The 72089-nt window shown below is 37.2% G+C and overlaps 1 protein-coding gene across 3 annotated transcripts; it reads left to right on the forward strand.

The window, feature by feature from the left end:
- Positions 1-7539: 7539 nt before the first annotated feature.
- LOC117135601 (mitogen-activated protein kinase ERK-A) lies at positions 7540-44408 on the forward strand. Of its 3 annotated transcripts, none has more exons than XM_033295950.1 (8): positions 7540-7639; positions 7861-8032; positions 14864-14990; positions 16502-16612; positions 27084-27218; positions 33334-33618; positions 33673-33861; positions 35585-35691. In XM_033295950.1, exons 2-8 carry the CDS (start codon positions 7875-7877, stop codon positions 35657-35659), a joined length of 1080 nt encoding a protein of 359 aa, XP_033151841.1. In that variant the 5' UTR covers positions 7540-7639; positions 7861-7874; the 3' UTR covers positions 35660-35691. The 3 variants fall into 3 exon arrangements, with proteins under 3 accessions (XP_033151841.1, XP_033151839.1, XP_033151840.1); XM_033295948.1 differs by lacking the exon at positions 35585-35691 and adding an exon at positions 43900-44408 and having other exon boundaries at positions 7541-7639; XM_033295949.1 differs by lacking the exon at positions 35585-35691 and adding an exon at positions 43900-44408 and having other exon boundaries at positions 7590-7695.
- The last annotated feature ends 27681 nt before the right edge of the window (positions 44409-72089 follow it).

Here is a 72089-nt window from a genome sequence, read left to right on the forward strand (position 1 = left end):
CGCTCAATTTCGTCGACGCAAGCATTTGCTCCTACTGAGCCAGCGATCAAAACAAAAACACAATTTAACGGTTCTGCTGCGCTATCAGCAAGCCAAAACGTAAACAAGAACGCCGGGTCCACCATACAGACTGGAATGGATCGCTACATAACAATAAAAAGAAAACTTAGCCCTCAAAATTACAAAAGTCAACAAACAGAAAACAAATCAAAAATTACACGCGACAATGCTAACATGCTCACTAACAAAACAGAAAACACCAACAGATTTGAGCTGCTGGCAAATTCTACTGATGAAAGTATACAACCGGCAAAGTCACCTAAGAAGGTCAAGCCTCCTCCAATATACATTCGCGAAAAAAGCTCAAGTGCATTAGTGAACAAAATAGCCACACTTATAGGAAAAAACTCATTTTACGTAATACCCCTAAGAAAAGGGAACATAAATGAAACAAAGGTTCAAACTGTAACCGAGGATAGCCATCGTCTACTAACCAAATTCTTGGATGAAGCAGGAAAAAACTTTTATACATACCAACTAAAAAGCGCAAGGGGCCTACAGGTTGTTCTCAAAGGGATTGAGGCAACTGTTTCGACCACTGAAATCGTAGAAGCGCTCAAGGAAAAGAACTTTAGTGCAGAAATGGTCATGAACATATTAAACAAAAATAAGGAACCACAACCAATGTTCAAAATCGAGTTGGAGCCAGAGCGCCAGACACTGAAAAAAAATGAAGTTCATCCAATCTACAAGTTACAGCTCCTACTGCATCGGCGTATCACAGTGGAAGAGCCACACAAGCGCAATCGCCCAGTGCAGTGCACTAACTGCCAAGAATATGGCCACACTAAGGCGTACTGTACGCTGAAATCTATTTGCGTAGTCTGTAGTGAAGCTCATAGCACAGCGAACTGCCATAAGAACGATGATGATCTCACTCCAGCAAACCCTAAAAGAGTTTATGACATTCATGCAAACCACAATGCAAGAGCTTATGCGAAACCAAAATATGCTGATACAGCTTCTTCTGTCATCCAAATCAATATAATGTCTCCACTTCAAATATCTATGTGGAACGCGAATGGCGTTTCACGGCATAAAAACGAACTTGCCCAGTTCTTATTCGAAAAAAATATTGACGTCATGCTCCTCTCCGAGACACATCTAACAGACAAGCACAACTTCCATATCCCAGGATACTTATTCTACGCCACAAACCATCCGGACGGCAAAGCCCATGGGGGCACTGGTATACTTATCAGAAGTCGCATCAAACACCACCTTTATAACAGAACTGAAATGGACTACCTGCAATCCACTTCCATAAGCATGCAATCCAGCAGCGGCCCCGTCACTCTGGCCGCAGTCTACTGCCCACCTCGTTTTGTAGTTTCTGAGGACCAACTCTCGGAATTTTTCAACTCACTCGGTGAGCGATTCATAGCGGCCGGTTGACCCCAAAGGGCAAACAACTTTACAACGCGCTCATTAAGCCGCGAAACAAGCTCGATCATGTGACTCCGGGTAGGCCTACATACTGGCCAGCAGATCCAAATAAGCTCTCGGACCTCATTGACTTCGCAATAACAAGAAAGATTCCAAGAAATAATATTACGGCCGAGTCACTTGCAGAACTATCATCTGATCACTCTCCAGTTCTACTTACTCTCTGGCACCGACCACATATAACTGAGCGGCCCTACAGGCTGACAGGCAACAGGACCAACTGGGCAAGGTACGCGAAATATGTTTGTACTCACATGGAACCAACTCAAACAGTATTCACCGACGAGGATGTTGATCGCCTGGTCAAATCGATAGAGGAAACACTTGTTGCTGCAGCCAAGGCCTCTACACCTCCAGACACAAACAAAATGACAAATCATAGCAAGACAAATCGTGAAATCGAACAGCTAGTACTTGAAAAACGAAGACTAAGAAGAGAATGGCAGAATCATAGATCCCCAACGGCTAAAGAACATCTAAAAATAGCAACACGTAAACTAACCAGGGCACTTAAGCTTGAGGAAGCCAACGCCCAGCATCTATATATCAAACAACTATCGCCCACCAGCAAAAGGAACCCTTTGTGGAAAGCACACAAAAGCATACAGCCACCGGCAGAAACAGTAGTTCCACTGCGAGGTCCCTCTGGAAGCTGGATACGCAGCGACGAAGATAGAGCTAATGCGTTCGCCGATCACCTTCAGAAAGTATTCCAACCAAATCCTGCTAGCAACTCATTTGTCCTCCCTGTAGAAACTAAAAGCTTGTCCCCTATAAATCCAGTAACATTCAGCCAAAGTGAGATAGCATCTATCATAAAAGATCTTAATCCCAAAAAATCACCTGGACATGACTTGGTGGCACCAAAAATGATCATAGAACTCCCACCGTGTGCGGTTCTGACCTTATGCCATCTCTTCAACGCTATTACGAAACTTGGATACTATCCCCAAAGGTGGAAAAAGGCGGTTATAGTAATGATCCCCAAGCCAGGCAAAGACAAAACGCAACCCTCATCCCACAGACCAATCAGTCTCCTAACGTGTCTCTCGAAACTGTTTGAAAAGGCATTTTTTAAAACAACTAACTCCCTACTTAAGAAGGCGAAATACAATACCATCGCATCAGTTTGGCTTTCGCAAAAATCACGGAACGATCGAACAGGTCAATCGCATCACAAACGAAATTCGTACCGCTTTTGAGCACCGGGAATACTGTTCAGCTATATTCTTAGATGTTGCACAAGCATTTGACCGAGTCTGGCTGGAAGGACTAATGTACAAGATAACAAAACTGCTTCCCCAGAACACGCACAAAGTGTTCGAATCTTATCTCTTCAAAAGAGTGTTCTCAACCAGGTGTAACAGTTCGACTTCACACGACCGCGTTATCAATGTTGGAGTCCCCCAAGGTAGTGTACTGGCCCCCTTTTTTTTAACCCTATTCACAGCAGACATGCCTACAAGCTATCAGCTCACAACCTCTACGTTTGCTGACGATACCGCAATACTTAGCCGATCTAGATGCCCAGCAAAGGCAACAGAGCAACTTGCCTGCCATCTTAAAATAGTGGAAAGATGGTTTGCGGACTGGCGCATTAAGATAAACGAGACCAAAAGCAGACATGTAACCTTCACACTGAACAGACTAACCTGCCCACCCTGTACCCTGAACAATACATTTATCCCACAAGCAGACGTTGTAACATATCTCGGCGTTCACCTAGATAGACGCCTCACCTGGCGGCGACATATAGAATCTAAGAGGACTCATATGAAGCTTAAAGCAGCCAATCTTCACTGGCTTATTAATTACAATTCTCCCCTTAGTCTGGAATACAAAGTACTCCTCTACAATACCGTGCTGAAACCCATCTGGACATACGGCTGTGAACTATGGGGAAACGCTTCAAAAACCAACATTGAAATCATACAGCGAGCTCAGTCCACGATTCTGCGAACTATCACTGGGGCACCGTGGTACCTACGCAGCGAAAGCATCCATAGAGACCTCCACATAAACCTTGTCAATGAGGAAATTCAGATGAAAAAAAGTAAACATCAAGCAAAGCTCACCGCACACGAAAATCCTCTCGCGAAGTTGCTTTCGCGAGTCTACAGTCAGAGCCGACTGAAGCGCAAAGATTCTCCAGTCCAGCAAAGAAATCCTAGGGCCGTCTCTAACTAATACAATTACTTCACATTGTAATTAATATAAGTTATATAATAAGATTTGAATAATTATTGTTAGTCTCACAAAAAGAGAAGATCCAATAAATAACGCAATAAGTTTAAAAAAAAAAAAAAAAGTATTGATGATCTAACAGAGCCTTTTTACACATCGCCATTAATTATTTTATGCTGTTTTAATAACGTTTAAAATCCAAAACAATTTAAGCAATTTTTGTTTTATACCTGCTCAAAAGCCATACCATTTACTAAATGAGCTTGTCAAAATACTTGTGCCAAACAAAAATTTGTTGTATGTGTGGATTATTGTTAGTAGAAAGAGAATTCAATGAATATGCAATGCATTTCGTGTGCTAAATGTTCATTATTTGCATTGCTCATCGTCTTCGCACTGTTTGTTATCGATATCAAGCGCAAACTAGTTAAAAAAAAAAGCTGGCTTTTTTGTCATAATACTTATTTCGACTAGTGTAGTTGCGCTGAGTTTCTTTAAAATGAATGCTATCAGCCGCTCGCATCCTTCTTGATACTGGCACAAGCACGGCTCGTACTGCAGACTGGCTATCATCACAATGAATGGCGAGTGGCTTAGCGATGTCCGGGCTACTTAAAACCGGAGTTTTACAGAGTCGACTCTTGAACACCTTGAATGCTCCTAACGGTTCAGGTGTTAAAGAAAGCTTCTCAGGACTGGAAGTGTTTTCAGCATCGGAAAATCGGCAATTGCTTTCATCTTTTTAGGGTTGGTTCGAATACCATCATCACCTATGATGTGGCCAAGATATCGAACTCTTCGCATACAGAAATGACTTTTGCCAAAATTGATAGTTCATCCAGAACGTTTGATTTGAACGGATATCTCTCTGAGGATGTTAAGACCACTCTCGAAGTCAGGTGACACTTTCAAGAGGTCCTTAAGGTAGATGAACAGATGCGCAGGAAAATCTTTATTCATTAAGCGGGACATAGTGCTAGTGGAATTACATAGACCGAAATGCATCTCCATAAATTGATAAAGAGGCCTTCCAGGTACTGTAAAGGCAGTTTTATCCCTCGACTGAGCTTCAAAAGATACTTACCAATAGCATCTTTTAAGATAAAGCATAAATTCGGCTTTAGGTAACCGACTTAAGATTCCACTGATTTGAGGAAGTGTATACGCATCCTTTTCAGTTAGACTATTGACCTTGTGGCAATCTAAACAAATTCTCACTTAGCCTGGTTTTGTAACCTAGACAATAGGTGAAGACCATGCGCTTTCTGATACAGATAGTCTTAAAATTCTGTCAAGTTCTTCATATATACTCTTCTCCACTGTAAGCGAAACGGGGAAATACGTTTGATTAATAGTTTTTGCATTCCCTACGTCATTCGAATAAGTTATCAAGCTAGTCTTGCGAAGGCCTTTATCGGTAAACGACGGAAACCCCTCTGTTACCCCTTTGTCCTTTCTTCAGTTATGTCGTGTTGATTAACTCCGACCTTACTGACAACTTCGCTTGATTCGAGTTCGAATATCTGCAAATCTTTGGAAGAGGGTTTTACAGTCTCCAAAAATCTATCCCCAAGTAAAGATCTTTTTTTAGAGAAGGCAATATGTTGTATATTTCCATATGCTGTGGTAGCACTTACATTTAACGACTTGTACACTTTTCCTCTCGACACTCGTTCTTTAGCTAATTCGACGCCGAAACAACTTACGGAAGCGCCGTAATCAAGTAAACCAACTTCTAATTCGCTTTTGATTCGAATCCGACTTGTGAATCTGCTCTTGGAATTAACTCCGAGACTCCTCTGTAAGGGATCATTTTAGCGTAACCATGGGAGTGTTTGACATCGTCTAGAAAAGCTTCGCGTTGGCACAAATTTCTCTTATTTCGGGTACATTTTCCACAGTAGTTTATGCTTTATTACAGGTCTTAAATTAGTCTTGAGAACACGAGCTAGTTTACGGGTGGACCATCTTGTGCAGCTGATCGATTAAGACATTTACACTGCCATGAAAACCGTCGAGTGTCTGATTAGGGTTTTGTTTCCTACTTCGAAACAACCACTCAAAATCTAGGTCGTCCCTTAATTGGCGAAAATGACAAAGCAATGCGGAACATGTCTATCCCAACGTACTTCACACACTGATTTGTGGTATCGCCAATAAAATTCGTTGGTTTTACGTTTAAGTCGCTAACATGCCTACAGGGGACTGAAATGTGTCGAAGGATATAGTATATAATACTGATTTTTCTCGTAAGGGAAGGGTAAAATAAAGAAACAGATTTCATTGTTTCTTATCTTTCGACAAAAATAGTCACACAGGACAAGAATATAGAAGTTTAAAATTTGTAATGGACAAAGTTTCGTTCTAAAACAAAAACGTGTTTTATTCCAAGTTTACTTTTGCCATACTTTTTTTAAACCTTTTAAGAAGAATTGAAATTAAATCCTTATATTAGTGAACTGGGGGAGTTAAAGTTTGCATCTCTATATTCCAAAGCGTTTGAAACTAACAAACAAATTTCCAAAGTGAACTTTGAGCAAAGATTTGGGAAATTCGACAGGGACAGATGATCAACCGAAGTTGGACGCTTACTTAATTTCACCTCATCATTCCTCAATTTAGGAAAATCTTCATTTTTGAAATTAATTTTGGACAAGAAGAAAACCAAAGTTCATTGTTTTCCCTAACAATTAAAATTGAACAAATGAAATTTGTTAAAAAAAAATTAAAGTTGCAATTTTGAAAGAAAAGAAAAATTTGAATTTATCTATGAGTCTTAATGACTTATTACTGTGCTCACTAAGGTCGTTCACGTTGGATGCCACTTTTTCTTTAATAAATAAAAAATTATGTTAACACGTGATTAAATATTTCACACGTATGCCACTTTTCACACACTTTTTTTCGCTGACAGTTGGCGAAAAATGAAACTTCCAGAAACTCTTCTAAATCATCGATGGCACGGCAGTCGTACCTGACAGCTGTCAGAGGCAGTGATATTCTTATCGGTAGCTACATGTCGATATCTTATCGGTATGGTCGATCATACCAAATATTGGTATGAGTAAAAAAAATCGTAGACATAAATCTGGCCGATTAAAGTGGTATATACTAAAGACATCAACAGTGCTAGCTTTGCAGTCGCTATAGGCGGCGCTACACATTGTACCTCTCCGTCTTGCTCGTGTTCACTTGCATAAAAAATGTATGAAAAATAAATAAAGTAATGAAAATCAAGTTTTATAAATCTGATAGTTTTTGTTTTAAAGAATGTTCAATCATCGACCATCCTCCGTTGCAATACTGTTGACTTTTCTGTAGTGGGTAGACACATATTCTAGCTGTACATTTAAGGCTTCTGAGTAGTGAGGTATTAAGAAATGTTTTAATAATGTAATAGAAAAGCAATTTAAGGATTCGTTTACACTTTATTAAATATTTCGCTCCTGCTTTTGTGTTAAAATTTGTTTTCTACATTGGTTTGTGGTCACGTCTTAATGGTGGGAACAGTACTTTTAGTCCTGATAACACTGCATTTAGATCTGTTAGTTCACAACTGGCATATGCCTCCATTTTTGTTTCGTTTTAATGGGCAATAATGGTTTAAATTGGGAATATAACAAGAAGTCAAAAAGTTTAAAAATGTCCATAGAAATATTTAACCTACTATTATGTAAATATGTTATGATTAATTTCATCGTTTGATACCGATTCTAAAACAAAAAACAATTTCAACGCAATGACTGATCATTGTTCAATTATTATATTAATTTATTTGTGGAAATCGTGGCTGCCGAAAGACTGATGTACCTTGTGGGATCGGATTATAATTGGATCAGATAAACAAGTTCTCCGTTGACTAGTGTCGTTAACTTAACATGTTCGTAATGATTTACGCCGTCGATTTTGATAAACCATATTTACGCGTTTGTTTTAAGATTAAAAAAGAGTTGAGTAATATATTCATATCTTTAGGTCTAATCTTGTGGTTAAATTCGTAATAAAGTAAATAAAGATTTTGCATTTTTTTATTATCACTTAAATAAGATAAAGTTAAACATATTCAGATGTAATAGTGTTATTATAATCTACGCATATATACATTGCGAATTTTGCAGATACGTTGTATTTTGTATCATAACAACTTTAGTGGTATTTTAACATTTCCAGAACAAACGTTAATCATGGAGGAATTTAATTCGAACGGATCAGTAGTTAACGGTACAGGATCTATGGAAGTTCCTCAATCTAATGCTGAAGTTATAAGGGGACAAATATTTGAAGTGGGTCCTCGGTATATTAAACTCGCCTATATAGGTGAAGGAGCTTATGGAATGGTTGTGTAAGTACCTAATAACTATAGTCGATTTATTAAAAATAAAATTGTTTTCAAGCCTTTTAAATCTATAATGTTTTCACACCAGTTTCTTATTGTTCCTTTGCCCATTATTCATAGTTTTTTGATCTTGCTCTATATTAGTGCTGCGCAATGATTCTCCTTCCAAAATGCAGTAATACTCAGAAGTGTCTTCGCTTGTTTTTATTTTCTTTTATAACAAGTAATACATTTTGTTCAAGTAAGGCAAGTAAGTCCGCATTCATGGTATTGGTGAATCAATGTTATTATTCGAAAATGCATTAAATATATTCCCATCAATCATACGCAGTACTACTAAGCTGTGAAACACTTAACAAATAGTTTCTCAAATTTTTAATTTCTTTCTTTTTCTCTCGACGTGGCTTAGTTTTGTTTTTTCTTTGACAAAAGCTATCTTTAAGGGTCAAAAAAACCGAGTTTGTTTTCATGCAAAAGCCTAAATTATAAAAAAAGGGAAGTCAATAGCTTCCGAGTCATATTGATGCTGTGCACAACACTATAACGGTCGATCGGTTGTTCAACGCAATCAGACAATTTCTCGTTAAACTTGGATATGCTTGTTAAAGTACTCTTTTACTCGGTGCCTTATAACTTTTTGTTTAATGTTTTTGATCACAAGTAGGGATTATTCATTCATTCATTAAAAGTAAATTTGGAGCCTACATATTATTAGATTTATGCTTTATTTTTGTTTTGCTCGTAAACGAAAAAACAAGAGAGAACGCCATATTCGAGTTGCTCGACTCGGAAATGCCAACGCGAAATTGCATAATTTTTCTATCTTATCGATAGTTATTGGGGAATAAAACGAGAAAATATTAAGCAAAAATTTATAAGTGTGAGCGTGGGAGTTGTGGGCGTTAGAGTGGGCGTGGGAAAATGTTGTTTGGCATATCAAAAATTTTTTCAAAAGTTGGGCGTTGCAGTTTTAAGCGAGAGTGGGCATGGCAACATTTTATTTTTCAGTATTCAAAAATAAAATGAGATTTTGTTGAATTATTTTGTTATATTCTAATTAAACATTTAAAAAGCGTCCAACATATTGTTATTTTTTTAGTTTCTTTTTATTTGAAATTAAAGTTTTATATTTTTTGAATAAGGTTGAAGTTTTGAAAAAAGATTATTATTTTGTTAATTTTTTCTTCCGTTGGTGGGTAGCAAATGCGTTAATTGATTGACCCCAAGTCTCTGTTTGAAAGCTTATTCGTGTTGAAGTTGATAGTCCCGACTTGGTTAGTCGGCTAAAGTTCTCTGTTCCAAGTAGATTCACTAGAAACTACATACCGCTAATCTTAAATCATTGTAGATTTATAAATTGCATAACCCTTACAGAGTATTAAGTTTTGACCAAACTAGAATTTATCATATTATCTGTAATGTCTGCCGTTCTTAAAACAATCAATTCTAACTTTTTTGTTAATCTTATTAATATTTACACTGCGCTACATATGGCAGACGGCGAAGCTGAATACTGTTTTCTTAGCAAGAAAGTTTGAAGACGCATGCATCGAGAATAGGACTGTTCTCTTTATTCGATGCTCATATTAATGACATTTGATTCGGGAATGAGGCCCAATGCTGATCGTTGAAATTCTGGTTTGGTATAGAGAGGTAATCCTAGAGGAAGACAAGTTTGATCCGAAAGTAGGCCGAAAATGACGGCAAAGCCAATGACGCATGTTACTGGGAGTTTTTTGTTGCCGCCTTCATGAGAGTGGACTGTCAAGTCAGAGAGCTGCTTATCCTTATGGTTGCATCGATTTACTATAGCTGATGTCCAAAAGTCATTATTAATCTCATATTGATTTCCATAACCCATTATAGTGCTGCTCAGGAACTCTTGGTACTCTCTTAACTCCTAACGTTAACCGTGGTTGAAGACAGCTAACAGAAGGCGATTAAATACTTATCTAGCTCATAGTCTATCACATACGAAATTTGTTATCCCTTGGTACAGTTGGTAGTTATTTCTTCTAGCAATAAATCTTCTAAACGCTACATCTAAGGTTAATTAACTTGCCATATTTTAAGTGTATGTATATTTGGCTGTACAAAGGAATACTTAAAAATATTCTTTATATGTCGTTGTTCCGTTATTCTTTAATCATTTACCGTATGAAGATGAAGCATTTGCACAGAAATTTGTATTTTCCCTTCCACACAAAGTTTCCAAAATCGGAATTCACTACAATATCCTATTATTTGTTCTAATTTATTTTAATTTCCTTGTAGAGAGAGAACATATATGTACAATAGATATCAAACAGAAGTTTGCAACATAGTGAAAGGGACATTTGCGACTATACGAAGTGTATACAAAGTGTATGATCAGTTCATTAGCCGAGTCAATAGTGCCATACCCGTTTCTCCGTTCCGCCCGTTTTAATGCTAACTACTTAAACTTTCCCAAACGTCTTCTCACTGTTGCAGGTATAAAGTCGTACCGAATTGGGCACGGATATCATATAGCTGCTATAGGAATAGTTGAGTGGCCATAAAGGAGCATTCGTAGTTTTTTTGTATCTTATTTTGACTTAAAAAAGATGTAATTAGTCCAAAGATATATATGTTTCAGCTTCCGGAAGCAAGCTTATTTTCTCGCTTTGTTTTAAGGTATTTAAATTGTTGAGTGAATTGAATTTCTTGCTGTTTTCATTTTTGATAATAATTATTTTATGATTATTTATAGTTTTTATTCAAAGCGTCTATAAATCCTTAATACCCAACCATTCCTGGACCTAATCCATCTTGGGACTCATGGAGAACATCTACGGAGTCTGCCTTAGTTTTTAGGTCTTCCATAGCGATATCATTTCTACTTATTTTACTTGCATATTTGTTTTGTATTTAGCAGCTAAATCTACCAAAACGCAAGTAACCAAAAATTGTGCAGATGAAGTCACATATTTGTTACATTAGTAGTTGGAGATAGTAAATATTTATTTATTTATTATGATAGATAGAATAGTTTACAAAACTAGACTAACTTAGGTAGTATAGCATTGGCTACGGGGGTTACAGCTATATTGATTTACAATGTTAGTATATCTTAATTTAGTTAATATCTAATTTGCTAACTAATTGCTGGCTTGTTATGTACAAATGTCTGTTTTGTTTTTAGATTTTGTGGTATAATTTAGTTTTTTTGAGGAAAAGTATCAGTTTTTGTATGTTATCTGGATTGGGTTTGCTTAGAAGGGTTGGTGTTGTTAAATGTCTTGTTTGGCTTGTAGGAGGGATGGGCATGAGTTCAATATGTGGCTTATTGAAATATCACCTTGGCAAAACGAACATGTTGGTATTGAATTGGGATTTAGGTAGTGTTGGTGGGTTATGTTTGTGTGTCCTAGTCGAAGTCGTATTATTTTTATTTGGTCGAGTCTGGTCCAATTTGGGTGAGATTGTTTGAGGTAATCGCATGTGTGTGAGGTGTTCGTATTAATAGTTTGGTACCATGGACTGCAGTTAATTATGTTTTCTTTCTCTTTTGTCGCAAGGTCGACTTTAAGCTGTTTTTTTTATATCTGTGGTATTTATGTTTGGGGTGAGGATAAGTGGCATATTGCTTGCTGATTTTGCAGCTTGATCGGCTGGTTCATTTCCTTTTGTTCCTGAATGGCCAGGAATCCACATTATTTTAATTTTAGGTGCATGATGCGTTATTAGCGATCTTATTCTGATGGGGTAAAAGTTGCTATTATTTGTGTTTTGGATTGAATATATTGCTGATAGGGAGTCGGAAGAGATAATAAATTTGTCTTTTCGGTTTTTAATTAGTTCTATTGCTTCTAGGATGGCGATTGTTTCGGAGGTGAGGATGGATGAATATGGAGGCATATGCCGTATTTCAAGACGTCCGTTTCCGTTGTAATGGCGAATGTTATTGTGTAATTAATTTTTGAACCGTCAGTGAATATGAAATTATGTGTTTTAAGGTTATTCTTTGTGTGTTCGTATAATTTTCTGTATTGATCTGGAGATGTTTGTTCTTTCTTATTGATTCTGAGTGATGTGTCTATTAGATTGGGGAGGGTCCATGATGGCCTGTATTTATGGAGTTTTATTGGTTTGTAGGGTAGATTAAGTTATAGGCTAAGCTGGATTGTTCGGTCTATTATTGGTGTTTTTTCTTTTTAGTTTTTTTATTCTTAACGAACTTAGGTATTGGTGTGTTTTTGGAGAAGATTAGGTTTTGAGATAGTTTGGCTATTTGAAGGTCTCGTTTCATTTCTAAAGAGGGAGTATTTGATTCGTAAAAATTGGGGTAGAGTGATAGGCGCCGAGAGCTAGACGGATTGCGGAGTTAAATGGTGTTTTTATTTAGTTTAAAATGCTTTACCAGTTTGGCTATAATTGTTGCTTTTGCGATATTAATTAGTGTATGCGTGTTGCAATTAAATTAAAGACTAGATAGGCATTTTATTATATTTACCTTATTGTGAAGTTTGGGTAGAAGTAAGTTTATGTGTATGTTCCATTTGTATTTGTTGTTTAAGGTCATTCCTAGAGTTTTTAAGGAAGTAACGGTAGGAATTTGGATGTTGTTGCAGGTTATCTTGCATGTGCAGTGGTGTTTTCTGCATATGTGGAGGTGTTGGCATTTGGATAGGGATAGCGATGCCCCTGAGTAGGAGCACCAATTTTCTATATCGTCAAATAGGTTGTCTAAGCTAAAGTTTGTATTTGTGTTTTTGTTGAAATTTATTATATAGGGGTATATGGGTTTGATGTATGCGGACCGACGCGGACAGTTATTTTCCTGTTACTCATGAAGTTTTTATGTACTTTATTATTTTGGGGCCCGTTTTCCATTCCTGCAATTGCTGAGTTATGGAGTGCACAACTAATCGTTCGAAAGCTCTTGAAAAATCAAGAGTGACGAGGTAGGTGTGCATTTTTGACTTTGTTATGAGGCAGTCTAAATAGAGTAGACAGTCCGAAGTCGATTTACCTTTTTTAAATCTGAATTGGTTGTCGTTAAATAGATTGTTATGTCTCACCTGCCACCAGTCTTTTCGCTATTATTTTATCTAGTGTTTTTGCTATACAGCAGTTGAGAGAGATGGGTCGGTATGAGGAAGTTTTAGTTTTGTCTGTGTTTGGCTTGAGGATTGGGATGATTAGGCTTGTTTTGTAGGCTTGTGTTATGTGGCTATTGAATATTTCAATAAATAGTTTTGTTTTTCTGTTTTTTGTTGGGGGGGGAGCTATGGTAAATATATTTATACCCGTTACTCCTAGAGAAAAGAGGTTTACTAGATTTGTTGAAATGTATGTAATAGTGAGAAGGAAGCGTTTCCGACCATATAAAGTATATATATTCTTGATCAGGATAACCGTCAAGATATCAGGAACTATAAATCTAGAAAGTTGAGATTCAGCATACAGATTCTAGAGACGTACTAGCAGCGCAAGTTTGTTGACCCATTTTGCCATGGCACTTTTTAAAAATGTTTAGATTTTTCTTCGTTTTATTGTCTGTCTTGGTGAACAGATTGACCAAAATACTTTGGCCACGCCCATTCTTTCACCTACAAAACACACAAAAACGGTAGCATTCCCTCTTGTTTTTCGCTTAAATCGCAACTATCAGTGCCTAACTTAAATATAGTTAGAATAGTATATCAAATATAAAGGAAGTACTCAAATATAACAAATTATTTAATTCCACAAAGAAAAGTTAATTTAAAATTAGGATAAACTTTAACTTTTAGCCGCTAACCAATGTTAGCAAATATAAATTAGATACAAATACAAATTAGATTTCGCTTTCTCACCAATAGTGCTCCCAAAATAACGTATTCGCTCTTTCTCGTCTCTCCTGATCCACAAGTTCTGCTATCCGCCTACTACAAAGACAGATTCGTCGCCAACAATCCTGTCTTGATTTTAGTCGGTTTCTCTTCCATTCCTTTACGTTGCAGGATAATAATTTCACAATGTCAGGTAATTTGCAACTTTCCCTCGGCGAGCTCACACAAATTGTTTTCTTCGCAAATTCTTTTGCCTTTCTTTTCTTTCACATCATTGATTTGCACACGAGAGTTTTTGTAATTTCTTTAATTACATATCACAAAAGTTAATACTGTTTTTACACGCAACTTAGTTAATGATTGAGCTTGTAAATAATTCCATTTAACGACATACATTTTTGCGACGACGTTGTATTATTATAAATGTTTTTTTTTTTTGAAATAATATTTAGCGAGATATGTGAGTGTAATATTAAACATAAATGAGTTTACAAAAGTGTGTGATTCAATGTGTTACTCTTATGATCTCGACAACAACTGGACTCGTTAATTTTATGATCTCCATGTTCTCTTGTGTCGTTATTAAAAACATGGTTTACTAGATTCATTAGGCGTACCAAATCATAATGTATTTCTAATGAACCCGCTGCTTCTATTTCTTTCTTATCCACCTTCATCGTTATGCCAGAAGCTAAGAAGGCTTACCAAAGATTCAGTTCAAATATGGTAAAAATTAATCTACTGAATCATATAGCAGAAAAAAAAGTTATTCTATTATAGATGTTTTTAATCAAATAGAGTTCCAATTCGATAAGAAACAGCATTTTGATACTATTTAACTTTATTAAAATTGGACGGTTACATCCTATAGCCGCCGTAATAAAAAAAAATCATAGTTTTGTTCTTTTGATCATAAAATGTTCTTATTCTATTGTTGCGCAGAAATGTTTGAATACCGAAGCGTGTATTCCATTTTTGTCTTGTAATATTTTTTGTAAATAAGAAAATAACTTGTAAAAACCATTTTTATTTTTCATTTCAGGTCTGCGGATGACACGCTAACAAGCCAAAGAGTTGCAATAAAAAAAATTTCGCCCTTTGAACACCAAACTTATTGTCAAAGGACTCTCAGAGAAATAACCATATTGACCAGATTTAAACATGAAAACGTAAATACACAAATAAAAATTATAAGATCAAAATAGGCTAGATAAACATACAAAACTGCTTTACAAATTTATATATACCCGTAAAAGATAACAGGCATACTCATAAAGTACCATATAACGTATATATATTTATGATCAGGATCAATAGCCATGTTCCATCAATAGTCAATTGGTCTGTACCTTTGCCCGTATGAATACCTCGGTCTCATCAACTATAAAAGCATGTTGAGATTAAGCATGTAGCTTCCAGTAATATAGACGTAGGGCAAGTTTGTTGGTTCATCTTGCCACGCCACAACTTTAACCGCCCACAAACCACCCAAAACTGAAACGCCCATACTTTTGAAAAAATTTTAAATTTTTTTGTACCATAACTACCATAACCCTTAAAAACCGCCAAAATCTATCCCGTCCACATAATAAAGATTTGCAGTACTGTACGTATGTTTTTTGGGCGTATTTAACCACTGCTCCCAGGTGAAAAGAATGTCAATTCTTAAGCTAAGAAAGGAGGGAAAAACAAGTAAGGATATTCAAAAAACCCTTGAATGTTCTGCCAAAATGGTATCCAATACCATTAAATATGAATGGAAGCCCGAAAACCGTGGTACCATACGTAAAACCACAGATATAGAGCATTGACGCATAGTTCCTTACAGCAAATTCTATCCTTTTGCATCCTTTAGGGACATAAAGTCTGAGCTGAACTTGGGAATCAGCGACGTTAAAATTCAAAGACGACTACTGAATCAAAATTTCAGTGCGGAGAGTCCACGATAGGTTCCCCTACTTAGCCCTAGGCACATAAAGGCAAGGTTAAGCCTCCCTAAAACCTACCTAAACTGGTCAGTCTCCAAATGGCTTAATATCCATTTGGTATCTATTTCTATATCTATATCTATTTGGTGGAACTGGTTCACTACAGTATATCTGACGACCTCCAAACACGGAGTACCACCCAAAACACCCAATGAAGAATCATGGTGGACCTAAAATCCTGGTATGGGCTTGTTTTTTTTTACAATGGTATGAGTCCATACCATATGATTTATGGTATTATAGACCAATACTGTCATTCTGAATATAATATGCCCTTAAAATGGACATTCCAACAGGATAATGATCCGAAACACACAAGAAAATCGGCTGAGAATTGGTACACCAAAAATTGAATTGATGTAATTCCTTGGCCAGCTCCATCTTCAAATTTAAACCCGATTGAAAACCTGTGGGGGGACATTAAAAAATATGTGTTGAAGAAGAATTTTTCCATTAAAACTATAAATCATAGGAATTTTTTATCTTAAACTCGCTGGTCCCAAGCACTGCTATTTTTATAAACACAGCTGTTTGTATCATGCGTGATTAAGTCGGTGGGCATTAAGCCGTTTCGCACCAGTACTATAATCGTACAAACGACATCTTGACAATGTTCATTTCCTGAAAATGTAGTTTTAAATACAAATTACTTTTAATTAGTTTGTTCCTTATGTATATTTATTTCCTTTCAGATTATTGATATTCGAGATATTCTTCGAGTTGATAGCATAGACCAAATGAGAGATGTTTATATTGTACAGTGTTTGATGGAGACTGATTTGTATAAACTACTTAAAACACAGGTAAGGTTATAATTTGGTTATAATTATTGAAAACAACTACCATTGATATGCGTTGGCTATTACTCCAAACACCAAGTCTGAATACAATTGTAGGTTGTCGGAAATTGTCAATAAAGGAAGTGATTTCATCGCTGTAGAATTCGGAAAGTTATGCTTTCAAAATAGTTTTTTTTTTATCATGTGGGCTTTAAAATTATCTTGTCAATTTAAAAAAATGTTGGTAGTCTCTTTTTATACATTTTGCTCATTTATTTGTCATTTGTCTAAGCAAACGTTTGCATACATTCTTATCTTTACGATAAAATTTACACAGATCGTTCGGAGAGTCAAAGTTTTGAGCTTAGTTGTCTACATGCGCCACCACATACGCCTAAATATTGGTAAAAAGGAATCCATAAGTACTGCTTCAAATTTTGTGTTCTCAGCTGCGCGAGAGACCTGCTCAAGCTATGTACATCTGTAATAAAACCAAATCCAACGTTTCTATTTTGATAGACAGCAAGCATTAATTGCTTACACGTACGTTATATATATATAGTTATATTATATACCTATATATATGCTGCCGCTTGGTTAGCTGTTGTTAGATGTTTGTCGTTCTTTTTTGTTCCGTTATTTTGTGCTTGCTCGTGTTGATATTGAAGCTATTTGCCATGGATAATAATGCAAGCAGCTCATACAGAGTGAACTTTTTGAAGCGGAAGTCAACTGCATTATATGCGAGGGAAAAAAAATATTGTAAACATCGTTGCGAGAAGAAACAGTAAGCGGATGCGATGAGCCAACACTGCTTGTGAGGTTGGAACAAATCGACCAGCTTTAAGAAGCTTCAAGGAACTCGAGTTTGACAAAATGGGCAGCGAGTTAATGCATGCAATTTAAAGCTAGCATACATACGATCGGAAATAGCTAAAAGTAATGCCAATTTTGCTCAGCATTCCACGTTTGCCGAAGGTGTCACCAAAGACACTAGAATAACAAGATGCGTAACGCCATACAAATTTTTGGCACGCGATTTTTTGGCCGTGGCTCTAGAGGTGGCTCCAGGCTCTCTCGAGTTTTTGTTCGAGAGAGAAAGAGCGGTGAGCGCTACAGCAAACAGCTCTTTTCTACGCATACAGTGATAGCAGACAACTGCATGTGTGCACACGTATGCTCATGCATTGTAAATTTGACAAAATATGCCCTTCAACTTAGAAGTTCGTTGACTTTAAATCTATATTATTTTTTATCAATTGGCACCATGCGAAAAATTCTTGTTTTGCATTGTCTTAACGTTATTATTATTTAAATAAAGCTTAGAAATAGTAATAGACGAATCTATGTACATCACAAAATAAATTTCGAAAATGACTTTATATTAGAATACTTGTCATTAGGGTCAGCTTGCGACGTGAGAAAAATTAATAAGGCAATGATTGTTGAGTGATTGTGTCCGCACTTCGTGCCTCCAGATATGACTTTTACAATAAACAGTTTTCATATTTTTATTTATTTTATTAATTTGTATTACTTAAATTTTTTATATTTCGGAAAACTAATCTGATCTTTTTATTAATATTTGTAAAATACAAATTAAAATTTTTCGAATATTTTTAAAAATAATAAAAAACAAATGTGTATAAAAAAATTTTTTGTTGAGCATTAGTGCATAAATAAAAGTAGTGTATATATATTACACATAATTAATTATCAACATAAATATAAATATGTAAAAGGTAGCTAATTCGAGCGGCGATCTTAACAAACGAATTTAAAAAATTTTTAAATTATAATAGTCAGGGCGTGAATTTTTATTTTATTTCATCATATTGCTACGAAATTGGCCAAAACTTCATATATGTAAATTCGTTTCTTGGATCAGAATTGATTTCGGCCCGAAAATCGTCTTCTAGCACAACACGCACACATATACGCGTTCTCGTCTCTTGTTTTTACTCACACAAGCAAGCAAATTCTATTTTTAGATTTCTTACGCTCTCAGCGTCAGCGAGCGGAAAGAGAGCAAATTTGGCCTTCACCAAAAAAGTGGCTGCATAGTGCCAAACGAATGTATGTCCGTTACGCATCTTGATATTCTAGTGTCTTTGGTGTCACGTTAAAGGCTTGCAGTTATACACATCAACACTCAGCGTAAGCTATGCGAACTGGACAGACTTTTACTCGAAAAAATAGACACGATAACAGATCCTCATTTATGGCTAATGTCCTAACTACTATTAGCTGCTTGCTCTGTCATGATATGTAGGTCATGCAATTTACTATTGTTCTCGTAATGGATAGTTCATTCCCGGCCGGGAATCGCTTGATTTCGGCTCACAATTGCATCTAATTACATCCCGTTTTGCCAAACAGCTTCATCTTAAAAAATCAAGATTCTGTGGCACAGTTTCGGGAATAGTCGATTTAAATTTCCTCACTCTTGAAATTTGATGATGGGAGTGACATCACCAAAACTGAAAATATTTAATGTCCGGTATTACTGTTGGTGCAGCTCGAGTTGTCCTGGCTTCGTGATGAACCTTCGATACTTAACGGTTTTGTGGCTAATAGGATTTTATCTTATTTTATCTTATCAGGGGTGCTCTTTGCTCTGGATACACGGACAATTATTTCTAATCGAGTCAGAGAAGGATTGGCCATCTGCTAGTCTCTCTGAGAAGCTGCTTCCTGATCTTCGTAGATGTGTATTGCTGGCAAAATTTCCGTCTGTGGACATATCCATTTTTTCTAAATTTGCCAACTTCTTTACTTCGCTGCAGAGTGCGTTCTTCTCACGGTAGCGGGCCTTCTGGATCAGTCAGGACTTCTTAAAGCAGACGGGCGACTAAGAAATTCTTAGCTGGATTTCAATGGCCAGCACCTTGCCAAGATACCATCCAGTAACATTCGCAAATATTTTGTTTTACCATGATGCTAATCTTCATACCGACCCTAGAGCTCTTCTTGGTATTCCTCGTCTCGTGGAACACATTATGGAGGATCTTCGGAAGGAAGACTCCCACTGGAGTCGATTTCTGTGGGACATTCTTCTGCAAGCCGGAGGCTCGCAGCAAGCCCCCAATAAAGTGCTACGTTTTCTTATTTATTTGCCAGTGAATGACCACAGTAGCATTTTTCCATGGTCTCAAGCCTTTTATATGCACAAGGTTGAAGCCTAACAAATATGGTCAGACAACGCCACTAATTTTGTCGTCGTCAGAAACGAGCTACTGGAACTAAAGCTACTGTGTTTAGCAATGATCACCAGAAGTCGGTGCACAATTTTTGTCTATCTGAAACTATCGGCATTTCATCCCTCCACGTTCGGCCTATTTTGGTGGGCTTTGGGAAGCGACGGTGAAAACGGCCAAGCACCATTTTTATCGTGCTGTGGGTCCTTCAGTCCTATCATTCGATTAATTAAGGACTCTTTAATGCCATATCTCAGCCTTAATTAATTCTAGACCTTCAGATTTACTTTCAGAGAGCCTGATATGGATGTTCCTCCTTATTCTTTCTGTGAGCCTAACGTGATAAGTCTCAACTATACGAGCTTGAATGTGTGGCAGCGCGTATCGTTTTTGCTGTAAATATTCTGCTCTAAGTAGAAGGAAGAATGTGTAACGTTAGTTCAGCAGCATTGCAAGTGGCGAACTCCAAGGCCTGGTCTGTCGGTAAACGACATTGTTCTTGTCAAGGACGAGAATCTACCCCCTATGAGGTGGCCCTTTGGTGGAGTGCTTCAGCTAATACCCGGAAGAGACCCTGTACTGAAACCATCATCAGGAAAGACAAGACGGGCAGTGAAAAAGTTGTGTATGCTTCCCCTTAAAGACTCTGTTGAAAGCATGGCTTCCAACGGAGGAAGCATGCCGGTACGGACCCAGTAAACTGCCAGTAACAGGCGTCACTGGCTTTGACGTCATCTTCGGCCACCTTTGGATCACACTTGTCTTCATCTGGGATTACCTCTCTATGCCAAACCAGAATTTCAACGATCAGCAGTTGGACCGTCCTTCTTTTGATTTCATTAATGTCAGCTTCGAATAAGGAAAACAACTTTATTCGCGGTGCATGTTTCGACAAGAAAACATCATTCGGCTTTGCCGTCCGCCATGCAATTTGAAGTTGAATAATGCCCTTACACTTACGTTTTTAAGAATATGTTTGGAGTGAACCGCTCGCTGTTATTGAAACCTAAGAAAGCACGTCAACAATTAGTTCCCCGTCCTATGACACTTGTTCATACTTATCTAGGTCAATTGGCAATGAACAATCAAACCTGACAATCATATTAAAATTTTCCTCATGTTTGAAATGACGATAAAAGCGTCTGTTATTTCGGGAGACATTAAAGTTATTGAATGCTGCGCTAACAGAATTCCCAACATTTGTGCTTCTGGTTTGTTTGGTCAACCCTAACTCCATATTTTCATTTTATAAAGATTTTATAAAGGCTCTTTTTTATTAAAGACTTACAATTTTTGGTCCACAAAAATTTATTTTTATATTTGTCATTTATTTATTTATACTTTTCTGTCATTAACAGTTAACTACAAATTAAACTTTACGTAATATAATTATTATTGAGGCATGCAAATTCTGCAATATTTTTGAGAAGATCGAGTTTCAAAGGCCGATAAAATCGTTTGTTTTCGGAATAAAATTATTCCCGTCTGGTGAATATAACACGCAGAGGTGTTACTGTCGTTGCAAAAAGGAACGAATCGTTTTCATTTGACTCATTTCACTCAGATTATTCAGTGCTTCCATAAAAACCATAATTTAATTTTAACTCAGCGGATTCAATTGCTTAGTTCGTTTTCAATGCCATTGTAATACCCTCACCTAAATAATTTAATATTCGATTTAAACATCTTGTAGGCTTACTTTGACTGGATGGCACAGTACTTATCCTTTTTGAGCCCATGATCAATAATATGGCGCAGAGCCACCTCACTTCGTAATGATCTTCGCTTTAGCTTGGTAAAAGGCTAGTATTTTTAATACTGCATATATTTATACTACCCGATCGTTGAGCCCATTTTAACGTTCATTACTACAATAATCTAGGGTTATGTTTCTGAAGCCTGATCTCGTCAAAATGACCACAAATTAATTTTAGTATTGCAATCAGTTTTTTCAGTTGCGTGTGCCATATTTCTAGCAGGACCACATTGTTAATTGAGAGTCTGCTACCTCACCAATTTGTAACAACTTTTTGAAACTATTCAAAGTGGAAATTTTAACTATTGTCAGACCCCAACATTGTCAGAGCACAACATTTCTATGGCTAACAATAAACAATAGATACAACTGGGCAACCAACATAGGCAATGTGTACAGCCTCTGTAAACCATCATAAAACACCTTTCCTCCATAAAATACCACACCTCCTCCCTTATCCAAATAATAAATTCGATATTAATCTATAAAATAGACTGCCCACTTAAGGTACCGCCCAAAACACTTAACAAATCGCATAAAAAACATCAAAACTCCAGGAGCTCTTAGAACAACACCAACTACCAACCTTATAGTTGAATCGCAAATAAACATACAAGGCAGAATTCCTGACATACAAACTTTCCAGCAAACTCTTACCCTCAACCAACACACCCCTTAAAAATCTCGTTACAACACCCAATAAGAAATTTAAATACCCCAGAACTTAAGCTCAATGTCCCCTTTTCAACAATAACAAGAGTTCGAGTTCCCCAACTATCAGATACTTGTTACTCGGCTGGTTATGAACAAATAAATAAGTCAGCAAACTGTGGACATGAGTAGATCTTGTGATTTTTTAATTGTGATTAACACAAGAACCTTTCTCCAATGACACCAAAGCGTGTGATGTTTGTTTGGTATTGTTTTGCCGAGGACCGACATTGACATCTGTGTCAGCTTCACGTTTGTTTAGGTCGAGTTCTTCACAGCGTCTCTCCAATAACTTGAGTAAGTCGTCAATAGTTGGAGTATCCAGACCGCGGCTGCCTTCGATCCACTTTCGTCGAGTTTCAGCATCAACCTTGACCAGAATGGAGTGGATAATCCAGCAGTTCCTGTTTTGTCCAGCAACGGCCAAGCCGCGTAGAATTCCAGTTCAGCTTTACTAGTCGAAGTTAAGTTTACAAATGTATCTAGTTAAGTGTTCACAAGGTGTTGAGGACGGTTGCAGCGTTCCATTAACCAGTGACACTTCTGGGTGCTGCACTTATATGTGGGCCATACCTTGCAGTCTCCAGAAAATGACTTAATGTGTATTTTGATAAGCGCGACAACGCTGTGGCCTGACTCGTAATGGCACTTTGGCGCCAGTCATATTCTACCAAACACACACAATATACCAAACTCATTGCCTAGCATCGTCTTGCAAGCGCCGTGGTCAAAAATGTTATACGTGTGACGCGGCATAGTCGATAACGTCGTCATCACCTGCGTGTGGTTTTTGTCGGTCCTAGTAGATGGCCCCGGTCCCCGGCTTGTAGCTTGAATAGATGAGTACGCTTGCAGGCACTTATCTTTGTATGCTTCGTTGTTAAATTGATCAATATACCCTTCGCACTCATCCTTAATAGCCATTTTATTTCCCAATTCTTTGAATTCTTTACAAATTGAACCGATCCTGTCCAATTGTGAGGTTATTTCCTCTAATGTATATTCATCACGTGGATTCAGTGACGACTTGAGCAAGCGCGTTATGCTTGATTTTGCTTGACTTCTAACTGACAATAACACTCTTAACTGATCCATGTTGAAAACATAATCAAAGAGTAGTTTATATAAGTTCAGCAGATCCGGCAGAATATAACATTCAGAAGATAACATTCAAAGTTCTTGAAACTTTAAAAAAATGTTTTTTTTTCATTTCTTCCGTGTGACTGCGCGTTGCAGTTTCAAAAAGGAGATCTATACGTTTGGCGCAGCGCAACAGAAATACTAAAATTCGTATATAGTAAAGTTTAACATCAATATAGGCGCAATTCGTTCATCAACAATGTTTTTATGGGTTTAAGCAAACGAGATCTTACATCTATGCCATATGTACAAGTTACCGAAAGCGAATGATAATGAGCGACTTAATTGCAGTGCGAACAGCAGAACGCTAAGCCAATGCGTAACGGCCATACATTGGTTTGGCACTATTCAGTCACTTTTTTGGTGATGGCCAAAATTGCCCTCTGACCGCTCGCTAACGCTGAGAGCGTAAGAAATCTAAAAATAGAATTTGCTTTCTTGTGTGAGTAAAAACAATAGACGAGAACGTGTCTATATATGCGTAGATGTGCTATAAGACGATTTTCATGCCGAAATCAATTCTGATCCAAGAAAGGAATTGACTTATTTAAAGTTTTGACCAATTTCGTATCAATATGCTGAAATAAAATAATAATAGTTTTTTAATATTCGATTGTTAAAATCTCCGCTTGATAGCTATCGTTCACATTTTATATATATGTTTATAATTATAATAAATAATTAATTGATTATATAAATTAATATATGTAATAATCGGTAGATAGGGAACACCACGGGGGGAGGACATTGTATTTGTAATGGGGTCCTATATGACCTTCGAGTTAATTTTTCACTACTTATCGCAATTACTATTAGTAATTGTAATAGTAATAGCCGCAATTTGCGGCTATATTTCCGAACTTTACTATTGCAACAAACTGACAAATTAAAAAGACATTATTACAACTACTGTAATTTAAAACATAAATTTTCCAAAAAGAAGTCATTACAATGAGAAAAAAATATTTCATAAAAATAAAACGTTGTAGAAAAAAAAATATTTATTGCATCCGCCTTTATGTTGCAGGAGTAAAGATCGGAACAATTAAAGGCATATATAAAATTATTTAGACTCAGAAAGGTTGCCTTTCGAAAACAATAAATTTGTTTGGTTGTCTTCTCTGATTTCTCTTTTCTTACGGTCGATTGTCACCTCAAAAGTAGAATCATTTGGATCTTCAGGTTGAGTAAGAGGAGCTACTCTGGACAGAAACACAGTTTCAGGACTTGTTACAATCTACATATTCCATAATCGATAATAAATATCTTGGGACAACGACAAGTAGAGCATGAAGTCAATAAAGTCATGTTGTGCTATATATAGGGAGAAGGATATTCGATTTTTCTTCTGGGGACCACGCAGCTTAAGGTATATTATAATCACCTATCAGACAGTCTATTTGATTTAGATATTAATATAAACAAGAGAGAATGCTATAGTCGACTTCCCCGACTATCGGATATCGGATACCCTTCACTCAGCTAGTGGAAAAGCGAACGCGAAATTTCATCATTTTTCAGGGATATCGATAAATATTGGGAGAAAGAAAAATAAAAAAATTGAAAAAATGTTTTTTTCTGTATACAGATAAAAATTTTCAAGAAAAAATATAGAAGAAAAATCGAAACACTTTAAAATTGTGCCCGTGGCAGTTTTAGGAAGCTTTAGGGCGTTAGAATTGACGTGACCAATCTATATAAATTTACAAGACTAATAAAATTATGAAAAAATATCCGAAAATGTTTTTAAAATGTGGGAGTGGCAGATTTGGGCGGTAGAGTAGGCGTGGCAAAAAGTTTTCTTTTGCAAATCAATATAAATTTAGAAGACTAATACAAATGTGAAAAAATATACACAATTTGTGCGGTTTGTGGGCGCATCAATATATGTCAACAAACTTGCGCTACGTCTATGTCTCTAGAATCTGTATTTGTAATCTTAACCTTTTTTAACCTTTTTAACCTAGCTTTTATAGTTCCTGAGATCGAGAAGAAAAGATTTTATAAAGGCAGAGCTAAAATAGTAAAATTAAGTGTTGGATAATAATATTGAATGAAACCAGACTAAATTTGATCCTATATGTAGAGGTCTATTCAAAGATATTGAGTTATTGGAGAACGAGGGATACACATTAAAAAGTATGAAAAGTAACAGACGGTATAAATATGCGCATGAACAATTAAGAAGATTGCCAAATGGGCAGGTGCCAAGCGAGCTGGAGATCGAGGTTAGCTCGCCAGATGAAGACGGTGAAACTGATTAAAAACACAATAATGGAAGCTGTTGAAATATACAGTAGATTGGCGGAAGGTGAATTGAGATTCATGGTTGTCGATTGCTACGAGCTGGCACCTGAGCCTAGAGTGGTATTTTGACATTGTTGTTGTTTGAAGGAAAGATAGATAAGAAACGAGAATAATGGAAGCTGTTGAAATATACAGTAGATTGGCGGAAGGTGAATTGAGATTCATGGTTGTCGATTGCTACGAGCTGGCACCTGAGCCTAGAGTGGTATTTTGACAATGTTGTTGTTTGAAGGAAAGATAGATAAGAAACGAGAATTATTGAAAACGAGATATAAAATAATGATATGTTGTGAAAATGATTATGGAAATAATTATTTATTCAGATTGTAAAAACAAAAAGAAGGGCTACGAAAATCTTTTTTTATGATACATAGACGAGAAAAGCGATTGTTTGGTTATGTAGCCCGCAGCAAGCAGCAGCTCATCATAAATTTGAGTTATTTTATTCATCGGTCTTATACATTGCTCTGTGCAGCAATACATTTTGCATTCCCCTTTATGCTATGTTCCTCTCTCTCAATAGAGAGCGAGCACAGCTGTTTTAATCTTTATTCTGTAAAACTTGCTCACTTGCCTTCTCCATAGCAAGGTCAGTTACAAATTAAATGTTGATCGCACCGGTACTGCTGTGATACACTTTAACTTTTAATCGGTTCGGTACGGGCACTGCCGCCATTCGTTATAAAACTGAAATATTAATTCAAACTACCGTGTCTATAAATTGCTACCCCATTTCTCAAAGTCAATGAAAAAGCTCACTTCCTAAACGCAATCATAAGAAAAGGAATAAAATAATCCGTATGAAATGAATTTAATTTAATTTAGAGAGCTATTTGTGGAAGTATTAATTAAAAAAATGAAAGCATATTAGTTAAGACATGAAAAAATAAAAATTTGCCGAATGACATAAGTTGAAATAAGATAAATTAAATTAAATTAATATGAACAAAGAAGTTTATGGTAATGAAGAAACAAGATTAAATGAAGAACCAATTACTAAGTTGATTGTTACATTACATTGTTACACCATACACGAGAACGTGTAATTTGTCAGAATGGCCTTGTCGGAGAAGGATGTGTTTTTTTGAAACCCTTATAAAAGGGTTGCATAGACTTATCGATAAGAGAGCCAGGGTTGCATTTGGTTGTGAGCTCTTGATAGATATTAAGCCCTGGTAGAGTTGTCGGAAATTTTGATACGTGGCGTGTAAAGAAGAACAATAACACGATCTAAGGCAAATATGAAAAAGGCAAAAGAGGGGACACAAATCAAAAGACAAGATAAAACTATAAAAGAGAATTATAAGTCTCCGTTTTATATATATTTATATACATATATTTTGTACAATTTTAATAATCAAAACCTAATTTGCTTTTATTTCAGAGGCTAAGTAATGATCACATCTGTTACTTCTTATATCAGATATTGCGTGGACTGAAGTACATTCATTCCGCAAACGTCTTGCATCGGGACCTTAAGCCGAGTAATTTACTGTTAAACAAGACGTGCGACTTAAAAGTATGTAAATAATAATTATTGTCATCTTTTACCATTTATGAAATATAATAATGAAGATTGCTAAACAGTTAGTATATTTACTTCAACATATTGTATAGCCGTCAGCCGTAAAAGCGTTTTGATCTTAGATACACACGCAGCTTCTCTGCGTAAATAACGATGATGAGGTGCCGTAAAGTTTTAGACATTAGACATTAGAGCAAGATGCGTAGTGGCAAAACATAGGTTTTGCACTATGCAGCCGCTTTTTGGTGACAGGCAAATGTTTTCCATTTGATACAAACATTAAAAGTTAAAAATTAATTTTCGAAAATAAATCAATTGTGCGACCTCTTTATTGTCAAATTATTTCTTGAGGCACGACGTCACAAGCTGAATACTCTAATGACAATTAATCCAATAAAAGCCAGTATTAAAATTTATTATGTGATATTACTATTTCTTTTCTATATTGAAACAATTATCTTGTTATGGCAATGCAAAACAAGAACTTTTTACATACTGTCATTGTTCGAAAATAATATTGTTTTTAAGTAGACTTAAAGAACTTGTAAATTGAAGGGCATAATTTGTGAAATGGTCGGCTGTCACTGTATGCGTACAAGAGAGTGCCCCAGTCGGAAGTGGAAGTAATCCGGAAGGCCTTTCGGAATAATTCTTTGTCGAGTGTAAGTACTACCAAATGAAGAAAAGTTACCATACCCTCTTGCCGGGCGTGAGACTCTGCTTCATAATTCCCCGAAATGCTTCTGTTGGCATTCCTCGAAAGGCTTCTGCATTCCATGAAATGCCTGTGCAAGAATTCCCTGAAAGGCTTCTGGATGCCATATGTATGTAGATGTAATAGTAACTGTAGGGGCAATAATTCTATCTATAGAGATCAAAACGCAAGAGAGTGACCAAGAGAGCTTCTTACCGGAAGGCAATAATAATAGTGTGGCCAAATCCGATAACTTAAATCCTTAAATGCAAAGGTCAATGTGTTAGGAAATAGGGATATTCCAACAACGCAAAATTCTATAACTCCCAAATTAATAAACTGACAGCTTACAAATACATACATATATACACGTGCTTTTTAAAGGTTGGGACCTTCTAAAAATCATATTGATTTAACTTTAGTAGCGCCAACAATATGTCAGGCTTACCACTTAATAAATATACAGCTGCGGTTAAAATAATAGCACTACTGCAGGTGGAAAGTTGATTTCCTAAAAAAAGGTATTGAATGTTTATTTTTTTTAAAGTCTGATTGCATGAATAATAAGTACCATATGTTGTCTCTCTAAGCAAGAAATTTTGACTCTCTCAATGTAACGGTTCTTTTTGTTTTTGGGCACTTTCTGCAAAAGGGCGCTAAATGAGGCGGTAACAAAAATAGCACTGACCACGTTTTTGCTGAATAAAATTAATAGGAGTGATTGCTTTGGGTTTTTTTTCGACATATTTTGAAAAAAGGAGTTGCATTAAAGGTTTTAATTGAATTTTTTTCAAAAGAAGACCAAAAATTCTCTAGTTATGGGTCGGGGAAAGCATTTTACCGTCGAAATAAGGAATTTGATTAAAAACATGATCTCTGAAGGTAAAACCTACGCTAAAATGGGACGGTTTGTTGGTTTTTCAAACAAAATGATCCGCAACGCACTTCTGTTGGTCGAAAATAACGAAAAACGTGGAAGAAAGCCCTCTATGTCCAACGTGGAGATCAAGCGCTTGGTTCGGCAAAGCAAGAAGGAGCCTTTTAAGCCGGCGACGAAACTGAAGAAGGAGCTTCAGATAGCTGAAAGCGTGGAAACAGTTCGCAAACACTTAAGACAAAACAACCATAATGTGTGCAGTCCCAGAAAAGTCCCGCTTCTGACTGCGAAGCATGTGGCAAAGCGAATCGAATATGCCAAGATACGCAAGGACTGGCCTGTGGAGAAGTGGCGCCACATTTTTGTGGTCAGATGAGAGCAAAATTGTGTTTTTTGGTTGGAAAGGCTCTCGGTCTTATGTTAGGCGTCCACCCTGAGCTGAATATAATCCTCGCTTAACCTTTAAGACGGTAAAGCACGGGGGATCACACATCATGGTATGGGCGTGCTTTTCATACTATGAAGTAGATCCGATTCATATGATTCAAGGCATCATGGATCAGCACATTTACACAGATATCCCGGAAAATGTGATGGCGCTATATGCCGAGGATGAAATGCCGTTTTTTTGGACATTTCAACAGGATAACGACCCAAAACACACGAGCAAGAGAGCTCGAAAGTGGTTTGAGCAGATATCCATCCGAGTAATGAAATGACCTGCTCAGTCACCCGACTTGAATCCAATCGAAAAACTTTGTGCGGACGTAAAAAAAAGGTTTCTGAAGCCAAACCCAACCATAACGAGGAACTTTGGATTCATGGGGGATCGAGGATCAAGGATTCATGGAGCAAAATTCCTCAAAAACGGTACCAGGACTTGGTGGACTCCATGCCAAGAGGATGCGCAGCTGTCATTGCCTACAATGGTCACGCAACCAAATATTAAGATTCTTTAAACATAGTTCTTAAGATATAATCCATTTGTTGAACTCTTATTTTATTTTTTTAGTTAGTTTTAGCAAAATACGAGAAACAGTGCTATTTTTGTTACCGCCTAAATTTGGAGGTTTTTTTTATTGTTTTACCAATTATTTTTAAAATATCCATTAGATCTGTTACCAATTTTATTATTTCGATTGAAAATCATTGTAGTATTTAAGATTAGTGGAAAAAATTATGAAAAAATGTCAGAAAATAGAGAAACGCTGGGGCAAACACGAAATGTGCTTTTGGTGCTATTATTGTTACCGCAACTGTATATACACCTCAAGAGCTACCGTGCATTGTACGTCTCAAATAACGAGAATACGATATGAAAAAGAGTACAGAAACGAGGAAATAAATATAATATAAAAATAATAATAATAAATGTAAAATCGAATTATGGGTTAAAAAAAGTTAGAATTGATTGCTCTGAGAGCGGTAGACAATCAAGATGATAAAGTCTATTATAGTCAGAGAATAATACACTGCACTATGGTCCAGAATTCGTTTTTTTTTTGGCATAAAGTCAAAATTTTTATGTTAATATATCGTCCTTTAGCAATTATTTTCTAATAGAAAATTAATCATATAAATAAAAACCAAAAACAAAATTGACCGAAAGCTTCACTAAATCGTTTTATGAGCTTTTAAAGGTGAAGTGTTAAACAGCTGATTGAGAGAATGCAATTTCCGAAAAATTATTTGCTTACATTTGCATGTGGTATGATCGTTAATACGCATCCAAAAATTATAGTAAAATATGGAAAATAAATGCCAAGGTATGATGTTTTTAACTTATGAGTATAACTAATTTTCTGACAATTTCTGACAAAAGTTAAAAACGTCAGTTTGTACCTTTAACTATTGTCTTTGACGGTAAAGTAATATCTTTTGCCCATTTTTGCTTGTTTTCTTAAAAATTTGATTTTATATAGGCAAGTTCGAGTTCAGACATAGCGACCTCCTGGACATTTGGAGGCGTAACAATAGGCAAATAAGTTATGTTTCAGATTACGTTTATTCCGCAATCAACAACAATAATCAGGAATCAAAAAAGACAGAAGAGATTTACAAAAAAATAGTAAATTTTGAATTAGTTATTAAAAAAAAACTGCCCGAGTGTAACAGATAACTAGACCGACTTTTTTTCCAAACATACCAAGTGGATGGCGTCTAAGATAAGAATTCTTGTTAGTGATTTTGAAAACTCCAAGGCACCGAAGCAAATGGGACGCCGAAACTTGTCTTAACAAAATGCAGGAGAAAGATTAAAAAGGAAACTGAAAATGCGAGTGAAGCCCGGAATAAGCTTTACAAAAGGGACCGAGTATCACATGCAAGGAAAAATAGTCGGATCAATAGGATGAGTAATATTTTCCACAGAGCGATTGTTTACTCGGACCCACTATTATCAACAATTAGTTTAAAAGAAAGAGAGAGAAAAAATAGGAAAAACCACTTCCGAAAGCAGTAATAAGTCTTTTGGAAATACAGTCTAATTTTAAACCTGATCCATGAGACCAAATATTGGATTCACATTCTGATTCTCATTCGAGTTCAGATTCGGAAATTTATAATGTAGAACTAGAAGAAGAAGAGGGCGATTATTTTTAAAACAACAATATACACGACTTTAAAAAAAAAAAAAAAAAAAAAAAAAAAAAATATTTCGTTGACTCCTGAGTCATACCAGTAGTTAATATGGGAGGCAAGAGAGGGCGTGGTCGCACAGACTCCAAATTTTGTGCGCAAACTATTTGTGATTTAACAACAAAATGTACAAAGTTTCAAGTCTGTATCTCAATTTTTAGACTTTATGCCAAAAAAATCGAATTCTGGACCACAGTGCACTGTATGGGTTATGCAGCTCATAATTAGATCTACAATTATTTAAGATTAAGAGTATGTAGATTCATGTGAATCTGCCTTGAGCAGTGTTTCACTGCCGAATAACCAAGTCGGGACTATCAACTTCAACACGAATAAGTTTTCAAATAGAGACTGTATCGTTCTACTGTTAGCAAGGGAAGAAAAACCCCAATTAGGTACCGAAAGGTCAACAGTAAGACGTTTTTTGAACCAATTTTATGTATTTTGGTCTCCAAACAGGTGATCCATACTTAAGAATCGGACGGAGTAGCGAAATCAATAACGTTTTGGTCATGTAAGGATAATCAAATACCTTTTTATAAACCAAGCACACCCCTGGTCTTATTGACAATAGTCGAAAAATGGTCTGAAGATCATCAATCCGTGTTATTCTCTCCAAAGAGCACCCACTTAGAGTGTAAGTCTTGTGTATTGGGTTGGCACGACTGAAGATCATAACTTGGAGCCATTAAAGTTTGGTACGTTATCTCGGCACTATATTTGAAATCTAGATCTAGATCGGATTGTAAGTCCAAATGTCAAGAAATGTCCTTATACTGGAGGCATAAATTAACATCGTATGCGTACATAAGTACACGCGAATGTTTTATTACTAAGGGGGAATGTCGTTAAAACGAAACGGACGAAAGTGCTTCCTTGTGGGACCCCGTATGTGACTTGGAGTATACAACTTTTTAGAGAAGACCTGTTGCGTCCTGCCATTCAGATAACTTTCAAAGTCCTAATTCCTTCAATTCCTAAAAAGTCTTTTCCCAACCACAAATTCTTTTACACAGATGGCATGAAGACCAATGGAATAGTAAGAATAGTGTAACAAGCGAAACCAGCAAAATCCAATTTGGCCTTCTACTCTCCCTCTCCCCCTACTCCTCAGTCCTTACAATCAAAATAATAGACCTAAACGAAGCAGTTATGATTGCACTCTAAACCGCAGGCAAATATGCTATCTGCTCAGCTAGTGTGAATGCAAACGCGAAATTTCATAATTTTTCTGGTATATCGACAAATATTGGGAAATAAAATGAAAAAAAAATAAAAATTATTCAAAAGTGTGGGCGTGGCAGTTTTGGGCGGTTTTAGGGCGTTAGAGTGGGCGTGATGTTTGCAAATCGATACATGGTCGAAAACGATTCCTTCTGAATGTTACATACTTTTCAACGAATATAGCATACCCTCTATGAGTAACGGGTATAAATGCATATAAATAGGTGAGAATTTCAATTCTCCAACTATCGGGCAGTGGAAAATATGATAGTAGGGAACTGAGTGTTTTGAAGGTTATTTATTGATTATTGCTAACTACTAACATATCAATATATGGAATTGTCAAATTAAATAATAATATCCAAAAAATGCGAAACAGTTTAATGTCAATCAATAGGACAAGAGCGGGGGTAAAAATCTTTTAAAATAATCTTATATGAATGATTCTAACATTCTTGACGTTCATATGGACTAGCAGATCGACTCGTCTAGTCCTGATAATAATTCTTTATGGTGAAAACACTTACCTTTTACATATTTTCCTGACATACTTTACTGTAAACATTTTATTGAGTTGCTTAATTTTCATTAGTCCTATAATGGAAGACTATCAAGCCTGAAAATGGGTTGGAATGCAAAATAAAAACATAATTATATTGGTTGCATTTATTTTATAGATTTGCGACTTTGGATTGGCTCGTATTGCAGATCCCGAGCACGACCATACTGGCTTTCTCACAGAATACGTTGCTACCCGGTGGTATAGAGCACCTGAAATAATGCTTAACTCAAAAGGATACACAAAATCTATTGATATATGGTCCGTTGGCTGCATTTTAGCTGAAATGTTAAGTAATCGTCCAATATTCCCTGGAAAACATTATCTGGATCAACTTAACCATATTCTTGGAGTGTTGGGGTCGCCGTCCCGAGACGATTTAGAGTGTATTATTAATGAAAAGGCAAGTAAAACTATATTCTTAGTTTGAAAAAGCTAACAATTTTTTGGACTTTAGGCACGGAACTATTTGGAATCTTTACCATTTAAGCCAAATGTACCCTGGGCAAAACTTTTTCCAAATGCTGATGCGTTGGCTTTAGACCTCCTTGGAAAAATGTTAACATTTAATCCGCATAAACGGATTCCTGTCGAGGAAGCTCTTGCACATCCCTATTTAGAGCAATATTATGATCCTGGAGATGAGGTACTACATATAACATAGATATAAACAACAAAGGAGACAATTTTATAAAGTTTACAATAATTTCCTTTGTTGAAGTCTCCCAAACATTTATTGACATTTAATGATATAGATAAGAATCTATGCTATGTAAAAAAAAAAAAAAAAACAAAGACACTAGAATAACAAGATGCGTAACGGCCATACATTGGTTTAACACTATGCAGCCACTTTTTTGGTGAAGGCCAAATTTGCTCTCTTTCCGCTCGCTTACGCTGAGAGCGTAAGAAATCTTAAAATAGAATTTGCTTGCTTGTGTGAGTAAAAACAAGAGACGAGAACGCGTATATGTGTGCGTGTTGTGCTAGAAGACGATTTTCGGCCCGAAATCAATTCTGATCGAAGAAACGAACTTACATATTTGGAGTTGTGGCCAATTTCGTAGCAATATGATGATATAAAATAATAATTAAAAATTCACGCCCTGACTATTATAATTTTTAGGTTTTTTAAATTCGCTTGTTAAAATCTCCGCTTGAATCAGTTACCGTTTACATTTTATATTTACATTACATTTATTTATTTTTATTTTATTTATATTATGTTATGTTAATTAATTATGTGTAATATATGTAATAATCGCTACCCAGGGAATACCACGGGGAGGCCATTACAATTGTAATGGGGTCCTATATTTATTAGACCTTCGAGTTGATTTGAAATATTTTAATGTTTAACATTAAGACATTTCGATGTTCCCCAATTAAGTTATTTTTCTAACTATTGTTTTTTTTTTATATTTTGGGTCCATTTTTCAGTGGCCAATTATTTAAATATTGCTCGTTTTTTTATTTATGTGATAGAATGCTGAGCTAAGCTTGCTATTCTTGTCTATCAGCTATCATCACAGTCCACTTGCAATGCTTAAAAAGCAAAACTTGTATAAGTTTGTTTAACAGATCTGTTCTATGTGCATAACATTCATAATTTTCATAAAACCATAATGAGAAGGCACTACTTTCATTTGTGCACTTAATGCATTGCTCAACAATACATTTTTTTATACACATTTGATTTTTACTATTTTTAAAAATATGTTCGAAACCTTTAATGTGTATTTTGCAAGTATTAAAAAATAAATCAGATGATGCCTTTAATTTCCCGAAGTCTGAGGCACGAAGTCCGGACACAATCACTGCCTTATTAATTTTTCTCACGTCGCAAGCTGAATACTCTAATGACAAGTATTCTAATATAAAGTCATTTTCGAAATTTATTTTGTGATGTACATAGAATCGGCTATTACTGTTTCTAAGCTTTATTTAAATAATAATAACGTTAAGGCAATGCAAAACAAGAATTTTTCGCATGGTGGCAATTAATAAAAAATAATATAGATTTAAAGTCAACGAACTTGTAAGGTTTTTGTCAAATTTACAATGCATGAGCATACGGATGCACATATTCAGTTGTCTGCTATCACTGTATGCGTAGAAAAGAGCTGTTTGCTGTAGCGCTCTCCGCTCTTTCTCTCTCGAACAAAAACTCGAGAGAGCCTGGAGCCACCTCTAGAGCCACGGCAAAAAAATCGCGTGCCATAAAATCGTATGGCGTTACGCATCTTGTTATTCTAGTGTCTTTGGTAAAACCCTATTTTAACAACCCTTAAATTTAAAATATTTAAATATTTTTTTTTTTTGTCATTTTTATTATTTTTTTTTATTTATACTGAATATGTGGCTGCCAGCGCTTATTTGTTCAAGCTCTGAATCAAGGTAAAGCTGGAGAGTGTGGAATGGACGTATACCCATTTGTCTTCTGACGTCAAATCGAACGGTCGTGTTTTCTCTGCGCTTTGAATTTATTTTTGCTTTTGCCAAAACCAGCGGTTGTTTTCAATAAATTTTAGCTCGACCTGTCGCTGTCGCAAGTTAATTAAATTCGTAACTCTCTTGGTCGGTTATGGGAACTATGTCTTACAACAAGTCCTAAAAGTGCGTTTCTGTCCAGAGTGTCACTTCTTACTCAACCTGAAGATCCATATAATCCTAATTTCGAGGTGACAATCGACATATGTAGGTACCGTAATAAAATAGAAATCAGAGAAGTCAGCCAAGCGAAATCATTGTTTTCGCAAGGCAAATTTCTGAGACTAAATAATCTTATAGCTGGCTTTAATTGGCCCGATCTTTACTCCTGCAACATAATGGCGAATGCCATAAATATTTATTATACGGGAATTAAAACATTTTTAACTCCTGTGTTCTGATGTATTATACCTCAATCTCTTACAAACCTCCTTGGTTTAATAAAGAGTTGACACACCTAAGAAATGTAAAGTCCAGACTTTATAAAAAAAATTTAAAAATACCGGTTTTTAGTCTTTTCTTTCTAAACATTTAAGTGCAGGGTTAAATTTCACCGTGCCCAATCTTTAGTGTTACAAAAACTAATTATTAAAAACCAAGGTACTAAACCCTCAATAATAAGACCACTATTTATGTGTGTTTTACGTGTATAACTTGATGTATTTTTATATATTCTTTTCAACTCCACTCACCACGCCCTTTACATAGCAGAGATGAAAACGCAAGACAGACGGAAACAGATTCTGGCCGGAAGGCAATATAATAGAGTGACCATAACCGATATCTACAAAGGTCAATGGTTAAGGAAATAGGGATATTCCAACACTCCCCTTCAAAAATAGCATTTATAAATTATTATTCACTTATTCTTATGTCAGTCGGTGGTTTGCATTCTGGAAGTTGTAAAATGATCCAGCATTCCGCTGCAAAGATACGGGGAAAATCCGATCAGATCACTGCTTAAATTAATGTTAACAAAAACATTTAAATTAAAAATAGAGCATACAAAATATATTAACAAACTAATTAAATTTCATTTAGTATCAGCAAATCTGGTTCCAACATTTCGAAGTTCTATCAATTTTATAGCAGGCAGCGGCTTTGTGAAAAAATCAGCAAACTGATTCTCTGTGGAAATATACTCAAGACAGATGACATTAGTCGTAATTGGCTCCCCTGCTAAATGACTTTTTATATTATTATGTTATACCAATGCCTCCCTGGTTTTCTTTGTTAAAAATTGATACTTATACTTTAAAAGAGATTTTACCACAAGGCTTCTCTTATTGCCTTAAATAACGACATGTACTCATGTATATACAATCATGTACATGTACTTCAATTAATGAAGCTGCAACTGAGGTCTGCCTCTTTGTGTTCCAACATTTAATTACAATCAAACATTTTAAAAAAGTACCCTGTTCTACATTTTCTATCCATCTCGTTACCTCACAAATCATATCCAATTAATGTATTTTTAAATTAATGTATTTTTATACCCGTTACTTGTATAGTAAAATACTAGATTCGTTGGAAAGTATGTAACAGGCAGAAGGAAGCGTTTCCGACTATATAAAATATATATTCCTGATCAGGATCAATAACCGAGTCGATCTAGCCATGGCCGTCTGTAGATATGAAGAGTTCCTGAGATCTCAGGAACTATAAAAGCTACAAGGTTGGGATGCAGCATATAGATACAGACCCATGCTGCCACCCCACTGTAACGGAGACTAAGTCTACATCGCCGTGAAGACGGGCGTCTTAAATGAACGCTGCGCGAAATACTCGAACGGGTGATCTGGAGGGGGAGGCGTTTCCAGATCAACCGTGTGATCAGTGTTGTGTTGCGACAGTAGGGTGCGAAATTTAAAATTAAATTTAGAAATTAAACCGTTGAAATTTAATTTAATTTAATTTAATTTTGATACTGGTTACTGGGAGCGCATCAGTCGTTAAGCCTATTTCTTAAAAGGCACAAAGGTCGCGGACAGACCAAATATCATCCTCTCACCGTGCTGGTGCCTAAGCAAAGGCTGTAGGTAACTGTAGGCCATCCTTTAGTTGATGGGGGGCAGTCCCCCTGATCGCAACGACCCGTTCAGGAGGAGCTCCCGACTTTCGAGATCCCCCACCAGAGGAGTCGGTAACCCGACTCATGGTGTCGTAATCTCGGTTCCGGCGGTGGCGAGGGTGACTAGCGACTGCAGCGATGCTGTAGAGGTGGAGAACTTGGCTCCGACAGCATCTACGACCGCGACAAGTCAGAAGACGATGGACCACATCGCCGTGCCATCGCAAAATACGGGAGGGAAGTCCCCAGCTGGATCCCCTCATCGGTCTTCGGACCTGACCACGGCTCTCCAGAATGAGGACCTGAGGGGCATACTCACCAGGATGAATGGCAAGATCAACATCCTGCTATCCGCATTCGAGGCCCAACGGCACGTGACACAAGAGACAAAGGGCAGAGCTTCTGAATTTTCAGCCCTTAACAACAGGGCGATAGAGTTGAGCATCGGTCGCCAAGAATGCTAGCACGGGTGCAGAGTGGACCAAGGTGAGGCCTATGCGCCTGCGTAAAAAACCTGGGGCACTGATCGTAAAAAAGACAGGTGAGGCTTCGTACGCTTCGGAAGCTAAGATCGGACCCGAGCCTTAGCGAACTGGGCAGTCATGTACGTAAAATCCGGAGAACGCAGAAAGGTGAGCTGTTGCTTGAGGTAGAGGGAAAAGCATCGGAAAGCGTTTCCAAGTTTAATAGCGATCTGAAAGCGTCGCTCAATGACTTGGTCTCTGTGCGCACGGGAGCGCAAAGAATAGCACTATCGTGCAGCGGACTGGACGAGGCTACGACAGCAAAGGAGCTCCACAGCTGCATGGTCGCCCAATTCCAGGGCCTGCAGATAAATCATGAAGATATAAGGGGCCTTCGCAGAATGCGGGATGGACGCAGATAGCCTCAGTGCTGTTGAACGCGAACGATGCGATAGCAGTCCTTAAACAGGGCACTTCAATCGTTGGATGGTCAAGGTGTCGCATTCCCCAGGACGTCCGACCCACGATATGCTACAGGTGTCTGGGCTACGGTCATCGATCAGCAACCTGCAAAAACACTGACAGGGTAGACTGCTGTATTAGATGCGGTGAGCGTGGGCAAAGGTGTGCGTTGCAGCACCAAAATGCCTGATCTGCACCAGCGAGGTGGTCAGAAACCACCCGACGGGTAGCTTTGCGTGCCCGACCTACAGAGCGAGCCTAAAAGAAGCCAAGAGCCACCCATATAAGCGTAGTACAGCTCAGTGTCAATCATTGCACAGCAGCTCAGAGCCTGCTGTCCCATACTGCGGTGGAGCGCAATGTAGACATCATGCTCCTAAGCGAACCCTACGTCACTGGCAGTGGACAAACAGACGAGACAGGTAAAGCAGCTATCAAGTGTTGCAGCTCTCTCCACGTCCAGGAACTTGCTGCGAAGATAAAACACGTGCACGTGTACAGCTGCTATGCTCCGCCGAGCGACACCCCTGATCAGTTCGAGGAGTTTCTGCAGGCGCTCGTGGACCATGCGAGAGGGCGAAGCCCGAAGGTCATTGCCGGCGATTTTAATGCCTGGGCAGTGGAATGGGGCAGCAGGACATCCAACGCCAGAGGCCGAGCTGTGATTGACGCCATGGGAATGCTGGACCTTATACTGCTGAACGACGGACGGAAGCCGACGTTCAACAACGATAGGGGTACGTCCTTTATTGACGTTACCTTTGTCAGCAGAGGGCTAGTGAAAAACAACAACTGGATAGTCCATGACGTCATGACGCTGAGCGACCACGCCCTGATTTCCTTCAGTCTCTCCCCGGAGGGCATGCCCAGGAGACGGCAGAGCAGAACAGCCGGGAAAGCATGGGACACCAGGAAGATGGATGAGGCCATGCTGGCCTATCAGATAAATTCCCTGGAAATCCCAAATGGGGACGCAGAGAGTATGGCGGCAGGCCTCATGAATATGCTGGGAAGAATTTGCGACGCAACCATGTCAAAGAAAAATAAGGTACAGCGCTCATGAATATGCTGGGAAGAAATTGCGACGCAACCATGCCAAAGAAAAATAAAGTACAGCGCAAACCACTTTTACTGGTGGAGTGCCTCCCTAAGCCAACTACGGTCTGATTGCCTCAGGGCTAGGAGAACGGCGCAACGAGCCAAAAGCAGTACAAACAACGCGGAGCCCATGGAGGCTTTCAGAAGGAAACGCATAGAGTTCAAGCACGGCATTGCGGCTGCCAAAGCGCGGTCGTTTAAGGAGCTGCAGGATGGCGTAGACAGCGATATCTGGGGCCTCGCCTACAAGCTTGTTACCAATAAGCTAAGGAGGAGAGCGGCAATCCCATCCGACCCGGGGGTCCTGGCTAACATTGTAGGGGAGCTATTTCCAAAGCAGACCACACTATGGAGGCCAACAGAGGCAGCCCCTGCCCCAGATTTCCCGTGCGTCACAGAACTTGAAGTCGTCGAGGAGCCGAGCGCATCAAACCCAACAAAGCCCCTGGACTAGATGGTATTCCTGGAGCTGTTATTAAAGCAGTGGCGCTGGGTAGACCTGACATCTTGAGGGCCACATTCCAGCAATGCCATCTAGACGGAATCTTCCCAACAAGGTGGAAAAGCCAGAAGCTAGTCCAGTTGCCGAAAGGCAAGGGACCAGCACATGCTGCAAACAGCTACCGCCCTCTATGCCTACTGGATATAGTTGGAAAACTGTTCGAAAGTATCTTGTATACACGAATAGAAGCAATCACCGAGAGCATCTACGGCCTAGGAAGCCATCAATATGGCTTCCGGAAAGGAAAGAACACACTGGACGCTCTTTCGGCCGTTAGTAACATCGCCAAGACCGCTCTTTCTGGTGATAGATGGTTAGGGGGTAGGAAGAAATACTGCGCAATAGTGACTCTGGACGTAAAGAACGCTTTCAAGACCACCAGATGGCCCGTAATCCTCGCAGCCATTAACCGCATGGGGATCCCGGAGTACCTGAGGATAGTCGTTGGCAGCTACTTTAGGGACCGGGTGTGCAGCTAAAGATGCTGTAAGGACCCCGTTCAGTCCTAGTGGCTTGTTCGCGGATATGCTGGCGAACAGCTAGGCATGAGAGCTGGGACACAGTCTAATCATTAATACGATAAAATATGAAATATTTATTTCTCAATGTAATGCCTTTTTTTTGGAAAATTTATATTTAATTTCCGTTGTATATGCTTTAATTATTTAGTGTAATTGTTAAGTCATATGACTTTTATTATTTAAAATGCGCATTATATTCAGTTGTTTTTCAGTTTCATATTTTTTTATTGGTCTATCGAATTTGGTTGGCTTTTTAATAAAGCGCACACTTTTGCGTGTGAAGAAAAAGGTCTAATAAATATAGGACCCCATTACAATTTTAATGGCCTCCCCGTGGTGTTCCCTGGGTACCGATTATTACATATATTAAATATAATGAATTATTAACATAAATATAAATATGTAAACGGTAGCTAATTCGAGCGGCGATTTTAACAACCGAATTTAAAAAACTTGAAAGTTATAATAGTCAGGGAGTGAATTTTGAATTATTCATCATATTGCTACGAAATTTTTTTTTCCAAAATTTTTTTTTTTTTTGTAAATTTTATTAATTGGAATTAAGCCAGTTTAATTTCGCCGCATATAACTTCCCGCATGGGTCCTCAATACATCGCCTATCTTTGGAATATTAAGATCTCTATCTATATCTGTAGTTCTCATGTACCAGGGGGAGTTACATAGTGATCTAACTACTTTACTTTGAGCAAATCTTATTTTATTCAGATTAGTTCTGGCCGTAATTCCGTATATTTGCAACGCATACTTCCAAATTGGGGTCAGGATGGATTTATACAGGCGAACTTTATTTGCCAATGAGTGTTTGTTTCTCGGCGATAAGAGCCACGACATTTTTGCAGCCTTTGAAAGTACTGCTTTCTTGATCATAGTCGCATGTCTTTGAAACGTTAGTCCTCTGTCCAAAATCACCCCGAGGTATTTGTAAAAGGTCTCGTGTCGAAGTGTGGAGCCGAGCATGGAAATTCCATAGCAGTTCAAAGGCCTTTTTGTGAATGTGACGCAAGCACATTTGCTGCAATTAATGCCGATATTCCATTCCGTTGGTTATTCATGAGTTTCCACAGCGAGTAGTTAGTCGATGCATCAGGACTTGCATTTTCCAGCATTCGGTCAAAGTGGTCTTGTTTGTTTTTCACCAGAACTTTGTTAAGATGATTTGACAATCTTTTGTAAATGTTGTGGGCGCGTGCGTCTCCTGTTCTGGAAAATTCTCGTCTAGCTCTTCGTTTGAGATGTATGAGGACTGAAGCGTTTTGTGGAAGTAGAGTGCGTCTACTCTGGGTAGGAGAAATTCTCCTTCCTGGTGTAGCAAGTGTCGCAGCCACGCAGTTCAAAGCTGTTGGCGTCAGTCTAGTGTTAGATGAGTAAAAGGTAGGTTCACCTGTAGCTGGAACTTCGCTAGAACTAGTTATGATGGCCTCTTGCAGTCGTTTTCCTCGACTGCATGCCCTTAGGTTGCCCCACCATTGGTGCTTAGTATTGTAATCCCCTCCTGCTATACACTTGGGGCCCAATGTGATCAGTAGCTGATCAAAGTCGTTTTTAGTCCAACGCTTATTTGGAGGAAGAAACAATATATATATATTATATATTATATATTATATATTATATATTATATATTATATATTATATATTATATATTATATATTATATATTATATATTATATATTATATATTATATATTATATATTATATATTATATATTATATATTATATATTATATATTATATATTATATATTATATTATATATTATATATTATATATTATATATTATATATTATATATTATATATTATATATTATATATTATATATTATATATTATATATTATATATTATATATTATATATTATATATTATTATATTATTATATTATTATATTATTATATTATTATATTATTATATTATTATATTATTATATTATTATTTATTATATTATTATATTATTATATTATTATATTATTATATTATTATATTATTTTTTTTTTTTTTTTTTATTATTATATTATTATATTATTATATTATTATATTATTATATTATTATATTATTATATTATTATATTATTATATTATTATATTATTATATTATTATATTATTATATTATTATATTATTATATTATTATATTATTATATTATTATATTATTATATTATTATATTATTATATTATTATATTATTATATTATTATATTATTATATTATTATATTATTATATTATTATATTATTATATTATTATATTATTATATTATTATATTATTATATTATTATATTATTATATTATTATATTATTATATTATTATATTATTATATTATTATATTATTATATTATTATATTATTATATTATTATATTATTATATTATTATATTATTATATTATTATATTATTATATTATTATATATTATATTATTATATTATTATATTATTATATTATTATATTATTATATTATTATATTATTATATTATTATATTATTATATTATTATATTATTATATTATTATATTATTATATTATTATATTATTATATTATTATATTATTATATTATTATATTTATTATATTATTATATTATTATATTATTATATTATTATTTATTATATTATTATATTATTATATTATTATATTATTATATTATTATATTATTATAGTATTATATTATTATATTGTTATATTGTTATATTATTATATTGTTATATTGTTATATTGTTATATTGTTATATTGTTATATTGTTATATTATTATATTATTATATTATATTATACTTTGACTAAATTATTAATGAATTAATTAATGAATTCAATTAATCAGTTGTAAAAAACTTGTCCGAATTTTTAAATGTAGTAACTGAGATCTTAAATGCTACACAGTAACATTTACATTTCATTGCACACGTATTAATCGTCGGTAAAAGGTAACTTATAATCAAAAAAAAAACTCCGAAAGCGTTCTCCGTTATGCATAGCTGATTTCTCAATTGACCAATACTTAAAACATTCATTTTGTGGATGTGCTCTGTTTAAATGTTTTTATAAATTATAACTATATTTTTCTTACAGCCTGTCGCTGAAGTGCCATTTCGAATTAATATGGAAAATGATGACATTTCTCGAGATGCCCTGAAGTCGTTGATTTTCGAAGAAACTTTAAAATTTAAGGAACGACAACCAGACAATGTGCTATAAGCTTTAAGAATTTGAGTATATAGTAAAACAATTGCTCTACTTCTCCATTAGTATAACTTTTTTTCGTAATTTCTCTATGTTTATTTAGATTCAGATTAGAGTTTTAACACAAAATCATGCTGAATTGAGACAAACTCCGATTCTTACAAATATCACATTACAGTGAATATGAAAAAAGCCCTAATTATTTACTAAAGATAGGAACTAAAACTATGTGTGATGTTCGTAATATGCATAACATTTTTTTATTTATTTTAGAAGTACCTAATAATTAGGCTACCTGATGTAAGAAACGTGTATTATATTGAGATATTAATCTCGAAATATTAAAGATCTATAAAAGAAAGTAAAGAAGTTTACCAAAATAAATCAAACTATGTACATTTGTTTATGTTTTATTTGTTTAAGTTGCAAAAACACGTATTTTTTGATTTGTTTATTCATAATCAATATAACATCTTTAAGAAACATACATAATTAAGATGTACACATCGCGTCACTATTTCCAAATTCAATTGATGATAACAAATTGTGAACAGAATTATGCATGACCAACAGGCATAATTATATAAAAAAATACAGTTATATCATAATTTAATGTGATTTATCAAGACTAGCAGGGTAAACCTTCCTTGGATGTTTAATTGATTAAGCTAATCAACATTTACAAATATGCCATAACACGAAAGGTATCCCAATTTAAAAATGTCTTGCTATTAAAGGTTACTTTACTTACTGCAAGACATAAATTTGAGAGCTAACGAATTTTTAAAATACGTATAATTTTAGTTTTTTGTGTGGGGTATGTGGGACTTTTCTAAATTTGAAAAATGTACATCTCTTTTCTCAATAAAAAAAAAAAACTTATACAACGAAGGATAGATTTTCCGGGTAGATTTTTCCTTGTTTCGGAAATTGGAAAACTTCATATTAATTAATAGTTGCACACTAAAAATAAATAAATAAATATAATTAATATTATCAACTAACGAAACTTATTAGCAAATATTAAACAAAAATTTAATATTCCCCATTTAAAATTAGCTGTACTTTTGGTTAATAAAATCGTACGCAACCAAACTTGTGCATTTACAATTATAATAATTTTGCAATAATAAAGGTAATTAAATGCAATTCGCTTTGGTAATCATTGAAGTATACATGTTTATAAATTCGATGGAATATTTTTATACCCGTTACTCGTAGACTAAAAAGCCATACTAGATTTGTTGAAATGCATATACATAACAGGCAGAAGAACGCTTTTCACCATATAAAATATACATTATTGATCAGGATCAATAGCCGTAGAGTCGAAAAATAGATCTTCACTTAATTGCAACTAGTCGTGCCAATGGTCAAGGAGGAGCGTGTTATGAGTACACTCAAATCATTGTTAACTGTAGCTGAAACAGGCCAGGGGTCTTAGCCGTCCGCTTTGGGTGAGGTTCAATTGGCTCTTAATTGCATGCCCAACAGGGTGACTAAAGTTAGCCCATTAAAGTTACTCAAGAAGCGAGACCATTTGATCTTGAACCTATTGAGGAAAAAGTTAATGCTGTTGATGCCCGTCCCAGTAGTAAGAGCAATGGCAAAACTTAACATGGAAAATAATGCCAATTACGATAAAATTACATTTGACAGAAAAACTACGTACTACTTAAGAATGAAGAGCGTCATCAAACTAAATTAGATGTCAAATTTAAAGGTCCATTCTTGGTAGTTGAAACATTAAAGTGTGAGCGGCATAAACTTAATGCTTTGAATAATAATCGCACATATAAATATTCCCATGAATTTTTCGAAAAATTCCTGAGTTAGGGATTGCCAGAGAGTTTGAAGATGATCAAGGTGATCATAAAGATGGCCCAGGTCGAGCCAGTGAGGGCTGTGACTTAGAATAAGAAAATGTAAACTTCTAGATCATTTTTGGATAGTCCAGCTCTCTGCACATATGGGTGCCCAAGTTATGTGGTTCGCTATTTGTCGTAGATGAGTTGGGATCTCGAGAGTGATCAGAACTATTAAGCTACTTGGCCGGTTTAATGATAACTGTGTGCCATGTGAGTTGGCCGGTTTAATGATAACTGTGTGCCATTTGAGTTGGCCGGTTTAATGATAACTATATGTCTGTGTTGGCCGGTTATGTTGCTATGTGAGCTAGAAAAACAAAATATTGACTAGTAATAATTAATTTTTTTTTAACTTTATTTATTGCATCTTCTCAGAAATTATGAGACTAACAATAAGTTTACAAATCTTAATTATGTACTGTTTTTAACAGTCTTTTGAACTGTATTCTTGAAGAACGGACCTAATAATCAGTGTTGAGTCGGAAGGCCGTTGCATCGAAGACGGGATCGGTCGCAAACCCGCGTTAAACTTCTCGCAAGATGGTTAGGATGTGAAGTTAATTTGCTCATGTAATTTTGTTTTTGTTGAGTTATTTCCTCTCTGACAGATATGATGTTAAGGTCTCTTTGGATATTTTCGTTTCGGATATACCATGGTGCCCCAGTGCTTGTTCTCAGTATCTTGGACTGAGCCCTTTGCATGATATCAATGTTGCTACTGATGGCACTTTCCTATAGTTGGGAGCCAAATTGGTTTTAATACGGAATTGTAGAGTAAGACCCTGTGGTCAAGACAGAGGGTTGACCGTGAGTTGATAAGCCAATGGAGACTACTAGCCTTAAGCTTCAGATGTGTTCTTTTGGCTTCGATGTGCCTACGCCAGGTGAGCCTTCGGTCGAGGTGTACTCCAAGATTAGCAACTTCGTTTGCTTTCGGGAGTACAGTGTCAATGTGATCGAAGGACAGTCTTGTCGGTTGAGTGAGAATGTTACTTTCTTACATTTTTGTTCGTTTATTTTGATTCGCCAATCAGATATCCACTTCTCCACAGCCACTAAGTGACGAGAGAGTTGAGTTGTTGCTTGTAGAGGACATTTGGATCGACTTGAAATTGCTGTGTCGTCAGAAAATTTAGAAGTCGTTAGCAGTCTGCTTGTGGGTATATCTGCTGTATAAAAGACGTATAGCGTAGGTCCTAGTACGCTGCCTTGGGGAACTCCAGCGTTTATAGCGTGGTCATTGGACATATCAGAGTTACATCTCACAGCAAAGGCTCTGTTGTAGAGATACGACTCCAAGAGTTTGAGGGTGTTTTGGGAAGCATTGCTTTGATTTCAAACATTAAACCATCTAGCCAGACCTTGTCAAAAGCCTGGGAGACATCCAGAAATATTCCTGTGCAATATTCGTGTTTTTCGAAAGCAGTTCGATTGATTTGTTTAATGGTTCCATGTTTCTCTCGAAAGCCGAACTGATGCGCTGGAATAAGGTTTCGTGTCATCAGGTAGGGGGTGATCCGGGTCATCAGACATTTTTCGAAGAGTTTCGAAAGACAAGTCAATAGGCTTATAGGCCTGTATGAAAGAAACTGAAAGGTCCTTTCCTGCCTTTGGTTTCATTACTATGATCGACTTTTTCCATCTCTCTGGAAAGTACCCAAGGTTAGTGATAGCGTTAAAGAGCAGGGAGATAGTGCATATAGCACAGTATGGAAGTTCAATAATCATCTTTGGAGTTATTAAATCACTTCCTAGGGACTTTTTCGGATTTAGTTGATCCTTCATAATTTTTGCTATTTCGTTGGCTCGAAATTCGATTGGCTCATGTGGTGTTTAGTTGCGTACAAACGAACGAACTTGTAGCAGGCTTGAACACATGTTGAAGGTGCCTTGCGTATGTGGTAGCTCTCTCTTTATCGCTTCGGGCACATCCACCTGCGATGGTTCTAAAAGGTGAAATAGTTTCTGCCGGGGTAGTTAAACTGGGATGGGCTTTCCATTGTGAGTTTTTACTGCTGGATGTTTATAGTTGTACTATATAGCGACGTTGGGCCATTGTTTTTGGTGATTGCAAAATCGAAATCAGGAATTTTTAAGCGTTTCCATAGAGACGAACGAAAAATACGCGTTGTTTCGAATTTATGTTGACGTTGTTTACGTATTTCGTTATGTGTGTACATATTTTAATAAATACAATTCGTATAAATTAAAAATTTATTGATTTTAGATGACAGTTTAGATAAATTTTAACCAACTAATCATCGCACAAGCGTCGCTCAGCTCCTCCGTCTCCCTCACTCCAACGAGTGCCCGAGTTATCGGTGACGGCACAAGCTTGCCTTCACCTCCCCCGAAACCCCCACGGGCAGCGGCCTACTTATGAAACACTCAACCCGGACACATACCGCAGCGAAGTCATCTACCCACACTGGATCAGCGGAGTCAGGATTCCAAGAACCAAACCGTAGCACTGGAAGGGGCATCCGGGCGAAAAGCGCTAACGTAAGGGGTTTCGCAGCTCAGAAAGAATTGTACGCTAGGCTAAGAGAAAAGATTATTCTGAAATAAAATTCATTCTGTCACCGAACTTCGAGCGGCTTACTTGAATATCATAAAATCCTCCTCGCGATAAAGGAAACTAAAAGGAAGCAGAATCAAAGTCCACGACTTAACTGGCGCAGCCGGAAAAGGAACCTAAAGGAGATCCAGAGCATCCAGAAGAAGAAGGATATGAAGATCACCGGAATATTATTAAATATTATACTGTAATGCAGGTAAGCAGCCAAGTGACTTCAATACGTGAATGCAAATGCAAACGAAAAATAATAAAAAGAAAAAAAACGAAATTAAAAATAATGCAGTGCACCCAAACGAATTGTAAATTCCGTGCGCCTAAAAAAAAAAAAAAATAACAAAAAAAAAAAACAAAAAAAAAAGAACCGACTCCAAACATACATAAATACCTTTATACACAAGAGCAAATATGCAAAATCAGCTAATAACGGTGTGCGGAAGCAAAATAAACGGCATTAATAATTGTGCATTACACACGCAAATCTAAAAGCATATTAATAAATATATATTAAAACGACAATCAATCGCTGACTGTCGCTACATAATGCATCGCGCATTAAAATATGTAAACGCCTAATATATGTGCCACAATAAAAATAAATAATTTCGCATATTACACAAAGAAAAATTTATGCAAACATATTTTTAGCAACAATCAATCGCTGACTGTCGCTACATAATGCATCGCGCATTAAAATATGTAAACGCCTAATATATGTGACACAATAAAAATAAATAATTTCGCATATTACACAAAGAAAAATTTATGCAAACATATTTAGACGGCAATCAATTCTTGATAGCCGCTCATGCATCGCGCATAAATATGTGAATATAGCCACACAAAAAAAAAAAGAAAAAAAAGGGGGAAAGCATAACGAAACCTATATGCCACAACTTAATAATTACCAGTGCTCCGCCATCTAACTAATGCATGTGTGAATATAAGTGCGGCCGATCATTTCTTTCTGTGTGCCAGGCAAGGAAAGGGAAACTGGCAACGACAGCAGTTCGTAGAGAGCCCTAACCCGCCCTCGGCAGCCGCACTTGATAGTCGACCACTTGAGTTTGTTTATGTGGGCGCACATACTTGCATACACGCCGCAGCGTCCGGCCGCTACATTGTGGACGGTGTCGCATAACGACATAAATTGTACTCAGTAAAATCGACAAGATTACCGCCGCGGAGCCGGAATGCTTTTGCGCATCGGATCATAAAAGAAAAATATACAAGTAATCAAATCTTATGGATGCACGACGTACACTGGAAAACACTTAAAATTAACATTGTATTGAAACCACTTGGCCCGGCGGCTTTAATAGTTACATTTTCTTGACGTTATAGACACTTATAAATAATATTAAATTACAGATCCCAACGTATTCGTTAGGATCGACAACGCACTCCACTAACGATAAGTACAAGCAAACAAGATACACGCACTCAGGAGAAATACACAAAATTTTTAAGGAAAAGGGGAAGAATAGAATACGCTACACTTTTAAAATTATATATTATCCGTATTACTTTTGAAACATATTCATACATTCATTATACAAATACTTTTACAAATTTCTATACCTTATATATATTTTTTTTTTTTCTCGCTAATTCAAAATTTTTACTATACTCTTATTACCCCAATACCCCTATACCAATACATATATACATCATTCTCTCGAACTTCCTAGTACCCTTGCAAATGTCCAGAAAAACAATCGTGGATAAGACAAAATCTAGGCTAGGCCTTAGAAGTAGCAGCAGTTTACCAGAGATAAGAGAGGAAGAAATCATAGTTATGGATTCCGGAAACGGATCAGGGGGATCGGGGACGACTAGTCCGGCACCCCACGTAGTAAACATGGCCAACGCTAGCACACTACTAAACACCTCAATGAATACATCAATTAACATGACGCTGAATCCCCAAGACATACTAGCCTTTGTAAAACAACTGCCAACCTTCGAGGGTGCACCGGGGACCCTACAAAAATTCATAGTGAGCGTGGAGGAAGTGATCATGCTCATTAGGGGCACTGATCAGACTCCGTACAGCAAGCTACTGCTACGCACACTAAGGAACAAGGTTATAGGCAAGGCGGACGAGGCCCTGAATATGCTGGACACAAAATTGGAATGGGACAGCATCAGGGATAACCTGAAACGCATGTACGCATGCAAGAAATCAGAGCCTATTTTAATCTCTGAAATACAGAATCAGCCAGACGGTCTTCCCTTCGGGAAATTGTTCCATGAAATTACCAGATTGAGAAGCGAGCTGCTGACATTGGCCACCGATTCCGAACAAGGGGGCTGTGCAGCATCGAGGATAGCTCTTTACGACGGCATTTGCCTAAACGCCTTCCTAGTAGGCATCCGCGACCCGCTCAGGACGGTCATCCGGGCTAGGAACCCGTCGACCATAGAACAAGCCCATGAATGGTGCCAGGCAGAGCAGAGCTTCATGTACCAAAGACAGAGTAGGCCCGGAAATAATTACAACAACAATTTCGACCGCAACAGGACACCCCCGAACAGACCAGGGGGACGCTTCGAACGATATCGCAACTATTCTCAAAACAACTACAGATCGGATAACCGGAGGGATAACCCCTTCCGGCAAGGGGAATCCTGCAACTACGACAATAGGCGCCGGAATAACAATTTCAGAGCAGGACTACCGGACCCGAGACAAGACAACCCAGACCGACGCAACGGACCCCCTCCAAGGGCTCCAACCAATTTTAACAATATCGACGACAATGTAAATTTTCAACCAGGAGCCTCGACCGACAAGTCGGCTACCTAAGTAACATTTGACCCCCCTCAGGCCCTAAAATTTCTTATCGACACCGGTTCCTCATACTCCTTCATTGACCCAGCCATCATTCCGCAAGAATCAACCCGCACACTCGACCGGGAAATCAAAATAACCACTGTCATGGACAGTTATACACTGAAACTGGCAACAACCTTGCCCATGCCAAAGGAATTTCGAGAGCGTGGCGAAATAAACCTTCTACTCTTCAAATTCCACCCATACTTCAATGGGCTCCTGGGCATAGACGTCCTCACAAAACTAAAGGCAAAGATTGATATCAAGAACCTAAAACTTGAGACACAATCCGCCTCAATCGACATAAACAGATTAACAGGGGTACGCAGGAACTCCACATCGCACACCACAGCAAGTCTCGAATTAAATTACCAATAGACATAGACGAGGGAGACTTTTTCTGCAATTCAGTAAGCATCAATAAAGACCTCACTATCACGGGCGGACTTTACACTGCTATCAACGGACATAGCTACTTCGAGGTAACAAACAACTCCCATGACGAACAAACACTTTGCTTAGACCAACCAATAGAAGTTGCACCCTATGACGAGGACGAATACGACCAAATTTACAGCATGACATTGGGGCCGGCCCCCACCAAACAATTCAAACAGCCTATCGACCAAATCCCAACCGAGCACCTAAACGCAGAAGAGCGACAAGTACTGTTCGCGGTCTGCAACCAGTTTCGGGAGCTATTCTATGACGAGAGAGAGACCCTCACCTTTTCGAATACAGTTAAACATTCCATTCCGACGACAGACGATACACCGGTACACGCAAAGACTTACAGGTACCCGTACATCCATAAAGAGGAAGTACGGAACCAAATTAAAAAAATGCTAGAACAAGACATAATCCGAAATAGCCATTCGCCTTGGGGCGCACCCGTCTGGGTAGTACCCAAGAAAACCGACTCGGACGGCAACAAGAAATGGCGACTGGTTATAGATTTCAGAAACTGAACGAAAAAACCATCGCCGACCGATACCCTATCCCAAACATAAATGAAATCCTCGACAGCCTAGGCCGGGCCAAGTACTTCACCACCCTGGACCTGGCAAGTGGGTTCCATCAAATTCAGATGAACCCTGAAGATAGAGCTAAGACAGCATTTTCTGTCGAAAACGGCCATTATGAATTTACCAGAATGCCCTTCGGGCTGAGAAACGCCCCCGCCACCTTTCAACGTGTCATGGATAACGTCTTAGGCACGCTAATAGGAGATATCTGCCTAGTCTACCTAGACGATATCATAATATTCTCCGCTTCACTCCAGAAACATTTGGATGACATAAACTCCGTCTTCAAAAAACTCCGTAGAGCGAATTTGAAGATCCAACTCACCAAGTCGAACTTCCTGCGTAAGGAAATAGACTTCTTGGGCCACGTAGTCACTCAGGAAGGAATCAAACCGAACCCTAATAAAATAGCGGCCATAAAAAGATTTCCCTGCCCCAAGACCAGTCGACAAATTAAGTCTTTCCTGGGACTTATAGGCTATTACAGGAAGTTTATAAAAGATTTCGCGCGAATTACTAAACCACTCACCAATCAATTAAAGGGTGGCAAGTCGGTAATAATCAACAACGAATTCCGCGAAGCCTTTGAATTCTGCAAGATACTCCTTGTCAACGACCTTATTTTGAGACACCCAGACTTCACCTTACCCTTCACCTTAACTACAGACGCGAGTAACGTCGCGTTGGGAGCGGTGCTGTCGCAAGGACCAAAGACCTGTGACAGACCAATATGCTTCGCAAGTAGAACCCTCAACGAAGCTGAAACTCGCTACTCAAAAATAGAGAAGGAAATGTTAGGAATTGTGTGGGCAGTAAAATACTTCAGGTCATACCTCTACGGTCGGAAATTCAAACTAGTTACCGACCACAAGCCCCTATTGGGACTCAGGAATTTTAATGGCCAGAACGCAAAACTTATTCGCTGGCGGGACGCCTTGAGCGAATACACGTACGAATTGGAACACGAAAAGGGTTCCCAAAACGTCGTTGCAGATGCACTGAGCAGGGTGGAACCAAACACCCACATAAACATATCCATGCCGAGCGAACCAGGAGACATTCCGGTATCCCAAAGCCCACTCAACGCTTTTAATTTGCAAGCCACCCTTACAGTTTCACCAGACTCGTCATGCACGGTTTGCGTCCCATCCAAGAATAAAATCAGAAGACAGATTTCCAGACCTCTCTTTACATTAGAGATAGTCACGGATATCTTAAAGGAAACGGTGGAACCGAACAAAACCTTAGCCGTATTCGCTACCGACGAAATTTTCGAAATAATTAGAAAGGCCTATTCCGAATATTTCACAGGAACTAACAACTATAAAATCCTCAGGTGCTTAACGTTCCTTAAGGAACCTTCAAGCACCGGCGTATTAGTATCACTTATTAAAATAACTCACGTAAACAAAAACCACCGAGGGGTAGACGAGATGTACGCCCACCTAAAAAGGGAAATCTATGTACCCCACTTGAAAAGTCTCATCGCACAGGCAATTCGGGACTGCGAGACATGCCTTACACTCAAGTATGACAGGCACCCGCAGAGACCACCCTACATAATGCCCGAAATCCCGAACGAACCACTAGATATCCTGCATACGGATATCTATACAATCAATAAAAACTACAACCTCACAATCATAGACAAATTCTCAAGATTCGCGCAAGCATTCCCCTTACCCAATAGAAATTCCATCAGTGTAACCAAGGCTTTTAAAACATTCTTCTGCCAATTCGGTATACCCAAAAAGGTCATATTCGACCAAGGAGCCGAATTCGCGGGAACCGTCTTCACGGATTTCCTAGAGCAATATGGCGTAGAGGTGCACGTGATATCCTTTCAACAGTCAAGCAGTAACTCGACAGTCGAAAGGCTCCACTCAACACTGACGGAAATATACCGAATCATCCTCGCAAAGAGGAAGGAGGGGAAACTGGACTTGGACCATGAATAAATCTTATCAGAGACAGTTGTCACATACAACAATGCGATCCACTCGAGCACGAACCTAACACCGTTCGAACTCTTCAGCGGTCGTACCCACGTTTTCACGAAAACAGTCAGGTTCAACACTGAACACGACTTCCTGAATAAACTCAATGAATTTCGAACCAAAATCTACCCAGAGGTCAAAAAACACTTGGAAGACATCGCTTTGAAGCGCACGACTAAACTCAACGAAACAAGGGAGGACCCCCCTGCCTTACCTACCGGAAACACAATCTTCCGGAAGGAGAACAGGAGGAATAAAATAACACCCCGTTTCACGAGACAAACAGTTCTACGGGACATCGGACATACACTCCACACGACGCGGAACCAAAAGATACACAAACAGAAGATTAGGAAGATTTCCTTACCAAAATGACCACCGACACGGACAGTTCCGATTAAGTATTCCACTAAACATTTTGTGCACTAGGCCATGGTTTGGTTAACTTCTACTACCGACCTTTTGACCTGGGATTTCTTTGCGCTGTTACCCTTATCAGAATCCTACATTTAGAGTCACTAACCTAAGCTTATTGGCGGCGCATACTACACCACCAATGACTAACTAGAAACACTTAACTGACGTCTATTACAGATGGATGATGACCAATGGCAAGGAGTTGACATTCGAACCACTGACCAACGACCAAGCAATAATAAAAGTCCAACTAGGAAAAGCCAGAACGGTATCGGCATTCACAACGATACAACATATAATACACCTGAACGAGTACGAGAGCGCAGCCAAAGGGTTGCACAAGCTCATAGAGGATCTCCCGAACAAATCGGAGGCCACTAACCTTGAATCCCTGCTACTCCCGACCTCATCAATCATAGGCTGGCCTCTCTGCTACCCAACACCAATAGCGGTAGAACTAAAAGAGGCTTGATCAACGGTCTAGGGACAATAGTGAAAATAGTAAGCGGTAACATGGACGCCAACGACGAGGACAGAATAAACAAGCAACTAACAAACCTAAATAACAACGAGGAGAGAACGAATAGATTCAAAAACGAAACAATAACTAGATTCAGGGAAATAGCAACACATATTAATAGAGAACAAGAGGTAATAACTGAAATCATTAACTCAAATCAAAATAAAATTTTTAAAGAACTAAACACAGAGCAAAGGGACTTGGAGCTAGACCGTCTTATCCACAGGTTAAATATCAACTTAGACCTCCTCTACGCTCATTTGACTAACATAGCGGAAAGTCTTTTATTCGCAAAATTAAAAATAATTCCCAAATACATCCTAACCAATTCCGAAATAGTTAAAATTAGGAACTCTCTAACGAAACAGGGAATGCAAATTAAAGCAGACCACGAGGTCTATGAATTATTATCACTTCATACTAGCACTAATAATAATACTCTAACATTCGAAATTAAAATCCCAATTTTGTCTATTACAAATTATAAATTGTACCGTATTATAGCAATACCGTTCAACGGTACGCAGATAGTAAACCTACCCAACTACATACTAAAAGATAATGAAGAATTAAATATTGTACAAGACCCATGTATCAAAGTAAACTCCGAATTTATATGCGAAACCCCCACCACCCCCGGTAACCAGCCCTGCCTACACAACCTACTCAACAACAAACCAGCGACATGCGACACGGTGGAAACCGCAAGGAACCAGCAAATCTACAGCCCAATGGAAGGAATACTCATCATCACCAACGCATTGAACCTCAACATATGAATATCATAAAATCCTCCTCGCGATAAAGGAAACTAAAAGGAAGCAGAATCAAAGTCCACGACTTAACTCCCGCGCAGTGCAGATATGGCGGGCCGACGCGGAAGTACCCAGCGAAAACGCATCCGACTCAAAGCACGGTCGAGCAACAATAATTCAAATGAAATGTAATTATTCTATGAAAAGCAGTATATCGAAATTGTTTTGATTTAAGCTGGTGGCAATCAAAGTCTCATGGGATAGATATAAAGAGCAATGTTGAGTAATTGTAAGATGTTTTTTGATATTGTTGATCAACAGAATAAAGACGTGAAAACTATTTCTCCGATAATTTTTTATTTTTTAGCGTTGTCCTTAGTCAACTGACGGTACATTAGTTCTACTCAGAAATATCACAACTAAGTTTACTGGCGCAGTCGGTAGGATACAAAAAGTATCCGAAAAAAGAACCTTCGAGTGGAAAATAAGTTAAGTTTTATAATCCAGTGCTCGAAATATTTCCCAAAATAAATTCGTGAAAACTCTTCAAGTTGGATTATAATTCCAATTCGGTTATCCAATAAAAATTGGAAGTGAAATACGGAACAAACTCATTAAGTCCAAAGGTAACTAAGTTTTAAAAACAACATATAAAAATATATGAAAGTGCAATAAAAAAAAATAATAAAAAAACACTTTTATAAAAATAAAAAAAAAAACAATATTAATAAACAATAAAATTTAATAACACAACACAAAAATTAAAAATTTACAATAAAAAAAAAGTGAAACTAGAAAACTTAAAAATAACAATAACATTGAATCCGAAACAAAAAAAAAGAAAAAAAAAACAATTTTAAATTTAATTTAATTTAAAATTTTATAAAAATAAAAAAAGAACTATAAAGCAATTTATAATACAACACCAAAATCAAAAATATACAAAAGCAATTATAGCCGCACCCCAAATCTTTGCTCTTTGCTCTGAGCGACAACAGCCTTGCCGAAGCCCGACGGCAGCTTAAGATCCTTAATTACCATTGCACAAAATAAGGGACTTTATGAAGAACACATTCATTTTGAATTTTATAAAAACCCAGAATACTGTAATAAAAACTCAAATTGTAATCAGAATTCGAAAGCACATAAATTCAATACAAATATTCAAACTCAATATTGCCCAAGTTACAGACAATATTCCCAAACCTTCCAACCTAATTTTAATCAATACCATTTAGACCTAGCTATACCCATCAGATAACTAGCAACCCACCAATGTGACACGCACATAATTATTTCAAATCCAACCAATACATAAACTTACAACCCATTATTCAAAACAATCCTTTCCAACAACATACCAACACAGCCCAAAATCCCCAAACAATACATTTTAGAAGGAATACATACCCTCAACTACAACAACCATCTATATCTTAAAATACAAACTTCCCGATTACTAAACGACTAAGACCATCGTATTGACGAAATAAAATTCCAAGACGCGCATGAAGTCGAACAAGTCCAACCTAATTATTACGAACAACAGTATTATGACCAAAATCAAAATAATTTTGAAAGAAAATGTTCGGTCAACAACACGAATACATCAAAATAGTATACAAAGGGTCCACATACAAATGCCTTCTAGACACAGGATCCACAATTAATATGATCAATGAAAATATATTTTGTCTTCCCATTCAAAATAGTAGATGTGAAGTTTTAACATCAACTGGCCCTATTACCTTAAACGGCTTGATTAATTTACCCAGAAAGTTGTTGAAAATGCACAATCAGTTATTAATTACAAAAATAATACAGATATCCTTTTTGATCAAACATACAAATTAATTACTTCGGAATCCGAAAGAAACCAAAGTAAATGACAATCGATCTAGCAAAAGGATTTCATCAAATAGAAATGGACGAGGAATCGATTCCAACTGCATTCTCCACCAAAAGCGGTCATTTCGTATACCTTCGAATGCCATTTGGCCTTAGGAATGCACCCGCTACTTTTCAAAGGTTCAGGAATAATATCCTTCGACCGTTGCTTAACAAACACTGATTGGTGTATCTGGATGATATTATATTTTTTTCAACATCCCTTACAGAACATTTGAATTCAATACAATTAGTTTTTTTGAAGCTTGCAGAAGCAAATTTAAAATTGCAACTAGACAAATGTGAGTTCTTAAAAAAGGAAGCTAACTTTCTTAATAACATAGTAACTCCTGATGGTAATAAGCCAAATCCTATTAAAGTTATAGCCATAGTTTCATACCCAGTTCCGACAAAAGTAAAAGAGATTAGAGCTTTCCTCACAGGTTATCATCGCTAATTTATTCCAAATTACGCAGACATAGCAAACCCCATGATCAGCTGCTTAAAAAATGGAGCAAAGATAGATAAGCAAAAACTTGAGTACATAGAGGCATTAGAAAAACTTAAGGCTTTGATAATTCGGGACCCAATTATACAATTACCTCCGCACAGTCACAAACGCTCACCCTTTCCACGATAATGCCACTATCCACGAGGTCCTCAGCTTCATCTGGGTGAAGGATGAGATTAAGAAAAGCAGCAGGCAGTACATGTAGAGGCTTCAAGACCACCCAAACAACCTGGCACAAGACCTGCTGGACGCCAGTCAACGCACCAGGAGGCTGCACCGATCCCACCCTTTGGACCTCTCTGGGATTAGACACGCACATTAAATTAAATTATATACATACATTATTATATACATCATACATACAATATCAACAGTTATTGTAAAGTTTCGCAACAAATTATGTAATCCATTAATTCTCTACCGTTAAGTTTAGTCCTCAAATTTAATGATTGCCCGCGAAAGACAGTTTTAAATTAATACATCCAAAAAAAAAAAAAAAAATTACCTGATTTTGAAAAGAAATTTGTTTTAACCACAGACGCACAGACGTACCTTGGCCCTCGGGGCTGTCCTTTCTCAAAACGGTCATCCTATATCTTTTATTAGTAAAACACTTAACGATCGCGAATTAAATTACAGTGCTATCGAAAAAGAATTACTTGCCATAGTTTGGGCCACTAAAACTTTTCGACATTATTTACTAGAGCGACAATTTCTCATTGCCAGTGACCATCAACCTCTTAGATGGCTTCATAACTTCAAGGAACCGAATGCTAAGTTAGAAAGGTGGAGAGTTAGATTAAGCGAATACCAATTTAATATCGATTATATAAAGGGAAGGAAAATTCAGCTGCCGATGCATTATCAAGAATTAGTGAATTAGTGAAGCTACTCAACATAGTGCAGAAGAAGACAATAGCAACTTTATTAATTTAAACAAGAAAAACCAATAAATTATTTAAAAAATCAAATAATCTTTATTCAATCCGATAAAAATAAAGTAGAGCATTCAATAATATTCGGTAACTCCATTACCACAATTCAATATGATGTAATAACAGTTGAAAAGACCAAACAAATTTTACTCGATCACTTTATCCATACAAACATTACCATTTATATTGAGAGCGATGTAGATTTTGAAATTATTCAAAGAGCACACATAGAAATAGAGTAAGCTTGCAGGTACTTATCTTTGTATGTTTCGTTGTTAAATGGATCAATATAGCCTTCGCACTCATCCTTAATAGCCATTTTATTTCCCAATTTTTCGAATTCATTACAAATGGAACCGAGCTTGTCCAATTGTGAGGTTATTTCCTCTAATGTATATCCATCACGTGGATTCTGTGACGAAATTATACTTCAATCACATGAAAAACTTTTACACCCTGGTACACAGAAAATTACAAAATTATTTAAAGAAAACCACTTCTTTCCAAATAAATGCAACATAGGCAATTTGGCTAAAACAAAACATTTAAACACCAAAATGCTTTTAAAAATCACACCTAAACCGGAACATTGCCGAGAAAAATTTGTAGTTAATATTTATTCATCTGAGGGAAAACATTACATTACATACATTAGTTGCATTGATATTTATTCTAAATTCGCTACACTTGAGCAAATTAAAACTAAGGATTGGATAGAATGCAGAGACGCATTAATGCGCATTTTTAATCAATTAGGTAAACCCAAATTACTAAAGGCAGACAGAGACGGAGCTTTCTCCAGTTTAGCTTTCAAGCGATGGCTTGAAGAAGAAGAAATCAAATTACAGCTCAATACAGCAAAAAACGGGGTAGGAGACGTCAAAAGATTACACAAAACCATAAATGAAAAATTCGTATAATCAATTCATTTGATGATGAAGAAGTCAAATTAAGGAAGATAGAAACAATCCTCTACACATACAACCAAAAAATTAAACATGACACTACTGGACCTGCTCAAATTTTCTTATACGCTGGGCATCCAATATTAGACCCTCAAAAATTTTAAAGAGAAGAAAATAGATAAAATAAATGAAGACCGACAGAAATTTAATATTGACACTAATTACAGAAAAGGTCCACTTCTATACACCCTATACACAATACCAACAAACTACCAGCTAACGATATCCACATTCGCTGATGACACTGCAATACTAAGTCGATCCAGATGCCCAGTAAAAGCTACGATGCAACTAGCACGCCATCTAACTTGTGTAGAACAATGGCTTGCAAATTGGCGCATACGAGTAAACGAAGAAAAGTGCAAACAGGTAACATTTACTAAACAAAAAAACCTGCCCGCCCTTGGTAATGAATCACACGCGCATCCCACAAGCCGATAACGTAACATACTTAGGTATTAATCTTGACAAGCGGCTCAAGTGGCGGAAACACATAGAGGCCAAGACGACGCACCTCAGATTAAAAGCAAGGGATCTACACTGGCTTATAGACGTTCGCTCTCCCCTAAGCTTGGAGCACACAGTCCTCTTATATAACTCCGTTTTAAAACCCATATGGACCTATGGCTCCGAGCTGTGGGGCAACGCATCGAGAAGCAACATCGACATAGTACAGCGAGCGCAGTCTAGGATTCTGAGAATCATTACTGGAGCTCCGTGGTATCTTCGGAACGAGAATATACACAAAGACTTACAAATAAAACTTGTCATTGAGACGATAGCAGAGAAGAAAGTAAAATACAATGAAAAACTAGCCTCACATCCAAATCCTCTTGCAAGAAAACTTATTCGAGTATGCAGCAAAAGCCGACTGCACCGGAACGACCAACCAGCCCAGCGTTAAATTTGTTATGCCAAACAGCACGAATCATTTCATAAAATGATATTTAGTTAGTTTAGAATAAGATTTGAGAACTTATTGTTAGTCTTTTAAGTAAAAGGGAAGATTCAATAAATAAGCAAAACATAAAAAAAAAATGTAATGCTTCCCTAGCGTTTTTGTCCAGGTAGATTAGCGTTCTGTTTGAGGCATTTTTTGAAATACGGCCTCGACCCTCTTCCCCTCTTAAAAGGGCGAGTTTCGCATAATCTTTGATAAAGCGACGTTAAAACCCTGAGAGTCCTAAAAAGGAACGAAGATCTTTGAGGGTCTTTGACTCGGGAAATTCTACGATATCCCTGACTTTTTCGGGATTCTTTTTTATTCCAGTATCGGTTACTAAAATCCCTAAGAATTCCACTTCTTTTTTGAAGAATTCGCATTTGTCAATTTGTCTTTTTTTTTTTGGTAAAGATGATGATGTCATCGATGTATACGAAACACCTAATTCCTATATGTTCTCTAAGGATATCGTCCAGCGTCCGTTGAAAAATTGAAGGAGCGTTTTTGAGGCCAAACGGTAGTCTGGTAAACTCGTATTTTCCCTGGTTACCTGAGAATGCCGTTTTTTCGATAGCGGATTTCCTTAGTGGAATTTGGTGAAAGCCGCTTTTGAGGTCAATGACTGAGAAAAACTTATTCTGTATGGGGTATCTGTCTGGAATAGTAACCATGTTCAATTTCCTATAGTCAATTACCATTCTGTGCTTCCCTGTCATGATGCGTTCATTTTTTTTCTTGGACAATCCATATTGGGGAATTGTATGGAGATCGTGAGGGTCTAATTATGTCGTTTGTGAGTAGCTCTTGTATTTGTTGTTCTACTTCTGGTCTAAGAGCCTCTGGGTACGGGTAGTGTATTGAGTATATTGGGCTCTCGTTTGTACTCCTTATAGTGGCTTCTACTCTTGTTGTGTATGTCAGTTTTTCGTCCGGGTTTCCAAAAATATTTTTAAAGTTTGAGCAAATAGTTCTTAAATGTTTCTTTTGAGTTTCTGTATCGTGTTCTACTTGAGTATCTAATTTGTTGAATTCGCGTGAGGTTTTCTGTTTTATTTTAATTCTTTTTTTTATTCTGTATTGAAATATACCCCTTTCGCTGTCGAACGGATTGGCGATTGTATGGTGTGTTATAAGAATTTTTCCGCCCACAGAGTTAACGAAAAAGGGTTGGTTGTTTTTTATTGGTTTTAGCTAATCTTGGTTAGATGTAATTTTTGTTGGATCCGGTGTCTATCAGAATGTTGATCATCTCTTCATTACCTGCTTTAGATTGGAAGTAGGGTAACGAAGAGAGTTCTACTCTAAAAAATGTAATTCAGTATGTTCTGCCTCGTTGTATCCTGCTCGAAATCTGAGATTTCTGAATAGTATTCATTGAGTGTTGCTTCATCAGTTTCTGTTGGTTCGTCGTTATACTATTTAGTTTGTTCGCTAGCGGTGTCTATATGAAAATTTCTCTGTTTTTTGTCTGGCAGTCCGTTTAGTCCTTGTGGTGATGGTCTCTTTTCCTGCTGTCCAAATCTGGGTCTGTTTATGTAGTTAACTTGTTTTGTCTGCATACTTCTATCTATGTCCATAGGCTCTGGCCTAGGTTGTGGCTTTGGGGCAGATAGTCTTGGTGGCTGTGTTGGTAGGTTGCCATAGTGTTGTTGGTAATTCCCTCCATATTGTTGCTGTGGTACATAATGAGCTACTCTAGGGGTCTGTGGAACATAAGCCATGTGTGTAATGAATGGTTGTCGACCTGTGGAACATAAGCCACGTGTGTAATGAATGGTTGTCGACCTGCGTTTGAGAATTGTTGTACGGATTTTCTTGGTAGGGGTGGTCCTCGACCAGGGCCTTCGAATTTTCTTAAATGGTTTTGGCTATTATTTGCGTAATTCGTCCAAAATTTACGCGTTTATCCGCGTAGTGTGCTGTCAAACATTTTGAGATAGCTGTCCAATTTAGTGTTGTAAGACTCCAGGATTGAGTCTGCGTTGCCTACAATTTTGTTCCTGATAACATTAAGAATTCGGTAATATTTGGGTGATCCTGCAAATGATGAATATATTTTTAATAAACATTTTACTATATCAGGGACTCTTTCTAAATTACTCATATTAACATTATTTATATGGACTGTTTGATCAAGTAGTGGTGCAGTGTCTGAGTTTAATTTTTGGTTCAAAATTCTCTCTACTATTTCCTGAATTTGTCCCTCCATATTGGCTACGTTAAGGGCTTGGTTTACTTCGGGGCCTGTGTTAGTATTAAGTAGGGCAGGCCTAATTAATTGTTTGGGTTTGCCATGATTATTTATAAAATATTTTTCCTTAATATTTTCTCAAAGTGTTTCTCGTATAGGTTTTGTATGTTTTCAGAAATTTTTTTTCTGTATTTTCTTGTAAAGATTTTGTATGTTTTTAATTTTTGTTAAAAAATGTTATTTTATATTATATTAAAAAAAAATTATATTTTCACTTTTCGTATAGATTTTGTATGTTCTTCAGTTGTGTTTTCTCTCATATCTTATCATGTTTAACTTACAGTATTTGATATTCTTCCTTTTTGCTTCTGGGGGCACTGGGGTACCTTTGTAACACTCCCGTCCAGTCGTCTGCGGCGATAGCCTTCACGCCGATGTAAGTGAATCCTTTCTTTGCAGGATGCGTCCCACGGTGATCTTGGCAGCCAGTTGGGTGCTCTTACAGATTTGTTGTTTTTATCGTTCGCGAACCGGGGCAGCCTATGGGGTGCACTTACTGGATTCTTGTTGCGACGAAGGATTTTTTCCGCGGCAGGACCCTTTTAATGTTGGGCGCCAGTTAAAGTAAACTTTTTTTTTTCGCAAAAAAGTAGTTCGGACCGGTGGTCCGTCTTTATTTTGACAAAACTCGGAACTAAATATAAAGTCCAAATTGAGTGGTATTTACACCCCCCAGCACCGTCGCTGCTTCTGCTAGCGTCAGTGCCAACTTGTGATCTTGTGTTCTTGCATTTATTGGCTACTGCTGGTGCACGGCCGGATGCGCGTGGAAGACTTCGTAGATTGTTGTTGTGAATTCTTTTGGTGCTAACTTGTATAACTATGGCCCAAGAGCGAATGAGCGTTTGTCTGTATATGCCAGCAGACAACTAACGGCATTGAACTCGAAGTGGAAAGAAATGAGCAATGAAGAAATTGCTGTATCGGTCGTGCTCGCACATGTAGCTCAAATAGACCACCGACTGCAGCGTATATTATTCACAACGAATATCCAGACACGAAGCGAATTGGAAAAACAACTGCGTGCCTTTGCTTTTGCTAAACGCAATGACTAAAAGTCACCAGACTGTGCTAGTGCTCCAGAACGTAAGAAGCAGAAATTATCATCACGCATGAAGTGTAACTATTGTGCCAAACCTGGCCATCAGTTCGCAGAGTGCCGAACCAGAATGGCTGAAGAAGTGAAGATGGCGAAGAGTAACCCTTCAAACAGCAACTCTACTCCAAAGAGGGACATGTCAACCATAAAGTGCTACAAGTGTGGACAGCTGGGGCATATTGTAACAAGGTGCACAACATCGTTAAGCCAGGCTGAGAAACGAGTGGATATGTGCGTCGTTGTCGATCCAAGAGGGAATTTGCACCAAATGGGTGAGCCCGTTCCATACTTTTTTGATTCAGGAGTTGAGTGTTCCTTATTGAAACAATAATAAATTCATGGGAAAAATGATAAATAATACTGTGCTTATAAGTTGTATAGGTGAAGGCTCCGTGACATGCACAATGCAAATTGTAGCCGTAAAGACTTGTAATTTTTCCCTAGAAATCCTGTTCCATGTAGTCATGGACAAATATTTGAAGTACGATGTGTTGATTGGCCGTGAGATTTTAGGTCAAGGCTTTGGTGTAACTATTAGTGCCAACGAATTTGTTTTGTATAAAATTAATACTGTCAATACACTGTCTAGCATTACCAATATGAGTTATATGGATTCTATAAATAGGGATAGTAATTTGAGTAAGTCCGACAAAGCTGAACTTGCAGAAATATTAAAATCCACCAAAATTATAAATGGTATACCAAGTAGCCGAAAAAAGTATGGTAGTGATGCTTTGTGTATTGACAACCGGCAACTGAATTCAAATACAATTTACGATAAGTATCCTTTTCCCTTGATATCAGATCAAATTGATAGACTATGTATTTTACTAGCCTCGATATGGCGAGCAGTTCCTATCAGATACCAATAAAGTCAGAATAGATAGAACGCACAGCCTTTGTCACAACAGAAAGACAATACAAGCCACAATGAAAGCATTATGTGAGGTTGCATACTCATATCAAAGACTCTAGAATAACAAAATGCGTAACGGCCATACATTGGCTTGGCATTATGCACTCACTTTTTTGGTAAAGGCCAAATTTGCTCTCTTTCCGCTCGCTTACGCTGAGAGCGTAAGAAATCTAAAAATAGAATTAGCTTTCTTGTGTGAGTAAAAACAATAGACGAGAACGTGTATATGTATGCGTAGTTGTGGTATAAGACGATTTTTATTTTCATTTTTTTATATTTATGTTTATAATTAATCATAATAAATAACTAATTAATTATATAAATTAATGTATGTAATAATCGGTACATAGGGAACACCACGGGGAGGCCATTGTATATGTAATGGGGTCCTATATGACCTTCGAGTTAATTTTTCACTACTTATCGCAATTACTATTTGCGGCTATAGTTCCGTACTTTACTATTGCAACAAACTGACTAAATAAAAAGACATTATTACAACTACTGTAATTTAAAACATAAATTTTCCAAAAAGAAGTCATTACATTGAGAAAAAATATTTCATAAAAATAATACGTTGTAGAAAATAAAAATTTATAAAATAAATAAAAATATGAAAACTGTTGCAAAAGTCATATATTGAGGAACGAAGTGCGGACACAAGCACTCAACAATCATTGCCTTATTAATTTTTCACACGTCGGAAGCTGAATACTCTATTGACAAATATTCTAATATAATCTCATTTTTGAAATTTATTTTGTGATATTATGTACATAGATTTGGCTATTACTATTTCTAAGCTATATTTAAATAAAAATAGCGTTAAGGCAATGCAAAACAAGAATTTTTTACATGGTGCCAATTGATCAAAAATAATATAGACTAAAAGTATAAGAATTTCTAAGGTGAAGGGCAAATTTACAATGCGCACACACAGTTGTCGGCTTTCACTGTAGGCGTAGAAAAGAGCTGCTGGCTGTACAGCTCTCCGCTCTCTGGCTCTTGAACAAACATTTGAGAGAGCCTGGAGCCACCTCTAGAGCCACGCCGAAAAAATCGCATGGCGTTACGCATCTTGTTATTATAGTGTCTTTGGTTTAACTGTGTCTCCAAAGTTCGCATGTAAAAAAAATTATAAATTTAGGAATCTGCTGGTGACTGCGTGATTTGACACTTTATGTTATGAATTATTTTATGTTTTGTGTCGGTTTTTGGCGTCCACCGTGTTCGCCGTCTTCGGTGTTTATTTCGCAAGACCAACCGACCGAAGGACGCTGCCGTGTATTGTACGGATCGATTAGCAAGAAGATAGGCGCGATATAGAAAAGAAAAAACGAGGAAATAAATATAATATAAAATAAGTATAAATGTAGTAATACCTATATCTATATCGTTCTAAAAGTTAGGATTGATTGCTTTGAGAGCGGCAGAGAGTAAAGATGACAGATAATTGGATATATAGTAGTAGTATAGCCGAGCCTTATTGGCCTTATTGACAATAGTCGAAATTTGGTCTGAAAACTTTAGTTAAGGGTCCAGAAGAACACTAAAATCATCATTCATTGTTTTGTTGTTTATTGGGTTGACACGACTATATAACTTTATAACTAACTCATAACTTTAAAATTGGAGCCATTAAAGTTTACTACGTTATCACGGCACCATATTTGAAAGCTATCTAGATCGGATTGTAAGTGAAAATGTCAATAATAATAAAAATCTAAACCGACCGTTTAGAGATTCCTCTGTAATTGTTTGCATCCAATTTGCTACCTTTTTTATGTAGAAGAATCACTAAGGGAAACTGCGAAGATTACAGAGATAAGGCAAACAATTTCAGTATACGCTGGCACAAGGCTTCCGCAAAGAATATGAGCACGCAGCCAGGGATTCCGTCGGGATCTGGCAAATAGACAGGCTTAACACGCTGAAGATCGTAAAGCAGTAAGCTTTCGTTTAGAGTGGGACAACATTTTAGATTCGACTTTAATACCGCGTAAGAGTATGGCTGTTCGAAATGAGGTAACGTAAAATACTTTGTTTGAAAAAACTTGCTAAGTTGCTAAGGTTGCCTTTCGAAAACAATAAATTTGTTTGGTTGACTTCTCTGATTTCTCTTTTATTACGGTCGATTGTCACCTCAAAAGTAGAATCATTTGGATCTTCAGGTTGAGTAAGAGGAGCTACTCTGGAGAGAACTTGTTACAAGATCCAATAATCGACCGATAGAGTTACGATAATAAATAACTTGGGACAACGACAAGTCGAGCCTGCAGTCAATAAAGTCAAATTGTGCTATACGGAGAAGGATATTTGATTTTTCTTTTAATGTGCGAGATTTCATAGTGATTGGTCGTCCCTTTTCTCATTAAATTCAATAGCGACCTTTGGTGGTACCCCGATGTTAAGTCTAGGGTAGTACAAAATTGCCTTTCGCTAAAATCATAGGAATACTTGGCATACGGTACCGATCGGCGATGGTTCGTTCATTAAGTTTCCTGAAATCGATTATCAGTATTTTTTTTCTGTTTTCGTTGGCATTAGTTCCTTTTTGTCAAAAACCCATGTTGGGCTGTTTAATGGCGACCTACAAGGCGGGAAAATGATATCCTTTAACAGCTGTTTGATTTCTGTGTTAACAAATATCCTCTGCTCCCATGGGGTAAGGATATAGTTTGGAATATACGGGTTCGTTAGTCTCCATACGAATTGTGGCAATGATTGATGTGTTAAATGGAAGCGCCTCGATAGAGTGAAAAAACACTTGTTTCCTCTTCAGAATCATTTTATTGAATTCAGCTTTCCCCGAATTTGGGATTTCTACGTCACAGTTTCGCATTCGTGGTATTTTAGCTGTTCCGATACGTTTCCATACTTAATTGCGTTGTTGCGTAGATCTTCCGACCTGCGTTAGCAAGTCTAAACCTATTATGACATCAAACCTACTGCTGGTATCAGTAAAAAGAAAGTGGCCGTTAGGACATATATGTGCATTAACCACTTTTCTTTTACTTTACTGGAACTCACTGTGAATGGGGAGTCGATAAGAGTTATGTTTTTAGCTGGTTTAGGGGCTTTAAGGTCGTTGGAGTCCAATGAGTCTGTCGATATCAATCGCATTAAGAGCGGCGGCGTCCGCGTTTAAGTAATCATCATCTTCTTTCGCATTGGAGGCTTGCTACATTGAAAACATTGAAAACCCTCTGGCGCCGGAATTTCTCTCAGAGGACTTTCGTTTTTCAAGGGCATGTTTATTACTTCCCTGCCTAAAGTTCAAGGGATTTCTAAACTCTTAAGATGATGGATCTATCTTCATTGGTTCTGGGGATTGATTTTGTAAGGGTAGGGTAGATACCCAGTCGTCCCGTTTGCGCCATGAACCGGTATTTTTATTCTTGTTTTTCTTTTTAAAATAATGAGGTTTTTTTTGCCTTGTTTTTCAGACGAGCGGTGTTGGCTCTTGTTGAAATCAATATTCTAATTCTTTGCATCACCGCCCTGGCATATGTGGTCGCAAACATGCTTCGTTCGATACTGGCCTCTGCCTCTGACACACACTTCAATGGATCAAAAAATAATGAAACGGCAAAACCCCAACTCTAACTCCGACACCAACAACATCACATTAGTTGAAACTGGACTAATAATTATAACCTTTGAATCGCATAAGCTCCCCGAGATAGTACGAATCGGGTACGAAACAGTCCGAGTACGAGACTATATCCCACTCCCACTTCGATGCAAAAAATGCCTCCGCTTCGGTCATCCAACGCCCATATGCAAAAGTGTAGAAACTTGCATCAATTGCTCAGAAACAAAACATACAAACGACGGAGAAAAATGCACAAACGAAAAGAACTGCTTAAATTGCCGAAACAACCCAGAACTTGACCATCAACACAGCCCAATTGACCGCAAATGCCCTACGTTCATAAAAAACCAGGAATTAACAGCCATTAAAACCACACAAAAAGTTGACCATAAAACTGCCCAACACGTTTATTTCGAACGTCACGGCTTCCAAACGAAAAACAGCTATGCCAAAACACTTACAAACGGCACAACCCAGAGGACAACAAACACTCTGTCACCTAATATTCACACAAATACAACCCAATCACAACACCAAAATCACACGCACCACACACACACATCAGCAGCACAAAACATTTCATCTAAGACACCAACAACTGAACCAGCCAAAACAACCTTACTATTCAACCAACCACACCAACACCATCACCACCACAGCTACGACAAACTAGAAGACATGGATACCGACTACACACCTACCAGAAAACCATCTACGGCATACTCATCGCAACTCACAGAATACCTAAAAATAAAAATCTTCCCGAAAGATAAGTCCAATAACCTATCCATAAACCTTAAAGCATCGAAACTAAAGGCCAAAGCTCTAAACAAAAACAAGCACACTAACAACAGCGACAGCGAATCCATATAGAACATTAAACTCTACACAAAACCTAAACCGTTAACACTACCTTAAGGTAAGTTATAAACTTTAATTTTCTCACAAATGTCACTAACTATAATCCAATGGAATCTAAAAGGATATCTAAACAACTACAGCCAACTCCTTATTCTAATCAAAAAATACTCCCCACACATAATTTCCCTCCAAGAAACCCATATACAATACACTAATAACATTCCAACCCCAATAAACTACAAACTATTAACAAGTATTGCCACCAACAGATTTGGGGGCGTAGCACTACTAGTGCATAAGTCAATACAACACACTGTCCTCAACATAACAATCGATATAGAAGCAATAGCCATAAATATAGAATCTAAACTTAAATTAAACATATTTTCGACATACATTTCTCCGACCAAAAACATAACTAACCAGACACTCCATAACACATTTAACATACAACAAACACCCTCTCTAATTACGGGAGATTTTAATGGATGGCACCCATCCTGGGGCTCCCCAACAACAAATAAACGAGGAAAAATAACTCAAAGATTCATTGACAACAAGCACCTTATCCTGTTAAACGACAAATCTCCCACACACTTTTCAACACACAATACATACACACACATAGACCTCACACTCTGCTCTCCAATCCTAGCCCCCCACGCCAAGTGGAAAATACTAAACGATCTTCACGGTAGCGACCATTTCCCTATTATCACAACATTATTCCCAACAACCAATCCACAAAAATTCAACAGAACCTTTTTTAAACTCAAAGAAGCCAACTGGGAGCAGTTCAACGCACTTACCCACCAAACCAACAAGAAATACCGCACCTCCCACAACGTAAACAAAGAAGCCGCTCTAATCAATAGAATTATTCTTTATAGCGCAAACCTCTCCATCCCACAAACCTCACCTAATATACATCCAAACAGGGTTCCATGGTGGAATAAACATCTCGACCAATTACGAAAAGAAAAACAACTTGCCTGGAAAAAATTAAACCGTTGACAACATTCTAGACTATAGACGCAAAAACGCAATATTTAGATACAAACTAAAAAAAAGGAAAAAAGAAGCTTCCAGCTTCACCAGCTTCACCTCAACCATCCATCCCACTACTCCCTCATCCAAAATATGGGCCAATATAAGACGCTTCTGCGGACTTAACCCAGCAAAACAAATTCATGCCATCATAAACCCAGTAAACAATGAGACTACATTGGCTAGCAACGAAATTGCTAACATATTCGCACAACACCTTTCTGACCTTTCCGGCGACTGGAACTTTTCAGAGGAGTTCCGGAACAATAAATATAGAACATCACTATACCCCCTCTCCAATAGCCCAAACCATAGAAGAAAATATAACTTATCTAGAACTTAGCTCAGCCCTACAAAGATTAAAAGGATGTGCTCCAGGACTAAATAGAATCTCTTATAAAATGATCAAATATAGCTCCAAAACAACAAAAAACAGAATAACAAAACTATTTATTGAAATATTCAATAGCCACATAACACAAGCCTACAAAACAAGCCTAATCATCCCAATCCTCAAGCCAAACACCGACAAAACGAAAACTTCCTCATACCGACCCATCTCCCTCAACTGCTGTATAGCAAAGTCACTTGATATAATAATAGCGAAAAGACTCTAGTGGCTAGTGACATATAACAATCTTATTAACGACAACCAATTCGGATTCAAAAAAGGCAAATCGACTTCGGACTGTCTACTCTATGTAGACTATCTCATAACGAAGTCAAAAATGCACACCTCCCTCGTCACTCTTGATTTTTCAAGAGCCTTCGATCGAGTAGGTGTGCACTCCATAATCCAGCAATTGCAGGAATGGAAAACGGGCCCCAAAATAATAAAGTACATTAAAAACTTCATGAGTAACAGGAAAATAACTGTCCGCGTCGGTCCGCATACATCAAACCCATATACCCCTATATAATAAATTTCAACAAAAACACAAATACAAACTTTAGCTTAGACAACCTATTTGACGATATAGAAAATTGGTGCTCCTACTCAGGGGCATCGCTATCCCTATCCAAATGCCAACACCTCCACATATGCAGAAAACACCACTGCACATGCAAGATAACCT

Source organism: Drosophila mauritiana, chromosome 2R (genome assembly GCF_004382145.1).
Source record: "Drosophila mauritiana strain mau12 chromosome 2R, ASM438214v1, whole genome shotgun sequence".
Classification (NCBI taxonomy): Eukaryota; Metazoa; Arthropoda; class Insecta; order Diptera; family Drosophilidae; genus Drosophila; species Drosophila mauritiana.

Coding starts and splice junctions, on each gene's coding strand:
- LOC117135601 (XM_033295948.1), top strand. CDS start 7,875: ATGGAGGAATTTAATTCGAACGGATCAGTAGTTAACGGTACAGGATCT. Junction 14,991..16,501: donor CCAGATTTAAACATGAAAAC/GTAAATACACAA, acceptor ATTTCCTTTCAG/ATTATTGATATTCGAGATAT. Junction 16,613..27,083: donor ATAAACTACTTAAAACACAG/GTAAGGTTATAA, acceptor CTTTTATTTCAG/AGGCTAAGTAATGATCACAT.